Source organism: Aethalodelphis obliquidens, unplaced genomic scaffold (genome assembly GCF_003676395.1).
Source record: "Aethalodelphis obliquidens isolate GAN/ISIS:26980383/991018 unplaced genomic scaffold, ASM367639v1 scaffold8, whole genome shotgun sequence".
In the NCBI taxonomy this organism is placed as follows: Eukaryota; Metazoa; Chordata; class Mammalia; order Artiodactyla; family Delphinidae; genus Aethalodelphis; species Aethalodelphis obliquidens.
In genome coordinates this window covers 5,651,276-5,722,658 of record NW_020837952.1, presented here as the reverse complement: position 1 = coordinate 5,722,658, position 71,383 = coordinate 5,651,276, and the positions used below count along the sequence as shown (strand labels likewise).

At 41.6% G+C, this 71,383-nt stretch overlaps 2 protein-coding genes and 1 long non-coding RNA gene across 4 annotated transcripts in view; 1 reads left to right on the top strand and 2 right to left on the bottom strand.

Moving 5' to 3' along the window:
- The window catches only part of NCKAP1L (NCK associated protein 1 like), a 42,486-nt gene extending 16,072 nt beyond the window's left edge, over positions 1–26,414 (bottom strand). Inside the window, exons 1-21 of one of the 2 annotated variants that reach the window (XM_027106547.1) lie at positions 26,280–26,414; positions 25,087–25,197; positions 24,266–24,358; positions 19,865–19,921; positions 18,998–19,140; positions 18,094–18,184; positions 17,866–18,003; positions 17,005–17,053; positions 16,753–16,909; positions 12,690–12,746; positions 12,302–12,398; positions 11,774–11,883; positions 11,470–11,602; positions 10,989–11,070; positions 10,750–10,808; positions 10,388–10,533; positions 7,986–8,118; positions 7,577–7,696; positions 5,224–5,369; positions 4,764–4,895; positions 1,254–1,472 (exon numbers count right to left, since the gene is read on the bottom strand). In XM_027106547.1, the coding sequence (XP_026962348.1) occupies positions 1,254–1,472; positions 4,764–4,895; positions 5,224–5,369; positions 7,577–7,696; positions 7,986–8,118; positions 10,388–10,533; positions 10,750–10,808; positions 10,989–11,070; positions 11,470–11,602; positions 11,774–11,883; positions 12,302–12,398; positions 12,690–12,746; positions 16,753–16,909; positions 17,005–17,053; positions 17,866–18,003; positions 18,094–18,184; positions 18,998–19,140; positions 19,865–19,921; positions 24,266–24,358; positions 25,087–25,197; positions 26,280–26,381 (2,375 nt within the window). In that variant the 5' untranslated portion in view covers positions 26,382–26,414. The remainder of the gene's footprint in view (positions 1–1,253; positions 1,473–4,763; positions 4,896–5,223; positions 5,370–7,576; positions 7,697–7,985; positions 8,119–10,387; positions 10,534–10,749; positions 10,809–10,988; positions 11,071–11,469; positions 11,603–11,773; positions 11,884–12,301; positions 12,399–12,689; positions 12,747–16,752; positions 16,910–17,004; positions 17,054–17,865; positions 18,004–18,093; positions 18,185–18,997; positions 19,141–19,864; positions 19,922–24,265; positions 24,359–25,086; positions 25,198–26,279) is intronic. The other variant, XM_027106546.1, reaches the window with a different exon arrangement.
- A 10,664-nt stretch (positions 26,415–37,078) lies between these two features.
- On the bottom strand, positions 37,079–38,419 carry LOC113621302 (uncharacterized). The gene is made up of 3 exons (XR_003433119.1): positions 38,264–38,419; positions 37,809–37,935; positions 37,079–37,163 (listed from the first exon to the last, which is right to left on the bottom strand). It is a non-coding gene; the product is annotated as an uncharacterized LOC113621302 (long non-coding RNA).
- Positions 38,420–44,452: 6,033 nt separating this feature from the next.
- Positions 44,453–57,350, top strand: GTSF1 (gametocyte specific factor 1). Its single transcript, XM_027106545.1, has 8 exons — positions 44,453–44,494; positions 49,487–49,587; positions 51,390–51,516; positions 51,958–52,041; positions 52,507–52,570; positions 54,162–54,256; positions 55,177–55,210; positions 57,252–57,350. Exons 1-7 carry the CDS (start codon positions 44,479–44,481, stop codon positions 55,191–55,193), a joined length of 504 nt encoding a protein of 167 aa, XP_026962346.1. The 5' UTR covers positions 44,453–44,478; the 3' UTR covers positions 55,194–55,210; positions 57,252–57,350.
- The last annotated feature ends 14,033 nt before the right edge of the window (positions 57,351–71,383 follow it).

The following is a 71,383-nucleotide window of genomic DNA, read 5'->3' as shown; positions in this document are numbered from 1 at the left end:
CCAGCTACTGCATGCCCCTCACCCTTGGCCTTCCTCTGTCAGGTGAGACAAGCCTAAGCTGACAAGACAAAAATTCCTACTAATTGGGCTCCTCTGAAATATACTTAGCCTCAGCCTCTCCAATGAGAGTGTTGGACTAAGGGCCTAGGACCCTGGAAGCAGGTCTCAAGTCAAACCTCCTGGACAGAGAGAGGCCCCGTGAACACTTGTCATCCAGTCTCCAAATATGCCCTCCTGACCTCTGGGCAAGCTGAGAAGGCCTCCAGCCAGTGTCAGGAGAGGGCGTGGCAATGCCTGCCACTCACCCAGGCACGAGCTCCAGGCCTAGGTCTTACAAAAGTCACAAGCTAACCATGGGTAGGTCAAAACCAGCACTCAAACGTGAGGTTTTTCTCTTTTAAGTTGAATCAGTTGTCAAGTTTTTGAAACTGAGAGATTTTACATTAAAATATGGATTTAGTGGGGCAACGATCAGATGGGGCTAAGTGGTGGCCGTCGCCTTTCAGAGGGGCATGCCCTCTCCAACTACTCAAAGTCCCCACCTAGCCCACAACACCCATTTACCTTACCTGCCAGGCCCCTGTTGGCATTTTATTGTAAACCTTGTCTCAGTCTTTCTCCCTCCTCAGGGGGTTCTTTGCAGCCGGGCGGGCTCCTGCCGAGCTGATACTGGATTAAGAACGCCACCCAGTGGCTTAGGGAGGTAGGAATCCAGCTCCTCTCCATCCTTAACCCTCAAAGGAAATACTGCTGACCCCTGCCTCCTCCAGTCTGGAGGAGGAGGCCCCTTTCGCTATGAAGAGCAATCTACTAGACACGACACGGTCATGTCGGGAGGTAAGGAGGCAGTGCTCCGGAGAGATGGTGTGAGACAGAATGGTCTCCAGGGGGAGAAACTGGACAAAGAGAGAAATAAAAAAGAACTTCAGAAAGAGGAAGAGAGATCATTTGAAATGAAAACAGTAAGAATCCAGAAAAGGAAGGTTAAGAACAGCAGATTAAGAGGAAAAGGGTCAAATTGTTACAGAGTAGATCAATGGATGTTACATGGAAGCTTAGAAAGAGACCTCATGGTGGACAGAGGGGATCTGAGTTTGCCCCAGCTTACAGCTCCAGTCCTCGGGCAGAAACAGGCTTCTGTTTGGGGGTCTATGACCCTAGGAGCTAAAATGCCTGGTCCCGAGGTCCTACTGCATAAAGGAAAAAGTGCTAACAAAGAAGCAAGGCAGCGAGAGAGGATAAGCAACACTGACCAGTTTGTGTACAGAGTGGTGATAGTCTGTTCCCCACACGAGTCCAGTGGCTGCGTCTGCTGCAGGAGGGCGTTGCGGATGACTCTGGACACATCTGCACCCAAAAACTGGGCCAGTGACTTTATGAAACCGATGTACGCTTTGACTCCTACCAAGAGCTCAGAAGGCCTGGCGATCTCCTGGGTTGTGGCATTGTAGCCAGCCAGCCACACAATGGCTCTAGGTGACAAAAACCATAATCACAATCATAATGACAAACATAGTAACAGTTATCACATTTATACTGTGTTCTGCGTGCTGTACTATGATCTAACTACACGCATTATCTCATGTAAATCTCACAGCAACCCAATAAGGTAGGTACAATTATTATCCCCATTTTACGGATGAAGAAACTGAGACAGACCACACAGCTGTGGTGGTCTGTGAAGACCACACAGCTAGCAAGTGGCAAAGCTGGGACCTGAATCAAATAACATTTGATTCTCAATCACCATGCTCTTCTGCCTCCTCTGGAGAAATTAAATCAGGTGGTAAAAGACCTGGGCTCCCAAATGCCATCTAACAGTACGTGCTTGCTTACAACCTCCTGCATTCTCAGGGCCAGCATTTGTCTTTTCTCCTCAGAAAGAATTAGTTCCAATGACTGTCAGAAGTGGAAAACCACACCCAGAAATCCTTAGAGGTGCAGTACAATCCCAAGTGGCCACGGGATGCCAGGTGGAGAGAGGGTACACTTGGTTGGCACACATCTATAGCCAACCTTAGAGAAGGTAGAATAACTGTTCACACTATTATTTTAGGGGCACACCAGGAACACCCCTCCTCACTGGACTCCCAGCCCCTTCCAAAATACCTTCCCCAGGAACCTGAGAATTCACAGTTAGAGTCAGTCCTCTGCCTGAGGCTTTCTTCCTTGTTAAAATGTAAACAGTAGGGGAAAGAGGAACATTAGACTTTGCCAACACAAGCTTTTGTCAGTCATCTGCACATCAGTATGAAAGAGTCCATCAGGTTCTCCCTAAAGCCACAGATGTTTGGGCGTTTTTTGTTTGTTCTGTGTTTTTGGAAAACTTTATGGCAGGGGAGGGGAAGGGAACAGGAGGGCCTACTCCCCAGATGAAAAGGAAAAGAGAAGAGGTACCACTTGAGGAAAAATACTACGGAAGGGACAGATGGGGGGCAAGCCTAATCTATTTTAGAGTTTTCATTGAGGCCAAACCTTTAGGCCAACATCCAGGCTTTAGGAACAATGATGCCAGTGACATGCTGCTCCAGGGCCTAGAAACCATTGCCAGCTTCTGAAGGTTTACACATGGATGATCATCAAATTGTCATCTTCTTGACATTTTACATGCACCTGAGACACTTCCTTCCATATAGCTAAAGTGTACGGAATGAAAACAAACTAATTTTACTGTCACCCAAGCAAAAAACTAATTGAAAAATTAGCCTGCATCTCCTACAGTCAAGGCACAGACTCCTAACTGTTCTCCCTACTCCTGTCCTTGGCCCCCCTAGTGCAGACAGAGTGAACCTACTGAAATGTTGAGTGAAATCATGTTCCTGCTCTGCTCAAACCATGCCTAGGCTCCCCGTCTCACTCAGGATCAAAGCCAAAATCCTTACGATGGCATAGAGCCACCTGAACCGTCAGTCTGCCACTCCTCCAGCCTCTCTGACCTCACGTCCTACCAGTCTCCCCCTGGCTCATACTGGTCTCCTTGTTCCCTGAACACACCAGGCATGTTCCCACCTCAGAGCCTTCGCACTTGCTGTTTCCTCCGCCCAGAATGTCCTTTCCCCAGATAGTCACCCACTTGGCTTCCTCAATTCCTTCAGGAGTTCACTCAAATGTCACTTTCTCAAGCAGGCCTTCCCTGGCCACCCTATGTAAAATTTCACCACCACCACCACTACACACTTCCCATCTCCTTTTCCTGCTTTAAACTTTCTGCTTAGCACTTATTTTCTAATCTACCATATATCCTACGTTCTTATTTTGCTTGTCTCTCCCGCTAGAAGGTAAGCTTTATGTGGCCAGGAGTCTTTATTTCTTTTGTATACTGCTGTATTAACAGCTTTGAGAACACTGATGACACACAATAGATGTTCAATAAATACTTGTTAAGTGAATGCGTAAATATACTACGTATTGCAAAATGAGACACAGAAGACTAGGAGATTATTCATAAAAAATTTTTCCCCTCACTCCCCTAATTTGCCTACTATAGTGCCCAATTTGAATATAAGGAATGTTCCTGCAGCTTCAGGGAGCAACAGAATGAGAGGCAAAGTGGAAGGAAGGGAATTTATTTTGTTGAGGCCTATATATGTCACTCATTATTATCTTTAATTCTCTACCAATTCTCAGTTACAGGTAATTCTCATTATAAGGTAAATATCATTATCCTTACTCTATAGGGTAGGAAATTAAGGCTCAAACAAGTTAGATAACCTGCTCTGATGTCTTAGCTAACAGCATCGACACAGATCTGCTGACTGCAAAGGCCCCAGTCACCCTACTAAACCAGTGATGACCAGTTCTGGTTGTTCAACAAAACCACCTATAGAGGGACTTCCCTGGTGGTCCAGTGGTAAAGAATCCGCCTTACAATTCAGGGGACATGGGTTCGATCCCTGGTCAGGGAACTAAGATCCCACATGTCGTGGGGCAACTAAGCCCGTGCACCACAACTACTAAGCTCGAGCGCCTCAACTAGAGAGCCTGTGTGCCACAAACTACAGAGTCCATGCGCTCTGGAACCCGTAAGCCACATCTATGGAGTCCACGTGCCCTGGAGCCCGCACACCACAACTAGAGAGAAGCTCACGTGCTGCAACGAAAGATCCCACACGTCTCAGCGAAGATCCAGCATGCTGCAACTAAGACCCGACGCAGCCGAAAATAAAATAAGTAAAAAATAAATAAATAAATAAAATAAAATAAGTAAATAAATAAATAATAAAATGAATCTTAAAAAAAAAAAAGAAACCTATAAAGGTTTGGGGTTCTTTTATTTGTTTGTTTGTTTGTTTGTTTTTGGCTGCATTGGGTCTTTGTTACTGCGCGTGGGCTTTCTCTAGTTGCGGCGAGCAGAGGCTACTCTTCGTTGCAGTGCATGGGTTTCTCATTGTGGTGGCTTCTCTTGTTGCGGAGCATGGGCACTAGGCGCACGGGCTTCAGTAGTTGTGGTGCACGGGCTCAGTAGTTGTGGCTCGCAGGCTCTAGAGCACAGGCTCAGTAGTTGTGGCACACGGGCTTAGTTGCTCTGCAGCATGTGGGATCTTCCTAGACCAGGGATCAAACCCGTGTCCCCTGCATTGGCAGGCAGATTCTTAACCACTGCGCCACCAGGGAAGTCTGGGTTCTTTTATTTATTTTTAATAGAGACGCTTGGAACCTATGCCAGATTGACTGCATCAGAATGACCACCAAGATGGATCTAATGGAACCCAGCTTTGAGAACGACCATACTAAGCAAACAGAAGACAACAAAAGAGTGGTACCTGTTGAGTCTGGCCTCCAGATGGCTGCTGAGATACTCAGAAGGGAAGATGGTGTGTTCAAATACACAGAAGCTGTGTACATGATTCATTGTCAGTGCCAATTCTGTCAAGTTTAGGTGTAGCTTGTCCATGCTGAGTAAAATTGAGAAAGTAAAATGAGCCTCCATTACAGGTCTGGCACTGCCTGCTAGTATTTGGGGAGGATCTGTCAGGCCCATGACCCTCAGACCCCTTTCATCTTCTGGAAAAACTCAGCCTAGAAGAGTACACATTGATGGTGACTTCAAAGGCAAAGTAGATAATTCATATTTAAGCGCTTTTCCATATCTGTCATTCCCCACCACCACTTCCGCACTCTTTTGCTGCATCACCTTCCCTCTTTCCTATTCTCCCTTCTTTGAGGTAGTGCCCTGCTGGTAGTGCCCTTAGGCCCTGCTGGACCTAAGGCCTAGGTCCTCACTTGGTGACAATGCTGCGGTTCTTCCGGTGACTCTCAGCTCCTGGTTTGTCCCTCTCAGGCTCTCCTTTTCTCGGAGTCTGCCTCTGCTTCATGGTCTTCTTGTTTTTGGCCTTGCTGATGGTAGTGGCACAGTGCTTAGGTAGAAGCTTTAGAAACAAACACAAGTGAATGGAGAAATGAGATTCGTTCCTAAAACTGCCGAGTAATCCATCTAACAGTTATAAATAGGTCCCTCCCTTATTGTCTGTTCTTTTCTCGTTCTGCCTTTCCCTCTCTTTCCTTCCATACATCTCTTCATTTGGAATTACTCTTAGAGCACGATAGCAGCCATGAGAAAACTGGTTTTCTTACTTAATAGTCACACTTGTTTTTTTTAAAATCCAAGCTTCTACTGTTTCCAAAAAATCAAGTCTACCTTGACGGGCAAAGGTGTGTCAACCTTGAAACTATGCAAAGCTGTCTGTGGTAGATTCTGAAAGTAGTTCCAAAAACGCAACTCCATTAGTAAGGCAACATCAGTATTTATTCAAAATGATAACTTTGGAGGGGTCAATACTCATTTGCAAAAGTTTTGGTGTGTGTGAAAATAATACATAATGTTTTAGTCAACCTTGATACAGCACTGAGCAAATATCTTTAACTGTGTCCTTTGTATGTAGTAGGTATTCAAGTTGAGCGATGAATATACCCATGATTGTACTTGTTTACGTATCTTCCTTGCATTAATTATTTAAATTTATTTCAAACATGTATTTGTACACCTTTCTCCCTTAAATTGGGACATTCCCCAAGGGCAGGAATTGTGTACCTTTCCTTCTGGGACCCTATCCCAAAAACCCAGCACAGGGCTTAGTGCCCAATAAATACCCAATAATATAGCAGCTAACATCCCCAAAACCCAGCACAGGGCTTAGTGCCCAATAAATACCCAATAATATAGCAGCTAACATCGATTGAGAATCGCATACCAAATATTTAACATATGCTATTTCATTTCACCTTTATGATACTTCTTTTAAGAAACTATTTTTGGACTTCCCTGGTGGCACAGTGGTTAAGAATCCTCCTGCCAATGCAGAGGACATGGGTTCAATCCCTGGTCCAGGAGGATCCCACATGCCACAGAGCAACTAAGCCTGTGTGCCACAACTACTGAGACTGTGTGCCACAACTACTGAGCCCGTGCGCCACAACTACTGAAGTCTGCATGCCTTAGAGCCCACGTGCCACAACTACTGAAGCCTGCGCACTCTAGGGCCCATGCTCTGCAACAAGAGAAGCCACCACAATGAGAAGCCCACAAACCGCAACGAAGAGTAGCCCCTGCTCACCACAACTAGAGAAAGCCCACACACAGCAACGAAGACCCAACACAGCCAAAAATTAAAAAAAATAAAAAGAAACTATTTTTATCCCCATTTTACATATGAGAAAATGGGAAGGTTAAGTAATAATATAACTGTGCATATGTACACACACACACACACACACACGTACGCACGCACACGCACACAACCTGACTCTCCTCCTACCAAAGTTGCTACAAAGCCTGACTCAAACCCAGGAAGGGTGGGTAGCCTAGGAAACCTGAAAGAATCCAGGGCAACAGCGGAACAAGTTCTTCATTTTCAAATTTCCTATAAACTTAGGTTGAGCTAATCATGACCGGGTGCCATGAGTCAGTCAACGGAGGGGAGGGGAAAAACAACAGACAAAGACACAAAAGCAAAGCAGAAATTTCCAGCTGAAAATCAGCAAACAGAATCCAGAAGCAAAGGGAAGAATAACACTATGATGGTGAAGTATGTTGAATTAGTGATTCAATATTCAAATCTATTAACATAATTCAAAATACTAATAAAATCAGGAAGGATGACTCCTCAAAAAAAAAAAGACACAAAAGCAGCCCTGGGGATAAACACAGAGGAGGTGCCTGAAAATGTTCAGATAGCTACAGATTAGGGTGCAGATGGACAGAAAGGTGAGACAAGACAGGTGATCTGGGGCCACTGTTCTAAGTATGTGTACACAGGGCAGAGAGAGGAGGGGAAGTAAATTAGAAAGTTAACTCATCTCTTGGAACACTTCAAATGAAAGCACAGATTTTGTTGCAGTGCAGCTGTTCAAATTAGAGTATTTTTAGACACCTCTATTGAGTCCCAAGGGAGTAAAGACTGCCGATGGGACTACACTAAAAAAAGAAGCCTGCCATAAACTCATGTACACAAAAGCCCTAGCCCTACCTGAAAGGGTTAGAGAACTTGATGTTTGAGAAGAAGATAAAGGTAGATAGAGGGGAAGGCACCAAGGGACTGCAGAGGGCAGACTGAAACAGAGAGAGGGCTGAGCCTACCTGCTCACTCAGGTTTCGCTGTTCAGCACAGACCTCCAGGACACAGTTGCTGGTCTGCTTGGCCAACTCTTCCAGGAAGGAGTTGCAGTGATGAAGGCCATGGTTCTTCAGGTGGGGGTACTTTGGGAAAGAGGACCCAAGGAAGAAGCTGTCATCACCAGGACAACCACTTCTTCCTCATAATACTGTTCTGAGGCCCAGTCTGAGCCACCCACTCCCACAGAAGAAGAAAATGAGACCCAGAGAGAGTACACATTCTACATAAAGCTGAGACATTTAGGGACTTGCATCAGATACCTAGGTTTGTACCCTTCCTGGGACCAAAATCAACCCTTGGAATTGTGTTTTGGGGGAATAAGAATGAGATGTGATTAAAGAGATGACAGGGTTTGGAGTTCAGAGTACTCACCTCCTCTGGGCACATCTCATGAGTGCAGTGGACAAAGTGAGCACAAATCAGGGGAAAAGCAATGGCATAACGCAACATGGCAGGTTCCTCCAGGGTCATAGCAAACATCTTCTCAAATGTACGAAGATGAAAGCTGCGGAAAAGGGGGAAGGACACTTACAACCAGGGTTTAGGAGCTGGTCCCTTTGAGATAGAGAGAATATTCATTCTTTCAACAAATATTTATTGATATTCATCCCTCCCTCCTTAATTTCCCTACCCTTAAGGTAGACGGGAACCCAAGAAACTCAACCCTTTCAGACATTTTTACTGGATCCCAGGACAGGTTAGTATTGGGTTGGCCAAAAAGTTCATCTGGTTTTTTTCCATAAGATGGCTCTAGTAGCACTTAGTTGTCTTTAACTTCATTCGAAACAACTTTTGTTAGATTGTATTGTGACAGCTGTCATATCAGCATGCCTTTAAAAAAAAACTTATCAAAATTGGTGAATTTTTGTGTAGCCATTTTAGTATGGAAGATGAGAGAAAAAAAGCAACATTTTGGGCATATTATGCTTTATTATTTCAAGAAAGGTAAAAACGCAACTGAAACGCAGAAAAAGATTTGTGCAGTATATTGAGAAGGTGCTGTGGCTGCTCAAAGTTGTCAAAAGTGATTTGCAAAGTTTCGTGCCAGAGATTTCCCGCTGGACAACACTCCATGGTCGGGTAGACCAGTTGAAGTTGACAGCGATCAAATTGAGACATTAATTGAGAACAATCAATGTTATATCACGCGGGAGATAGCTGACATACTCAAAATATCCAAATCAAGAGCTGAAAATCATCTGCACCAGCTGGGTTACGTTAATCGCTTTGATGTTTGGGTTCCACATAACTCAAGCAAGAAAAAAACCTCCTTGACCGTATTTCCACATGTGATTCTCTACTTAAACATAAAAAAAGTTCCGTTTTTAAAACAAATTGTGAAGAGCGATGAAAAGTGGATACTGTACAATAATGTGGAACGGAAGAGATCGTGGGGCAAGCGAAGCGAACCACCACCAACCACACCAAAGGCCGGGCTTCATCGAAAGAAGGTGCATATGGTGGGACAGGAAGAGGGTCCTCTATTATGAGCTCCTTCCGGAAAACCAAATGATTAATTCCAACAAGTACTGCTCCCAGTTAGATCAACTGAAAGCAGCACTCAACGAAAAGCATCCGGAATTAGTCAACAGAAAACACATAATCTTCCATCAGGATAACGCAAGACCACGTGTTTCTTTGATGACCAGGCAAAAACTGTTATAGCTTGGCTGGGAAGTTCTGATCCACCCGCAGTATTGCACCTTCAGATTTCCATTTATTTCGGTCTTTACAAAAATTCTCTTCATGGAGAGAATTTCAATTCCCTGGAAGACTGTAAAAGGCACCTGGAACAGTTCTTTGAGCAAAAAGATAAAAAGTTTTGGGAAGATGGAATTATGAAGCTGCCTGAAAAATGGCAGAAGGTAGTGGAACAAAAGGGTTAATACATTGTTCAATAAAGTTCTTGGTGAAAATGAAAAATGTGTGTTTCATTTTTACGTTAAAAACCGAAGGAACCTTTTGGCCAACCCAATAATACCTCCTTCCCTTTTCTTATACAAAATTTGCTATTCCTCCCTCAGAACCTCTGCATGATTTGGGCCCTGATTTAGAAGTCCCTCAGTATTACTAATTCACATCTCTCTCAAAACTTGACACTCAGGCTCCAGAAAACTTTCTCTGATTAATTTCATGAGGCTGATCTTTCCTCAACCCTGTATTCTCTCAACATCATGCACATTTGCCATTATTATGTTGATGTCCTTTTCACACGTGGGTATTATACCTCCCCACTCATGCTGAATGCAGATAGCAGAGCCAACATATTGTGTTGTGTGTTTGATCCCTCAAAGGGTAGAGTTATGAACAACAGTGGTCACTTAGTAAAGGCCGAATGATACCCAAGGAAGAGAAACTCATTTGCATGCTCTAAAGACCCTGTTCCCCAGCCCTCCCAATTATTTTCAGTCCTCTCCACTAAACTCCCAAGTTTTCTATGTCTCTTTTAAATCACAATGTCCCAAGAATAAAAAGAAGGAGGTTCCACATATAACCGTGAGGAAAATATAATCAATGAATTATCCCAGAGAAGAGAATGCTGTGTAAAGTCCAAATGGCTTTCCTAAAGAAAGCCAACACAAAAGGGAATCAACTTCAAATTCCTACCACTTGATAAAAGCTGGAAAGAAGCAGCTGTGGAGTTTGAGCATCCGTCTTTAAAGAGATCTCAAAGAAAACAAGCCTTTCCTGTGTATCTGGGGGAATTAGAGTCCTCCACAGAGGCCAGGCAAGAGATCGGGTCAATTGATAAAGAGCTCTGAGTCAGGACATACCAGAAAGTAGATAAATCAGAAGTTTCCACCAGCATATTCTCTACTGAGTCCAGCATTTGAGAGTGAAAGACAATGAGGTTCATCACCTTGGCTAAGTCAGGGTTCTCGTGCAGGTGCAGGGGAGCCTTAGCCACACTGGTATACGCCTATGGTTGGAGTTCGGAAAAGGGTGGAGAAAAACAAGATAAATGAAAAAGACTCCCAGTCTTGGGACTACAGTTTGGCTGGTATTTGTCCTGTCCAATCAGCAGTTTTCAGTGTTGAATCATTCCATACAGCAGAGCTTAGGAGTTAGAAAGAGAAGGGATTGTGAGGGAGAGAAAACCTTGAGAATGGGGGACCATTAACAGAAACAGACCTACCTGTAGACGGAACCAGTCCAGCCTCAATCCAGAAAATTCAAATTTTTCTCCATTATCAACTGTAAGAAAAATAGAAGTTTAAAAGGAAATAATAAAACAGCACCTCTATCCAACTGCATGGAATGGTACAATAGGTCCTCTTCAAAGTCACCTTGGCTATTCCCTGGCTCAAGAGATCAATATTTCTAGAAAAAAAGATGTTTGCCATCACTCTTCCTCCTCCAATTCCCTCCAGTTACCTTGCTTGAGATTCAGAGAGGAGAGAGTATTGACGAATGAGGACATTATGATGGACTCCTCCTCAGGACACACAGACAGGTTCTAAAAGAGAAGGTGGAGTTACCGTCAAGAAGGTATAAGTTCCGCCAAGAGAGAAACAAGACCACAAGGCTCAGTCAGTGTATGAAGGTAGGAAGAGCTGCCAAGTGCCACAAACAGAGAGAAAGAGCCAAACAAGACATGGAGGAACCTCCCTGAGTTCCCTGCCATGCTAACACCCAACTGCCTTTTACTCTTCTCTCCTATTTCTGTGCAGCCTCACTTGGGGAAAAAAATTGCTATGGTTATTAGTCCTTTTTTTAAATTTTAACAAACGTAGAGGGGAAAATCAGGCTTTTTGACACACAATCTACAGAGCATGAGATTCAGCCAGGGTGGCCCCCAGGGGAAAATGACCAGGGATCACCCCCAAATTTCCAAAGTATCATCAATTAAACATACTTGAATGATGTCACTGAGCACAAGAGCATCAAATCTGGCCAGGTACTGAAGGTGGTATTGCTCTATCACCTTGACATGTCTTCGGACCAGAGCCCTAATCTCCTCCAACAAGAAAAGCAGTTCTGCAATGCTCCTACAAAGTCGAGGATGAGAACAGAGAGCTGTATGAGACTGAAAACGTGACCCGAAACAAAGACAGCGACAACAGGGCAGAAACTGAGACCTCCCGAGGTCACTTGATGTCCCCCCGTCCCTTTTCCCAGTCCATCTAAGGTCAAGATTCTTAACCATGCCAAGTACTAACGAGTCAGCGTAGTCCTCAGGTGTCTTCGTCTTGGTGACATTTTCTGTGTGGCGAACCAGCCAAGTGACCTCATCACGAATGAAGGACAGGGCCATGAAAGCAAAAAGGGCCTAAGGAGGGGACAGGGGCTCTGAGAATTGTCAACTTTATAAATGGATTTCAAAGCACAGAGAAGACTATCATGAAAATATGCATATGGAAACAACGGTGTAACCATACCAACAGTGGTATCCAATATTAAACACAGAGACTCACAAAAAACTATCTGTCTTCAATTAGTTCACAGTCAAATAGAGGATAAGGCAAGTACACAAATAGCTATAATATATGATATACTATGATAGTGCCCAAAAAAGAGATACAAGAAGTTTTAGGGTACTCTAAGAAGATTCAAGGGAATCAGCATATACATACACAAACAGAACAAAAAACTCAGAAATGCAAAAACTCATGAATGCCAAGTCATCCCCCACATAGGAGTCTTTTATCATTGAACATCGTCCCCCTCCCAACGTTTCTTTCTCTTGCCTTGGGACCCAGTAGTCCTGGTTCATCGGTTAACACAGTCTCCAGCTCCTTCACAGCCATCCGCAGAAATTGACGCCTTTGAGAGTGAAACTGGCCACTGAGGAAAGAAAGTGGAAACTAGAGAATATTGCCTCACCCACCCTTAAAAATCTTCCAAAGGCAGTGCAGAAGACAGCTGCATTTAGGAAGGGGTGTCAGCTAGGAGGAAGGTTCAATGCCACAGTTAGACCTGGTAAGGAAACACAAGAATCTGTGGGGCAGCAGCAAGTTCTTGGGTTGAGACAATAAGGCTGTACAGAAACTTGGGTGAGAACAAGGAGAGGAGAGAACAATCTCAGGAGAGATTCCTATTCCATCCCCTCTGGAAGAGCTCATTGCCCGCCTTTACCTGTTTGCAATTGCATGTTCCTTGCTTTCCTTTACGTCTGCCACTCGCTTGCCGTACCTGAGGATTGACATACACACAGAAGGGTTGGCCATACCACCAGCTAAAGGCCTTTTCCCACCTTCCCAGTCCTCAGAGATTCCAAACTACAGCCTGCAGGGGCATGGGCAGCCTTCACCATCAGGATCTTTCCAAACCTTACTTTTTACCCTGACCTATTAACAAGAGATTCATAGAGTTTAGAGATTATCTAGTTCTCATCATTATTTTGCAGATAAAGAAAATAATACCTGCAGAAGAAAACTGACTTGCCCAAGGTCACATAGGGTTTTAATGGCAAAGCTGGAACTAGATTTCTTGTCCTGTGCTCCTGCCTTGACACCTTCAAGCTGAAGTACTCTTCCAGGTTTGAGGGAAATACAAAGAAGCAGTGCATAAATATGACACTGCTCTCAAGTAAAAGTAGTTACTCCAGGGCTTCCCTGGTGGCGCAGTGGTTGAGAATCTGCCTGCTAATGCAGGGGACACGGGTTCAACCCCTGGTCTGGGAGGATCCCACATGCCGCGGAGCAACTAGGCCTGTGAGCCACAACTACTGAGCCTGCGCCATCTGGAGCCTGTGCTCCTCAACAAGAGAGGCCGCGACAGTGAGAGGCCCGCGTGCCGCGATGAAGAGTGGCCCCTGCTTGCCACAACTAAAGAAAGCCCTCGCACAGAGACAAAGACCCAACACAGCCAAAAATAAATAAATAAATAAATTTATTTTTAAAAAAAAAAGTAGTTACTCCAGCTCTCCCCTGGGTCCCATTCCCACCCACCTCCACTTAGAATTTAACCTTATCAGTTACCCTTTTGTCACTTCAATCTCTCTCTCTCTCTACTGGTTTATTCTCTTCTCCCAATAAGCCTCCCTTATTCTAAAAGGACCCTCGCTTGACCCTGACAATCTACTGAACTTTGCTCATTCTCCCACACCACCAAACTCCTCCAGAGAGACACCTTTACTCTTTTTCACCTCACCTTTCACTGACCCTTGAAGCCCATATGATCTTAGACACTAAACAAACTGCTCTCTCTTAGGTCACCGTCAACTTTTGAACCACCAAATTAGATGGCCTTTTCATTGTTCTTTGTTTCTCCGTAACATTTGACTCTCCTGACCATACTTCTTTTTTTCAACTACTGACCCATGCTCAAAAGTCCCACGCTACTTTAGGCTCTGTGCTCTCTATGTCCCTTATATCTGTCTTCTCTTGAATTGCATCTGTTGCCACCACATTAGTCGAATTTATAACCTTTCGTTTCTCTTCTCCAAACCACCCCTTATTGAGCTTAGCACAGAATCAAAGAAATTTAGAGTTGGAAAGTATCTTAATCAAATCAGGATTCAACTCCACAGCATTCCTGGTGGGTAATTATTTCATCCTCTACGTGGTATGATGGAAAGTGAGAGGATTAAGAGTCAAAAAATCTGGAATGATTTCCTAATTTCATCTCTTATTAATTGAGTGACACTGAGACTGAGCCTCTATTTTCTCATTTATAAAAGAAGATATTGGGACTTCCCTGGCAGTCCAGTGGTTAGGACTCAGCACTTCCATTGCAGGGGGCACGGGTTTGATCCCTGGTCAGGGAACTAAGATCCCACATGCCGCGTGGTACAGCCAAAAAAAAAAAGAAAAAAAGAATATATTAAACATATACCTGAGTATAAGTAACATGAAGATCAAATTAGATCATTTATGGCAAAGAACTCCCTAAACTATAAATCTTACATGTTAGTGTTGTTCTTAATGATGGGGAACAACACACGCTTCAGACATCCCTTCCATTCCCCAGAAGCGGTAATCATTAGAAAGTGTTTCTATATATCTGTATCTATTTACCTCCTGTAACTTCTAATTATTAATCTTAGATTTACTCTCTCTTAAGTCTGGCAATGAATTTTTAATAATACTCAGTTGTTGAGAGTATGATGAATAAGTATTCTCATAGATGGTAGATAATACATCTGTTTGGAGGACAATTTGGGAAGAGCTATTAAAATTTGAAATATGCATATCCTTTACCCCAGCAATTCCACCTGTAAGAATTTACCCTATAGAAATGTTCACAAAGATATATGTCTAAGGATGTTCATTTCAACATTGTTTGTAAAGGTTTTTTTTTTTTTAAAAAAAAAAAAGGAGGGAGTGAGGGAACACTTCAAATGTCCATCAATAGTGGATTGGATAAATAAATTATGTTACAACCACATAATAAAATACTGTTTGAATGTTAAAAAGAATAAGTCTCTGTAGACTGACATGCAAAGATATCCAAAATAAAGTAAAAAAAAAACACAACTTCAGGATATAATGTAGAGGGGCTTCCCTGGTAGCACAGTGGTTAGGAATCTGCCTACCAATGCAGGGGACACGGGTTTGGGCCCTGGTCCAGGAAGATCCCACATGCTGTGGAGCAACTAAGCCCGTGTGCCACAACTACTGAGCCTGCATTCTAGAGCCTGTGAGCCACAACTACTGAGCCCACGCGCCTAGAGCCTGTGCTCTGCAATGAGAAGCCACCGCAATGAGAAGCACGTGCACCACAACAAGGAGTATTCCCCACTCGCTGCAACTAGAGAAAGCCCGTGCGCAGCAACAAAGGCCAAACGCAGCCAAAAAAAAAAAAAAAAAAGAATATAATGTAGAATGTGGATCCATTACTTTTTTATCAATTGCTTATATAAGGTTGAAAATATATGCACACCTTTACATGTTCATTATAATCTACTAGATTATAAAAAAAATTATAAAAAAAAAAGAAAAATCACTCAATGGCTCCCTATCCCTTTTTTAAAAAAAATAAATTTATTTTTTTTTTTTTTGGCTGTGTTGGGTCTTCGTTGCCGCGCACGAGCTTTCTCTAGTTGCGGCGAGCGGGAGCTACTCTTCGTTGTGGTGCGTGGGCTTCTCACTGCGGTGGCTTCTCTTGTTGCGGAGCACGGGCTCTAGGTGCGCAGGCTCAGTAGTTGTGGCGCACGGGCTCTAGAGCACAGGTTCAGTAGTTGCTCCACAGCATGTGGGATCTTCCCAGACCGGGGATCAAACCCGTGTCCCCTGCACTGACAGGCAGATTCTTAACCGCTGTGCCACCAGGGAAGTCCCTCCCTAGCCTTTTTAGAACAGGCTCAAACCCCATGACAGGACATCCAAGGCCCCAGCTTACCTCTCCAAATCTGTCTCTTGACAACATCTTCATTTTTGTAACCTGGGCTATATGAATTTCTTAGAATTTGCCATGCTCCTTTTTGCCTCGAAATCTTGATAGTTTCTCTGCCTAAAGTATCTTTCTCTGCCTTAAGCAATTTCCCTGCCTTTCCATCCCTACCCCTACCACTCCAGCACACACACACATACACACACACACACACACACACACGCTTCCCCTTTTTAATTCTTCAGGTCTATCTGTCTCCAGGTTTTCCTGGATCCTCCAGGGCCAGTTTAAGTATCCTTCTAAAGCACTTTAGGTTTATACATCATAATCCCTTATTATATCACAACAGTTTATTTTTCACTAATTTGCAAGCTCTTTGAGAGCAGGGATTCTGTCTTTTTTTATTTAATAAGCACATATATTGCACTTACAAAGTACCAGGCACTTTTCTACATGCTTTATAAATAGTTACTCTTTCATTCCTCATAACAACCCTATGAGGTAGGTCATAGGGAAGTATTATTATTATTTATAGACAAATTGAGGCATGGCATAGAGAAGCTAAGTAACTTGCCCAAGATCACATAGCCAGTAAGTGGTAGAGCTGGAATTCAAACACAGGTAATCTGGTTTCAGAATCCGTTATCTTAACCTCTATGCTATCTTACTAACTAATGTATCAAGTGAAGTACCTAGTAAATAGAATGTATTCAATAAATATTTGTTCAATAATTAGAATTATTCCTTAACACCTGTACTTGGGACACTTATGGAGACTAGAAAAGGATGTCAGGGGGGGCTAAAAATCCCTAAAAAAAAGGATGTCAGGAGGGGCTAAAAGATTAGCTGGGACCTCATATCTCACCCTTTCAAACCGCTAAACAGATCCTCGGTGACCTTGTGCACTTGTAGCACATCCTCCCGTATGAGGGTGATGTACAGGGAACCTTGCAGACACAGCTTCCACAGCTTCTGGCACTGGCTATTGGAGTTGAGGCACCCGTGACAAAGAAGAAACCCAACTGTGGGTGGGTAAAACAGTGCAGAGGAAGACTTTTAGAATTCGATCTCCATATAACATGCTATGTCTGTTCCCACCTCATCCCACAAAACTTACTGACAATCCAGCGCTCCATCACTTCCACAGACAGGTACTCACAGGCCATCTATGAGAAGAGAGGCGGAGATGGTCTAGCAGTTATTTAACTTGGTCTACGCTAAAGACTAAGGCAGTCGAGACAAGGGCAGTCAAGCTAGAGTTTGAGTATTAAAACCAACTTTTATTTTACCAGACTGGATAAGGGCACATTGATAAGCCGATATCTGGGAAAGCTGCCAGTAATGGAGGTGAGGCACTAGAAGTGGAGTGAGGAGAAAAGAATATAGTTGAGAAAAGAAAAAGGAACTTGGACTGGAAGTGAGGACAAACAAATGGTTTGACATAACTTCTCTTCAACAATTCAGGAGAGTAATACTCAAAATCTCATGATTTCCGTCTCCCTTGGATTCTTTTACCACGTAAAGTATACGTCACTTGTTTGGTGCTTCTCATACTCTTGTACCGTCAGTTGTATTTTTATGAATACACGGCATATCTTCCTACTAGATTATAAATTCTTTGAAGCAAGGACCTTGGGCTGATAGTAGTTGAATAAAAACATTTGTTGATGAATTGACATCTATGCTCAAGTTCCTGCTGGGCTGAATAGGTGCCTAATGACCCAGTTTCATCCATTCATTCATTCTATGAACATTTATTAAATTCCTTCTGTGGGCAGGCACACACTAATCCTGGTCCAAAGAAAATCTCCAACCCAACTATGATTGCTTTAGCCACAAGAGGTGATCAACTCAGAGGCATATCCTAGAAGAGGGCTAAAGCACTCTTAGGGCTGATGCTTCCTGAAAAGAAGCACCCTCTAAAGAGATGGCCTTGGAAAGAGAATACTTCCACTGACAAGAGGAAAAGGGAACTCACTGTGTCTGAATTAGCAGGGTTAATCATGGCTGCAGGGGTGCTGATGAGACTTAGAAGCTGGGCACTACGCCACTGCTCAGCCCCCTGGTTCCTTCGGACAAACAGAAAGTGCAAAGAAAGCAGGGCTCCACTCACAGCCTGTGGAGAAAAACAAATGAATCTCCAATGTCAATGATGGGGACAACATACTTCTGCCTGAGGAATTCTCCACTCTCTCAAGAAACTTGCCTTTGTGTGAGGCCCAAACTCCTCTGTCAGCTTCTTCAGAGGGTGGTCATACTCCAAGACCATCTGACCAAGACGGGCAAAACTGGGGTCACTGGAAGCATAGGAAAAAGGAGTTACAGCCCTCCCTTAAACATGATGTAAACTCTCATGTTTGCATATAGGATAACGATGTGTACATAGTCTGGTATTCTCCACCACCTCCAAAGATACTAAACTGTGAATTACATATACAGATAACCCACTCCAGGCCCAGGTATAACTAAGATAGAATCACATGATTTGGGGCTGGTCCATGAAAGTTTCTTCATTATAAGCACCTGAAATAAGGTTGGACACATGATAGGTATTCTATAAATTCATATTGATTAGTCACAAATCAAGTAATATGGCTGGACCCAAATCTGTATACAACCCAAAAGAATATATATACATTCAAAGCGAATGATAAGTCATGTGCCTAGGTATTCATGTAGGCACATGGGAATACACATCATACATAGAACAATGTTCCACGGGCTCCTCTGATCCCTCTGGTCTTTATTTTTTTCAGCCCTTAAATACTTTTATTTGCACTAATGGAAAGGCAAAGAATTGCAGATAATCCAAAATCCATTTATATTTGGCTCCAAATGTATTTTCAAACATTACTTACCTCTAATGGCTTTAACTTTACGAATATTATTCCTACCAATATTATTGCCTTTTGCAATAACCTCAAAAGCAGAGTGGCAGCCAGCCCAGGATTAAAAACTCATTAGAGACAGGGCAATTGTTTTACTTTGCCTGGGTTATCATATAGACTATAGATTCTCACATGAGAAAGCATGCCATCTATTTCTCTTGTATCCACCTTTACCTCATAGCACCACGTATGAGATTCTTCATCTTGTATATCTCAACTCACCCATGTCCATGCAGCATCTCATGGGCACAGTTGTACACGCCAATGAGCACCCGTCGATCCTCAATCCGTGACAGAAGTAAAATAACTGAGGTATAGGTCACTATCAAGTCCAGGTAACTCCGAGTGAAGTCAAAGTTGAGATTCTACAAGGAAAATACATAGGAACCCAAGAACAGCAAGGCCTATTAACCACTATTTCCCCAACCATTCCAGACAGTGCTAAACAGACTCTGGAAAGATCTATTTAGAAGGAGAAACTGACAAGACTGCAAATTCAGAAGGAGAAAATTTTAACAAAATTCAGGAGCTAAAAGTGAGCTCAAGATATAAGGAGGCCAGGAAATAAGGTGGCATTTAGAGGTTGGAGGAGGTAGAATAAGAAGATTTTTATGTGAATTCTGGATTAAATAAATCACATTGCTGATCTGCTTAACATGTAAATACACTTTTTTTTTTTTTTTTTGCGGTACGCGGGCCTCTCACTGTTGTGGCCTCTCCCGTCGCGGAGCACAGGCTCCGGACGCGCAGGCTCAGTGGCCATGGCTCACAGGCCTAGCCGCTCCGCGGCATGTGGGATCTTCCCGGACCGGTGCACAAACCCGTGTCCCCTGCATCGGCAGGCGGACTCTCAACCACTGCGCCACCAGGGAAGCCCGTAAATACACTTTAACTTCAACATTTTTACAAAAGAATTATAGTCCTGGAATTAATAGCCATTCATTCATTATACAGTATATATTATATTATATATATTATATTATAGTCCTGGGGGAATAGCCATTCCTCCAGTCCCATCTCACCCCACACTGTCCCAACAGAGACAATTTCCGTGGCTCTAGGATAGAAGAGAATTGCCAAGAATCTTACAATATCAAAATGGCACTGGCAGGCATCAATCGTGTTGAGAAGTTCATATACATGATCCTGGGGGCAGAATCGGAGATGAGAATGAATAAAGAATAAAAAGAAGATGACATGTACTACCAGAATTTGAGGGGAAGGTTCTCTCCCTTGGAGGTCCTAGAGAGCCACTGAATAACATAAGGGCGGGTTGCTGAGTAGAGGGAGCTCCTCCTCCGTAAGCTGTCCGTGGGCCCCTATCAGTCTACCCTACTGGATGCCCATGTCTCCACAGGCACAAGTCACTACTACATTATGCACACTTTCCCTGATCTTATCATCCCAGTGCCCCCTTCCTCCACCAAAAAAGGTTACAAGATGCAGACCATCTGATAGGCTGTTTCTAAACTACCAAAAATCAGACCCATTTTTATTGATGAATCCCAAAATCAGTCTGTTCTTTGATTCTGTCTCTTATTCTCAGAAGTTAATCATTAACAAATGGGAAAACTAGCCAACTTTCTACATGTTTCTGTTTACTGATCACCTACTATGTACTAAGTACTTACTAGGTAAGTTGCATATACTTCATTTAACCTCATTTCAGTGTGAGAGGGATTCTTTTTCTTTTCATACATAATTTTACCTAAATAAATATGCAGTTTTACTGTGGACACTTCCCTCCCCGCAACATCAGCACCCACCCTCCATCCTGCCCAACCCTCAGGTAAACCAGTTTAACAACCCGGTATGTCCTTTCTTAATTTTCATCCTATTTATATAATCCTATTAGATAGGGAGAAAAAGAGAGAGAGGGGTCTTTTTGAAAATCATTTGTGTTAAAAATTTGAGATAATATTACACTGTTCTTATTTTACTTTTCTTATTCAACCTTACCTGCTAAAAGTCCTCAAGTCATCTGGTAGAGCACTAATGTACTTCTTATTAATGGCTGCATAATAGCCCATGGTACGGCCAGTTCATTCAGCCTTTTTCCCACTGATGAGTGTTTGCTTTGTTCCAATTCCTGGCCCTATCCACTGCACATTGGTACTTTCATTTCTACAAAAGTGGAACTGCTAGATCAAAGGGTATATATATTTTTATTTTTAAAATATGTTGCCAAAAGATTTGAACAGGCTCTTTACAATTAAAAATATAAAAATGACGAACAAGCACATGAAAAGACGCCCAATAATATTAGTCATCAGGGAAATGCAAATTAAAATCACAAGAAGATATCACTACACACACCCAACAGAATGACTAAAATTCGGGAGTTCCCTGGTGGTCCAGAGGTTAGGACTTGGCACTTTCACTTCAGTGGCCCAGGTTCAATCCCTGTTCAGGGAACTAAGATCCCGAAAACTGTTTGGCACGGCCAAAAAACAAAAAAAAAAGAATGACTAAAAGCAAGTGTTGATGAGAATGTGGAGCAACTGGAACACTAATATATTGCTGATGGGAAGGGAAAATGGAACCACGACTTTGGAAAAAATGTTTGGCTGTTTCTTATAAAATTAAACATATACATACCATATGATTTAGCAATTCAACTTCTAGATTATTTACCCAGGTGAAATGAAAAATGATTTGTACTCAAATGTTTATGGCAACTTGTGCATAATGGCCAGAAACTGGACACAACCCAAAAGTCCATCAACAGGTAAGTGGATAAACAGATTGTATCCATACAATGAAATAGTGCTCAGCAAAAATAGGAAATGAATCATGAAACATAAACAAATCTTAAAAACATGCTGAGTGAAGGAAGCCAGACACAAAAGAAAACATGCTATATAGATTCTAATTATATATATGAACCCCTGAAAAAGAAAAACCTAATCTGGAAAGCAGACCAGTGGTTGCCTGGGGCCAGGAGTCAGGGAGGTAGGGATGGACTGAGGAAAAAAAGGTGCAGGGAAGCTTTGGGTTGATGGTAATTTTCTGTACTTTGTGGCGGTTGTTACACAGGTGTATACATTTGCAAACTTATTAAATGTATGGGGAAAAATGTTTCCAAGTTACCTTCCCCAAAAGGCTGTATCTAAAGTAACATATGGGGAAACTGAGGCTAAGAGCAGTTAAGAAACTCCCCAAAGATCACAAAACTAGTAAGGCAAAGTATCAGAATTAGAACCCGGAGGCCATGATCCTCTGTCTATACTACATGATCTCAAGACCTCTGTCTAGGTCAATGCTGCCTCCTTTGCTGGGAGGGCCTGTCTACAACTCCTTCCTGCAACCCAGTTCCCAAGAGATATAAGATATAACTGAAGTTTGCTTTCAGCCTCTCATACAACCAGTGTCACTACACTGTAAAGACAGAATCAGAAGGGAATGGATTTAACATCTGTTTGGCCTATTACTTTATTATATGCTAAACACTGTACTAGATGTTTTCAATGTGTTATCTCATTTAATTCTCACAAATACCCCATGTAGTAAATCTCATTTCCCCTTTTATAGATTAAGAAACTGGGAGTCAAAGAGTTTCTTGTCTAAAGCCATACAGTTTGTAAGTGATAAGGCTGAGATTTAAAACCAGGTCTGTCTGATTCAGAGCCTACCTACTTTACAATGCACAATACCTCCGTGTCTCTATTTCCCTTCCTGCCCTGAATGAGGCATACTAGATTCCTTGGGCTCAGAACTTTACCACTGCAGCAACCAGAGGTATCCTAAAATCTCCTTTGGACAAATTTTCTAATAATAGACTTTTTATATGCTTCCAGCATTCTTCTACTACCTCCACCAGTGCCTACCTTCTTCCTAATCACTACTCTCAATTCCAAATGAATTAACCTCTGACCTGACCCTCCCTCTTCACTGCATGATCTAATGAACAACAGCCTGGATTAGCTCCCTAGAGAAAATACAGGACACCCAAAGCAGGGTCCCATACTCTTGTACCACCTGAAAAAATACTATAATACCATCACAAACTTAAATGGCTCAGATGACTAAAATTTGTGTTATTTCTTGAATACATAAATAATAGGTGTTCATTGCAGAATAATTAGAAAATACAAACATAATTTCAATTTATTTTTAAAGCCACTCATAATCTCACTATGTAAAGAAGTTCCAGCCTTATTTATATGCATATTTACCTATGTAAATATACATTTTAGGGACATCTCCTGTCGTAAGCTACATTGTAATTTGCTTTTATACTGAAGAACATGTGAAGAGCATTTTTCCATGCCGATTAATATAAATATGTGTTATCCTTAACAGCTGTATAATATTCATTTATAGACATATACTCTGAACTTTTAACTAAGCCTCTATTTCTTGAATATATGATTATCAAGTTGTCACTATCATAAGTAATGCAACAGAGTACATTCTTGTACATATACCTTTGCACTTCTGATTGTTTCCTTAAGACAAATTTCTAGAATTAGAATTGTTACATTTAAAAGTATATATTTTTAAGACTTTTGAAACACCATATCGATCTGCCCTTCAAAAACATTGTACTAAATAATTTTTCACAGTTTATGTTTATAAAAATAGTACATGCTCATTGTTTAAAACTCAATTTATCATCCATGTATTATGCTACCAAACACTGTTAACAATTAGACAAATCCAAACTGAGGGAAATTCTGAAAAATAACTAGTCTGGACACTTCAAAAAGGTCAGTGTCATGAAAGACAAAATAAGGCTGAGAACTATTCTAGATTAAAGACTAAAGAGACATGACAACTAAGAGACATGACATCATAAATTCAATGTATGATCCTTGAGACAACTAGAGGAATATGAATATGGGCTATATATTAACTACAACATTGTAGCAATTTTACATTTCCTGAGTATGATAATTGTATTAAGGTTAGGTAAGAAAATATTCTTGCTCTTAGCAGATGTATGCTAAAGTGTTCAGGGAGGGAAATGTCACGATGCCTGCAACTAACTCAAATGGTTCAAGAAAAAAAAAAAGGTAAACAAACATGGCAAAATACTAAAAATCAGGAGATCCAGGGGGAGAGTAGAACAATGTTCATTGTACCATTCTTGAAATTTTTCAGTAGATTTGTAATAAACTATTGGTTAAGAATACTTAAAATTTTAACTCAAATAATACAAAAATGTATAGTGTAATAAGTTAAAGCCAATCATAATAATCCACCCCCAAAGGCAGGTATTTTTAACAGTTTAATGTGAAATATTCCACATCTTTCCTATATATATATATATATATATATATATATACTAACACTATGTGTATATAAGTTTATGTATCTTTTAAAACAAAAATAAAATTGTATCATAGACTATTCTGCAACTCACTTTCATTTAACAATACAACTTAGATATCCCTCCATATATCAATACATCTTATTTTTTCAAGAAACGGGAATAAGGAACATAAAAGAACGTCCAAACATTGGGGACCTGGGCTAGAGAGAGCTCACCCGAAATTCCATAACGTCCACAAATGACTGGTAGTAGTTGGTGAGGAATCTAATTATCTCAGATTTTTCCCGATGTACTGGTCCTAAATGTTGCTGAGAGAAACAAAATAAAAAACACAAATTAAGAAGACAATTGATCAAAGTAACCCAAGAAGAACAGGGGTTGTACCTAAAACATTCTTAAAGAGGGTTAAAATACACTGACAGAGGAAGCTGGAAAGTCTTCGAACTCGGAAGGTTTTTAAACAGAGAATACTCTCTATCTAGGCAGGATGGTTGCATGCAATCCTGACTGGATATAGATTGTGAAATGAGAGGAAATTTCAAGGTCTCTTTCAGCTAAAGAGGTTTATTATTCATATCAAAGTCAAAAGAAGCTGAATGAGAAGATGCTATAGATAAGATGGTAAGAAATCTAGGGCTAACATTTAATAAGGGAGAAGTAAGGGATATGACACTAGATGCATAACTCTAAGACAATAACCGAGAAAACACTGAGGGGGAAATAGGAACAACAATAAAATATATGCAACTGCTTCATCGATAGAGCCATCTTTCTTGGAAAGAACAAAGTGTTCTTGTGAATCTTACAATGGAGAAAGGGGCAATGCTTTGCTCCAGTTTACCCTAGGAGAATCCCATCTTATCTCAGAATTCTTAAGACTACAACAACCTGAAGCCCTGTGGTTGAGCTTAGGAAAACTAAAAGAAGGCTACTCCATCCCCTGCCAAGTTCAAAGAGAGGCAGTCAAAAGAGAGTTTGAACCATCCAAGCACAGAGTTATTTCAGAGAAAGGAGAGAAGAGGGACAGCATTCTCACCGTGCTGTTTCGGACATCTATGTTGGGAAATTTCTTGTTGATGTACTTGAGAGATGATTCCATGGACTTTTCCAGTAAGAAAGGGGGCTTGGATTTGGGGTCTGAACAAGTCTGCACAAATAAATAACACTATATTTCAACCCTTTCTCCCGCTCCTTGGAAACATACCTCTTCCTGCATCATGCATTCTCACACAATCTCTCTTAGGGAAAGGGAATCTGGGAATTAATTACAAAAGCATAAGAGTAGGTCAGGAACAAGTTCCAGGACATTAAGCCAACTATCAGAAGAGCTAAATAACCTCAGCATTTCGTCTTGCTGGGTAAAGCTTAACATCTGCTCGCCCGGCACAAAGAGGAAGCTCTCTCCTCACCCCTCAGCTGAAGCCGGAAGGAGTGAGAAAAGCAGCTGCTCAGGACTTAGACTCTGTGGGAGAATCAGTGTCACAATTATGTCCATTATATAAGCATCTTATCCCAAAGGGCATTTATAGGGGGCATGGAGACAGAGAAACTATGTCCCCAGTGATTTGTTTTATTATGAAATGCACCAAAGTCCCCTCCCCCCAAGTCCCCTATTTTCTCTTCCAGAAATTCCCCACTCCCACCTGTCTTTATCTCTTAACTTCACTAGGCCCAGCCCCTAGTCCACCTCTTGCCACCAGCTTCTCCCAATTCCGAAGTTTATCCTAAACACACATATATATAAAACCACCGCAACAACTGTCTCAGAGCCTAAGTCCCTCAGAAGGTACCTACTCTTTTTTTAATCCAAATAGCGTATCTATTTTTTCCTTTTAGGGAAAGTACTTGCACGAAAAAGTTTTTGCCAGAGACCCAACTTTGGCTGTCTTCAGAGTGTGGGGGACCAGCACTAAACGATAAGACCCAGAATTCTAGACCCAGACTTTTATCCAGGAGACCCGGAACACAGTTATTTCCCATCCCATCTCTAACCCCAGCAGGAAGCAGACACCCTCGTTGGGGGTGAGAATCATACCAAGAAAGGCGGAAGCCCTGAAAAAAAGCCTCCGCTTCTGCCTCCCAGCACTGGCTGTCCTACATAATCCGAGTGACTGAAGGCCAGTTAAACTAGAGAGAAAGAGGAGCAAGCCTAACGGCTGGACCTGCCTCAGGGTTCCCTGCCTTACGACTGCTGGAATAGTTAGTACTAGTCCACTTGCCTATGCTTACCTTCTTGATGTTATACATTCGGATGAGAACCCCCTGACCTCGGTCATTCAGGATAGTGAGCTTCTCTGCTAATTTATGCTCGTAGGCAGAAGTCAAAGACATGATGGCCACGGAGAGAGAGGAGCATCCAGACAGCAATGCCCGATCTCCCCAAACACTTTCAGCTTGGGTGGTGACACCCTCTGGGCGGAGGCACCCAGCCTGGTTGGTGCGCTGGGCTTCCCGTTGCCTCTACAATTGGCTCATGGCTGAAAGCAGTCATTACACCTCACAGGCCTCCATATCTTCTGTGCTTCCTCTTGCACACTCAGCAGGGGAGACTTCCTCTTTCTAGCTGTGCAGCATTTTTGGTAAGACTGTAAAATGTGTGTAAGTGGGGGAGAGGGGCAGGCTTTCAAGGCTCTTCACAGTCTGCCACCAACCTTTCTGGCCTTAACCTTCCACTAGTGCCCTATATAAAGCTCCACACCAGACAAAAAGTATCAACCACCCCAGGCCCATCCACCTTTATACTTTCCCTCTTTTATATCCCCATCAAGAATGCCTATGTTATTCTCTCCTGAACCTTAAGCCTATTCACATTTTAGGGCCTAGATTAAATTCCAACTCCTCCAAACTACCCCATTCATTGTCAAACATTATATAACACTGTATTCCTTGTTATATTTTTAAGTATATGTCTTATCTTCCCAACTACATCATAAGCTCCTTAATGACAGGAATTGTATCTAACACTTCTTTATATCCCTCTAGCACAATGATTCTCAAAGTGTGGTCACATTAGTATCACCTGGAAACTTATCAGACATGCAAATTCTCAGGTCCCACTCCAAACCTACTGAATCCAAAACTCTGGGGTAGTATCCAGCACTCTGTTTTAACAAGCCCTCCAGGTTAAATTCAATGCTCTCCCAGGTTTGAGAACCACCACTTAAGTACAATGATTCTTAAAGGTGCTTAAGAAACTGAGATCAATCCCTGTCTCCTGAGATTCAGGATTGGCAGGTCTGCAGTGGGGTCTAGAAGTGTGCATTAACAAGTACTCTAGGAGGTTTTGGTGCAAATGTTCCGTTGGACACATATTGAGAAACAATGATCTAGAACACCACCTCTTAGACACAATAGCCACTCAATTAATATGCTGATTTATTAAGACTAAACTGGGAAATAGGCCCCATAAAGAAGAACCAAATTAACTGAGATTAACAAGGGTAAATTAATGACAGACTTTAAATCCTAGAAGATTAGATAAATTTTAGCACTATAATATCTTGTCATTCCAAGTTAGGCCTTAACTCCCTAACTCAAGAAAATCAGCTCCCTTTCAAGTTTCTTTCAAGGCAAAAAGCAGAAAGTCCTCAGAAAATTCTAAATCAAACAGAATTGTCTTCATATCTACCTCCTTTCTAACACCTTTTCAAATAAACAAGAAGATGGAATAAAATTTCAAATATCTCTAAGGTAGACTTTGCATTTCCAGAAAACAGAATCTGCCTTCCAGCTTATTTACTGCAGTTGAGTCCCTAGAAGGCTATGGGCCTAGCATAAGGTGATAGTGGCCCCAAATATTTGAATTACCTGCTGTTACCAACGAAACTCAGGTTCTACTAAAGAGATCCATGAGGTTTCTATTGGTCTTTCACCTTGATGGAGGAGAATAAAGGGCAGGCAGTAAGACACCAATATCTACGGAGCTGACCAGCAGTATAGCAGCAGCCTCCTTATGGGTTAGTATAGTTCCTATTGGATCTTTCTCACTTGCATTTCTTATCCTCATCCAAAAAATTTTGTTAAAGACACTCCATGCCAAGCCAGTCTTACGCTCTGCTATCCCCTATTATGTACTCACCAGCTTAGTGGGGACCATGTTCTCAGTGTCCTATGTTCATTTTTCATTTCTGCCTTTCTCATTTATGGATGCTTTCCCTCTTGCTGACCCAAATCCCAGTCAATCTTCTGGATCCAGCACAAACAATCCCAAGTCCAGCCCTTGCTGAACTCCTATAGCACTTGGTCTATAGCACCTATTTTACACCTAAATTAGTTTTCACCTTTAATTGCCCAGTTCATATTATACTGCCACCTCAGCTGAACTGTAAGATTGCTAGAGCCCAGAAACACTTATTTGCCTGTACTTGGCATATGGGAAAAGCCTACATTCTGGAGTCAGACAGAATTCTGGGTTCAACAGTTGAGTACAGTGGACTGAGCCTTATGACTTAGAGGCTAGGATCCCAGGTTCTAGAGCCAGATAGCTTGAGTTCACATCCCAACTCTATCACTTAGCAGCTTTGATCCAGTGTCTCTGTCTGTAAAATTGAGATGATATTAATAGTTCCTACCTCTTGGGAGTACTGTGTGTGTTAAGTAAGTTACTGCATGTAAAGTGATGACCTGGTTATTTACTATGTACCAGGTACTTTAAGTGCTTGACATGTATTACATCAAAGAATAGTAATAATGATACTCAAACACTTGCTAGCTTTTTTTTTTTTTTCAGCGAAAACAACTGACAGTATTTATTGCCACTGATAAAATACAAACTGTCAAGCAGAAATGACAATTCTGGAAAACCTGTATCCACTACTATGAGCCTGACAGATTCCCGATACTTAAAGTCGTTCCTGGGCCTTCCCTGGTGGCAGTGGTTAAGAATCCGCCTGCCAGTGCAGGGGACATGGGTTTGTGCCCCGGTCCGGGAGGATCCCACGTGCCGCGGAGCGGGTATGCCTGTGAGCCACAACTACTGAGCCTGTGCATCTGGAGCCTGTGCTCCACAACGGAAGAGGCCGTGACAGTGAGAGCCCGCGCACCGCGATGAAGAGTGGCCCCCGCTCGCCGCAACTGGAGAAAGCCCACGCACGGAAGCGAAGACCCAACACAGCCAAAAATAAATAAATAAATAAATAAATAAATTTATTTTAAAAAAAAAAGTCGTTCCTGATGAAATCAACACTTACTAGCTTTGTAACTTTAAGCTATCTACCACCACTGAGCTGGTCTCCTAATCTATACAATGGCAGTAATCCCTCATACAACTGTGCAAGTAATTATATGACATGGTATATGTAAATATTTGGCTCAAGACCTGGTACACTGGATTAGGAGCGCCAAATATAAATTTTTGATTTTTTTTAGCATGTAGTGAGCTTATGTTGCTTTCTGTGGAATTCTATTTGGCACCCCATCAAGAAAAAGGCCAAGTTTAAAGATGAGACTAATCTGCCAACAGGTAATCTCTAGGGAAACTTCACTGGAAACATTATGTGGCAGGTCCTGCTGGAAACGGGAGGAACCCTTCTAAGGGGAGTTCAATTACCCCAGAGCAGGGTCTAGTAACCCTGTCTACAAATCAGAATACCCTGTGGAACTCTTTTAAAGCCACAGTTAGCCAAACCCCATTCATGAAGATTCTAATACAACAGTTCTGGAGTGGGGCCAAAGGCTCTGTCACTTTGAAACTACTCAGTGATTCTCATGCACAACCAGGCTTGAGAACCACTTCTCAGGACCTAACTATGACATCAAAAACTTCCAAACCTCTGAGAAACCACAGAACATATGATGGGAGAAGAGGCATTGAACAGAAAGTTGCTTCACATCACTTGACTGAAAGGTACTGTGCTTTCCCTTCAGCTGTTTGCCTTGTTTTGCCTTACAGAAGGACTGTTCTCCTGTTCAAGTGACCCTGCCTTTCGGATTCTTGAGAGTCACTGCTTCAAGAATAAGTTCGGTCTAAAAAGCCTTCAGACTAGGTTTAAGTGTCAAGCTAGCATCAAGGTTGGAATACTGTTGCCAAGTCTAACAAATGGCATTAAACCAAACGGCCTCCATTAGAGTGTTGGCCTCTCTACATGGGATATTCAGCTAGCAATAATTAGGTGAACGGTCCCAGGGCACCAATTCTTGAGGCCTATGCCTGAAGCACTCTTTGTTTATTAAGACCAGCCTTTCAGTCCAATCAAACTTCAAATTTTTCTAGGCTGCTGGCTAAAAATGAGGGTTTGAGGTTATCTAAAGACTACACTTAGGTATTAAAGCTCTTTTTCCATTATCTTTAAGAATCTTCATTGTAAAACAACTATACCCCAATAATAATTAAAAAAAAAAAAAGAAGAAGAATCTAAAGATAGCTATGCAATGTTGGATTATACTGCGCCTTTATATTCAGGGAGCCAATTCACTTCAGAGTAAGTATTCACGGCTCTAACATAACCATTAATATGCATTGTAAGCTTTAAAAAAACACCTTGGCTTGTGTTCCTGAAAGGTACCTGAGTTTAAATCCCTAGACTTAATCACCTAAATGCCCTCAGGAAAATCTGACATTTAACAGTCTAGCTCTGTGCCCTTTGTCTATGCCCTAGGCATGATGTAAAGTAGAATTGAAATGGGCTATTCTAGGCACTTCTCTATCCCTACTGCTTATGGCAGTCTGCCTTGATCTTTTTCCCCCTTATCAGACTGTGCTGTCTCTGCTTTGCAGAAATCTCAACTGTAGCTGTTGCCTGGAAACTTGGGAGTCCTTGAAGTGAATGTCTGCGATGCTAAAGACAGCTAGCCATAAGGGAGTGTAGGCCTCCTATCGGTAGTAAAATGAGGCAGATTTGAGACTGTGTATTCTTAGTTCACTTCTAGGAGTCTGCATGTGTTAATACCTACAACTTTGGAGATTTCGGATGAGCATTCTCAGATAATTATAAAGTAGCCTGAACTTGAATATGGTAATGTTCATTCTTCCAAATCCCTCTCCCCAAAAGCGTCTATGCTGACCTATCTGACAAGTAGCATCCTTGTCTGGAAAAGAGCTTAATTTAGACAGGTTTGGCAGAGAGATGGAAGGGGGCAGTGCTGAACAGTGAAAGAACCGGCTGCCCCAGCCCTTGCTTTCTGCAGCACTCAAGCTTATGGCGTTAAACGTCACCTCACCCCAGTACTGTGAATTTTCCAAGGCATCCTACCTGTTTATTTAACACACTAATGAAGGGCAAAAAAAACTATCTAAAACAAGCTATATAATATGTACAAATACTAATTTTGGGCCTTCCGAGGCAGATAAACAGTGAATTTATCCTATTATCCTACTATCTAACTGGCTAGACTATTGTTTAGTTATCCAAAACTTTCATAGGTAAAACTTGAGACACCCATATCTTTCACACTACTCTTTCTCTGAGAACAGAAAATAGACCTATGTCAACATTACTTGATCCTAAATGTCAGTATTTTCTTTGCCAACCCATGGCTCCTGCTATTTAGGGCTCATGGAGCTAGAAGTCTTGGAAATATGTCCTTATGACCCAAACCACAGGATGTTAGTCAGCAGGTTACAGTACCACCTGGCATCATGTAGAAAGGTGAGTTTTCCTGATAACTCTTAAGTCACTGGAAGGAGAAAACTAAGCTCAAAATATAAAAGGTTAAAGACCCTTTAAAAAAAAAGAACAGGGGGCTTCCCTGGTGGCGCAGTGGTTAAGAATCCGCCTGCTAATGCAGTGGACACGGGTTTGAGCCCTGGTCCGGGAAGATTCCACATGCCACAGAGCAACTAAGCCCGTGTGCCACAACTACTGAGCCTGTGCTCTAGAGCCCGCGAGCCACAACTACTGAGCCCACATGCCACAACTAATGAAGCCCATACACCTAGAGCCTGTGCTCCGCAACAAGAGAAGCCACCACAATGAGAAGCCCGCACACCGCAATGAAAAGTAGCCCCCACTCGCAGCAACCAGAGAAAGCCTGCGCGCAGCAATGAAGACCCAGCGCAGCCAAAAATAAATAAATAAATAAATAAAAGAACAGGACTTCCCTGGTGGCGCAGTGGTTAAGAATCCACCTGCCAATGCAGGGGACACAGGTTTGAGCCCTGGTCCGGGAAGATCCCACGTGCCGCGGAGAAACTAGGCCCATGTGCTGTAACTACTGAACCTGCACTCTAGAGCCCGCAAGCCACAACTACTGAGCCTGCGTGTCACAACTACTGAAGCCCGCGTGCCTAGAGCCCGTGCTCCACAGCAAGAGAAGCAACCTCAATGAGAAGCCTGTGCACCACAATGAAGAGTAGCCCCCGCTCGCCGCAACTAGAGAAAGTCCGGGCACAGCAACGAAGACCCAAGGCAGCCAAAACTCAATAAAGAAAGAAAGAAATTAAAAAAAAAAAACTTCTGAGTATACATAGCACCTGCAAGTTCTTAATGTTGGAACATTGTATGTCTTCAGCATTTCCAGAAAGGAATGGAGGGTAGAATACAGGCAAAACCTAATAGCCATTTAACAAGAACTTCTTCCTTTTAGAAAAATCCAAAGAAAACTAAAAAAGATGGCTAACTGCAAATATAATGCTTGTCATGTGGTCCCAATCAAAAGGCTCAAAGAACATGAGGCTAACTGTGTCAATAGAGCTGCTATAGATGACAGCAAGTTTTTCATTTGGGGGACAGATAAGTGGAGTCGAGTTCTATTGCCCCCCCACCCTCCATATCTCATAGCTATGGACACCTTAGCCAAATGAGGAATGAAAAACAAAAAGAAGTTTCCACTCTGCTTCTATAACTTCTGGTCTGCTTTATTTCAGAGCCATTTAATCTTCCAAAGTTTACTTCTCCAAGTTTGGAACCAAGTGAAAAATTTTCTGATGCCGCCAATCAGATTCCTGACCCTGATGTCTGGAATGTAGGTAAGCAAGGGTGAGACAGTGAACACAGTCCTAAGTGAAGGCCTGGACCCTAAGTCCTCTATAGCTAATAAGTACAGAAGCTCTGCAGTAATTAGTCTTAATACTACTCCCACAAAATCCTTCACCAAAGCAATCAAAAGAGTAAATCTCAGAATTTCATCTCTCTCTGGAGAGGCAACCCAGTAAAAAGGAGTCTAATTAAATCTAAATTCACTTATAACAGTTAAAAGATTCTTATCTTACCAATACCCAGTCACTTTCCATAGAAGTAATTTTTTACTTGTAATCTGAAAGATTAGGATCTATCCTATCTCAAGTGATATCCTTTCTCTAAGATGCAGCATGTTATATTGGAGAATTCACTAGCTTTTCAGTCAGATCTAGGTTCAACTACCTGCTCTGGCCTCAAGTTACTTCTCAAACACATCTTCCTCATCCATAAAAGGAATAATATCTACCTCATAAGGTAGATTAATATTAAATAAAGATGTATGTATGTGTTAGAGCAATGCAAGCTCCTTTAACAGATAAAGTCCAAACTGTGTTAAATGTCATGATTTAACACAACAGAAGTTCCCTTGTATACAATCCAGTGCAAGTATTTGGTAGGAGTGGTGATTCAAGAACAGAGGCTCTTTGACTTTTGACTGTCACCTCCCACACCTGGCTTCCCAAGCTGCCACAAAAAGAGAAGGGAGAAAGTACAGCTACCTCATAACCACCTCAGCCCAGAAGAGAGTATTTCTACTCACATCCCATTGGCAAAAACTAGTAACAAGACCATACCTATGTCAGGGAGGCAGAAATGTAGGCCCAGGCAGAGCAGTCACTTCCCAGCAACAGCTATGGAAGGGAGACTCAAATCTCCTGCCAGCTAGCCTTCTCTGCAATAATGTAAAAATGCTTAGTACTTGTGTTACTTCATCCTGATTTCTTTCTTTCTAGATAACACACATCATTCTCCTTCATTTGTCCTTAAGACATTTGCTCCAAAAATGCTGGTTTGTGAAAGGTAAGATAAATCATCCTATAGAAGTTATTGGAATAGAGAGTGGAATACCTTTAATACCTTAGGAGAATGGCCACTAGATCATAGGCATGGCAGATGCCTAAGCTTCAATTACAAATTTTAAAAGAGCTGTATTCATGGGCTCTGAGTATTTCCATTCCTTTCCTAAGGCTCCACTTAGGACTTTAATCCATCAAGGACTTGATTACACAAGGTTCTCAATTCTGTGTAAGATTTTCAAGGAAAAAAACCCCAATTCCTAAAGCTACAAAGGGGAAAGAGCTAGTATACTATACATGGGCAGGATCCCCAACCACACAAACTTCAAGGGCACAGCCAAGAGCTAGAGGAGCCCTCAGTGGAGCTACCCACTGGATACACAGTGGGGAGGGAAGGTGCAGAGGAACTATATAAAACAGATGCTAGCACAAAACCAGTAATTCCTACCCGGACATGTAGTAGCATCAACTATTTTTGTTAAAGTAACTTTAATCTCCTAGAACTGGTTATCTAGACTAATTCTCTAGTTCTGATTTCCAGCTAACTTTCCTCCTTTGGTCATCTTCTACAGCGATTCAAGAGACATAAAAAAAGAGACTATGGATGATAAACATCGTAACAACCATAAGTCCTAGAGAAAAGGTAGAATAACTTTTTTAACATCACAGTTTTAATATATATTAACATAGTTTTTTATATTAACATAGTTTTAACTAATATCACTAACATTGTATTCTAAATCTTCAAAGATTCTTAGACAAGCTTTTCTTCTTTAAAAATAAACACTTTCAAAAAATAAATAAATACATAAATAAAAATGAACGTTTTCTATTCAAAGTCCTCCTCCTCTCACAATAGAATGCAGGGAAAGTCCTGATGGCTTTAAATCAGACTGGAGAAAGAGCTGTCTAGAACTCTATTTGAAATGCTATTAACACACATCAAGCTTAGGTCTTCCATAAAAACGCTTGCTATCAAAATGGCACTGCCTCAATGTTCTCTTTCTATCCTTAGGTAAGAAGAACTGATGGGGAAGTTGTAGGTTAAAGAGCCAGCAGATGGAAGATTTATTAAGTCTTTTTTTAAAACTTTGGGGAAATCTTTACTGTCAAGTTTTAGGTAACAACTCTTGTCACTGTTGGCATCTTAACATGTTTTTATTTATTTAAATGAAGAGTATTTTTCCTATGACAAGCTTCCTTTGGTTTTTTATTCTTCCTTGCTGTCATATCCTCATATTTCAACTAAAGGGCTGGAGGGCTGATTTGCCTATTTCTCTTTGTAGGGGAAATACAGTCACCATGTGGTCTATAATGCTATTCCTTAGTTAGGTTCTTTATCCTCCAACCTTTTTCTCCTACCTCCAAGTCATTTACTGTATGACCATCATATCAACCTTCTTCAATCAATTCTCCATACGAATCTTCCATGCTTAAAGGATATAGTTTTTATGACAAGCTGAGTTTGAAACATGGCTCCAAATCTACCTTCCTAACTCTGCAGAAGTCAGTTTACATCCATGTTAAATATGTTTTATTCTTTTTCACTTGGTTCGTTTTAAAATGTCACCCCTTGCCCTTCAACTATTCAAATCCCTGTTCTAGCTTTTTTTAAGTCCAATTCTTAATCGTCACCTCATTTAAACCTTCCCTGTCTCCGACCTCAACCAAACCACAAACCTTCATGAAGGAAGGCAGAATCACATACTGCTTTATATTTGCTACCTCATTAGCCTAGTGCTGTGCATCTAGGAGATATTCAAATACTTGGTGCTTAAACTGAACCAAGACCCAATTTAAAACAGGCCAAAATTAGTTCCTCTTAACCTGTAATTTTTATTGCAGCTAGCTAATCCTTTTAAAATAATGAGTTTGGGGTTTTGCTAGTTTACTGACTAGTCCAGGTATATTTAGACTTAAAGAGTCCTATCCCTACCTAAGTATTTTCTAGATCCTTTTCAAATGATCTTTTTTTTTTCTTCCGCTAAAATAGAAGGGAGAACAGAGAACACTAGACACTTTTAGCATCTAGCACATTCCAGTATATTTGGTACAAAGTGGAGGGGGTAGGGGGCTACTGACTTTCTCACTTAGCTTTACAGAATATAAACAAGATTTACTTTTATCTCTTGACTAAGACCTTACACATATTTTGAATTTTTAAAATTATACTTTGGTATATTAACACCATACTATATAAAAACAAAAGGTTGTTTCCCAGGAAAAATGGCCCTAAAAGATAAAACTGTCTTCCTTTATCATATTTTAGCTATATGGAATCTTCCCCTAAAAGAGCATGCAGTTTTAACTGGGGGACCATATAATTTTTCCTCCAAACCAGGATACTCTTGAGCTTGAAAGGGGGAACAATAATTATCCTGGGATAACAGCCAGACAAACCGAGTCAACTACCCTAATAAGTCATCACTTATTAGGCAGTTGTATCATTCAAAACATGGGTGCCAGATTTACTCAAATCTTGCTTTAAGAGGTTTTGAGTCCCTTGGATAAAAGCACAATAGAATCACTTTTCTTGGTTTCTAACATAACATTTGGTCAAAGCTTCAAAAAGACCAAATTAACTTATGGAAAAATACTTTGTAAAAAAAGCAAAGTTTAAAAATAATTGCCTCGAAGCTTGCCTAGACTCCCCAAAGTCCTAACTATTTCCCCAGGCTCCCGTAACAGGTGGCTTATGTCTCCTTTTAACCTCCTTTCATTCTGATTTATTACTATTAAACTATATAGCACGCTTTAGGAGAGGCATGATCTTACTATGTACTAGTCGTATGCCCATACAAAATCAAAGCTACTGAATGTGGAGAATCTATACTTTATACCCAAGGTGTAGTAAAAAGAGATTCAGTACTCTGGGCTAAATATTTATACTGAAAAAAAATCAACCTTTCAAAACCCTTGGTAACCAGGTTCACTCATCTTCACAGAAAAGTTCTATCAAGGTGATTTAAATTATGTTTGTGTAACAGTAATAAGACTTCCTGGCTATAAAGTTTCGTCCCTAAAATCGGGTTTTAGGGTTTCTACTCTTACATTCACAGTATGAACTATGGGGGAAAAATTGCTAAGGCCCATTACTCACGTCCTAGATACGTACCAAAACGTATCTCATTGGTTCCGCATCTTTTATCCTTTTGTTGGTCCATACTTTATGGGCCTTTTTGTTCAGGCTTTCCAAGCAGCTGTGGTATAAAAAAGAGAAAGAAAACAACCTCAAATAGTTTAGTCTCTTCCTCCCACGTATTCTCTTACAAGACAGATGATGTCTTACAGTTGCTGCAGCCGCTGACAAAATATACCTGTGCTCTCAAGTCAAACAATCAAGTACTGACTAAGTTTGGGACACTATGTTAAGAACTATAGTAGGGGCTTCTCTGGTGGCACAGTGGTTAAGAATCCACCTGCCAACGCAGGGGACACGGGTTTGAGCCCTGGTCCAGGAAGATCCCACATGCTGCAGAGCAACTAAGCCTGTGTGCCACAACTACTGAGCCTGCGAGTCACAACTACTGAGCCCACGTGCCACAACTACTGAAGCCTGCGCACCTAGAGGCTGTGCTCCGCAACAAGAGAAGCCACCACTATGAGAAGCCCCTGCTCGCCACAACTAGAGAAAGCCTGCGTGCAACAACTAAGACCCAATGCAGCCAAAAATAAATAAAAATAAAGAAATTTATTTTAAAAAAAAAGAACTAGAGTGGGCTTCGTCCATTATGAGGGAACAATGTTGACAACTATAGTTAATATAAGGCAACAGTTCTCAAACTTCAGTGGGTATCAAAATCACTTGGAGGGCTTATTAAAACAAAGATTGTAGGGCATCTCACCCCTGAGTTTCTGCTTCAGTAGTAAGGCCCAAGAATCTGCATTTTTCTCATGTTCCCAAGTGACGCTGATGCTGCTGGTCTGGAGATCACACTCTGAGAACAACTGGTATGACACACAGTTTAAGTGCTGGGAGGAAAGGAGGTTATAAGAAAACATAAGAACTTAATCCTAGGCAGAGGTTAGGAGAAGGCTTCAAAAAGAAAATGACCTTTGGGTTTAAACATTTGACATTCCTTAAAATAACATCAGAAGAATAGTATTATTGGAATTTTAGAACTGTTCCATACAAGACTAGCCCTTTACACAATTTTTAGAAGGTAAAATTTCCTTAGCGTAATTCTGCCATCCTACCATCTTTTCAACAAACTTTTAAGAAGTTTCCATTTTCTTACCTATCTATTCATTAAGCCTTGCCAAAGCAATACTAACAATGGTTTGCAAACTTGGGACTTACAATTTACATCTTAGATGCCAGCACCAGTAAGGGCATGAGGGGCTATTTATTGCTGAGTCCCAGGGAAAGAAATTACCTAGAAGTCAAGGAAAAACACAGAGAACAGATTGCTCGAGTACACTGGCAACTATTACAGGCAATGTGGATTACACAGCTATATAATATTTACATATTAGGACACAGAATGAATTTAAAGACAAAAATTAAGAAGTTACTACTGTTTTGTTTTTGTTTTTTCGGGTTTTTTTTTTGCGGTACGCGGGCCTCTCACTGTTGTGGCCTCTCCCGTTGCGGAGCACAGGCTCCAAGACGCGCAGGCTCAGCGGCCACGGCTCACGGGCCCAGCCGCTCCGCGGCATGCGGGATCCTCCCGGACCAGGGCACGAACCCGTGTCCCCTGCATCGGCAGGCGGATTCTCAACCACTGCACCACCAGGGAGGCCCCACTACTGGTTTTTCATTTATCCTGTATCATCCTGTGTTTGTGGAGGGGGTTGCTGGCTATTCTTGGCAAACTCCCATTAATGACCCTTTTTTAAACATAAATTTATTTTCAGTGGCTCCCTGGTGGGAACACCTCTCCCTCTACTTTGCCTGAAAAATTGTAACCAGCCCCAACTTCTCACCCTCCTCTACAGCAATACTTCCCAATCTAACCTCACCAATAAGAACATCTATTATGTTCCCCCATAGATCTCTTTTTGAAATATTTTGCAATTCATTTATTGAATAATTTTCCTATTTTAAATTATACACTTAACAACCAATCAGAAATCATAATTAGATGAGGGAACCAGGACTTAGTTGATAAAATTTAAGCCAAAAACAAAGAAATTTAATGTTTTAGTCTTCTGATGGGCAAAAGTTTAAGTTTTATCAGGCTTTCTGAAACACTGAAAATCTCTAAAGAATCTGAAAGACTACTGGGATTCCTTCAGTCCTAAAAACTGAGAAAACTCATCTTCTAACAAAGTTGGGGTTTTTTTTTCCAGTCATTAGCATACAGATGTCTCTTTACTCATTAGTTCAGTCTTTATTTTTAACTAATAACTCTAAAAATATAATTTATAATTTAGGGATAAATGCAAGCATATCCAGAGATAGAACCAGCAAAGATCAGATTCAGTTTAGGGAATTAATCCCAACTAGCTCTTAGAATGACCCTGTGTAAATAAATGCCTTGGTCTCTCTCTTTTTTTTTTCCTTTTCAAATACATTCAACCTGGCTGGAAAATCAGTCTGAAAGAAAGCTCAGCAGGGATATCAGATAAAGCAGGAACTTTCTGGGTTGGAAAGGAATGAACAAAGCATTTAAGAATAGAAAGAATAGATGTGTGATGCATTTTTATTTTAATATCTCCACCATTGAAAGACAGGTTTGGTTCTTTTGTTTGTTTGTTTGAAAGTCAGTGGGCTCATTCACTGGTGCTAAATGGAACAACTTTATCAGTTGAGGATCCTGTCACCCTGACAAAGCATTACTGAATGCACTGAAGCCTGACTTTGGATTCTGGTTTGGTACCCACTCCCCGTCCTCTCAAGCTCTTAGCTCTTTCTTCCCCAGAAGTTTCAACCTTCAGGTATCTGAATGAAAAGTTCGGATGGGTCACAGAAACAGTGTCAACAATTTCACCAGATTACCTCAATTTAAAGCCCGATTTTTCGGGCTTCCCTGGTGGCACAGTGGTTAAGAATCCGCCTGCCAGTGCAGGGGACACGGGTTCGAGCCCTGGTCCAGGAAGATCCCACATGCCGTGGAGCAACTAAGCCCGCGAGCCACAACTACTGAGCCTGTGCCCTAGAGCCCATGAGCCATAACTACCGAAGCCCATGCACCTAGAGCCTGTGCTCCGCAACAAGAGAAGCCACTGCAATCAGAAGCCCTCGCACTGCAACAAAGAGCAGCCCACCACTCGCCGCAACTAGAGAAAGCCCGTGTGCAGCAATGAAGACCCAACACAGCCAAAAAAAATGAATAATAAATAAAGCCTGAAAAATCACATTTCATTTCAAGTCACAGTGGCCCCACTAATTCTGCATGAATAATGTTGTGATAAATCCAGAGGTTTAAGGTTTAGGATTTCGTAAAGATTACGTTAAGATACTCTGAACAATCTGAAACTGATTCGCCAAAACAGCAGCTTTTCCTAAAATGCTTTGTGCTAAGCTTGTAAGGAAGCTTTCATTCTTAGCGATCATCTTTCAAGAAGCACTTTAACAGCTTGCTCCTCCTTCACAGGAATCATCTAGGCCACCCAGGTGAAGAATAGCTTTTGTAAGTTCAAAACAGTGCCTAGGTCAGTGGTTCTCAACCCTGACTGCACATTAGATCATGTGGGTAGATTTTTAAAAATAACTATGCCCAACCCTTTAATTGGTCTGGGAGGGGAACGTGGCACAATATGTTTTAAAAGCTCCCCAGATGATTCTAATGTGCAGGCAAGATTAAGAACCAGTAGCCGGGCTTCCCTGGTGGTGCAGTGGTTAACAATCCACCTGCCAGTGCAGGGGACATGGGTTCGAGCCCTGGTCTGGGAAGATCCTACATGCCACACAGTAACGAAGCCTGTGCGCCACAACTACTGAGCCTGTACTCTAGAGCCCACGTGCCACAACTACTGAAACCCGCGTGCCTAGAGCCTGTGCTCCACAACAAGAGAAGCCACCGCAATGACGAAGGCCATGCACTGCAACGAAGAGTATCCCCCACTTGATGCAACTAAATCCCACGTGCAGCAATTAAGACCCAATGCAGCCAAAAATAAATAAATAAATTTGTTAAAACAAACAAACAAACAAACAGTAGCCTGCAACAAGCAGGCTTGGGCTCTGCTTGCATCAACACATTTCTTTTTAGGGTCTTAATATGAACCAAAGGCTGTGAAGCACACTCTATTCAGCCCAAGGGATGATAATTAAACAAAAAACAGGACTTCCCTGGCGGTCCAGTGGTCAAGACTCCGTGTTTCCAGTGCAGGGTGCTTGGGTTCCATCCCCGGACACGAAACTAAGATCCTGCAAGCCGCGTGGTGCGGACAAAAAAAAAAAACCAAAAAAACCCGGTAACAATGTTTACATATTATTCATGTAAAGATAAAATGTCCCACGACCCTTTTCACTGAAGCCACATTAATTTCATGCTGTCAGGATAAGTTCTCCTAAATCATATTTAGGCTCCAGAAACCACTGAAATGTTCTAAAACCCCCAATATTTCAGCACCCAGACTGAGCTCCCAGACTGCCTACCTTGGGCAATACAAAAATTTGTCATATCACATCTCTTACTTCTTGGTTTTGAAAACTATTATTACCAGATCTACCTGTAGTGTCAATCTCTTCCTTTTTTCTGTCTAATCTTCAAAGGCCACATGTCCTTTTTCTCAAAGCCTTCCCCAGGTGACTCTGGGCCCCACTGATTTCCTCCTAATATGAATTTACAGTCTCAACAACTTTTTTGGCATCTGTTACACTACCATTTAACCTTTCACTTTGGGGCCTATTTTCCTAGCACCTTGGAGACAAGAACCACCGCTTGCACCTTTTTTTTTGGGTATAACATTTTCCAGAACAAAGGCTCACAATATATGTTTCGTTTTCCACTATCAAATTATAACTTTCTGGCCCTTTTTACCTCGAGCTCTCTCCTCAACTCTAAAACTCGCTTTAATCTGACTAGGGCATCCATCCCACCACGCATTCTCAGATAAACCATTATCAACTTTCGAATTTTGAAATTCTGCCTACAATGCGTGCTGAACAAAAACAACTAGATTCCTGTCCTTGGTGATTCGTTTTGGGGCGTTGGGGTGGGTGGGAGAGGGGCCTGTTGTGTCTGCTTATCTCCTTTTCAATTTTCCTCTTCCTTCCAGTCAAAATCTAAATTATCTTTCTCTCTGGACAACTTCCACAAACAAGGCTTCGTTCTCACCAGTACCCATCGATGGACCCCTAATGAGTCCCGCCCCTCCTCGAGCGCCCATGTCTCAGCACTCGTTCTCCTTTCTAAGATGGCCACCCCAGAGCTCGGCGGGGCAGCGCGAGTTCCACCCACGCAAGGTCACGGTCATTCCGGGGGCCAGAGGACGACGGCCCGAGGTGGGGGGCAGGGGTGGGAGAGCCGAGGAGGCCCTCGGCACAACCGCGCCTCGCTCGGTCAGAGTCCAGCCTCCGTCACCGGAAGTGGGGGGGCCCCACCCCCACCCCCTAACGTCAGGGGCCGGAAGTGAGCGTTGCTGGGCGCGGGTGTGGGGTGAAGGCGAGTGTGAGCGGGGGTGTGACTCGGCCGAGGTAGGAATGACGCGCGGGCCCCGGCTTGGGGCCTCCAAAGACCTCACCTTTAGTGGGCTGGGATACCTTCACCTTCTAGGATCTTCCCTTTTCTGCCCAGAGCTTTCGGCCTCGTGGGTTCTCAGTGCGGCTGTTTTGGCAACCTGTGGTGCCGCCGCTGCTTCGTCCCCTCGAGGTCCTCCCTAGCTCCTGTGTCTCCATTCTTTTAAGTTAACCATCTTCCCCACCTTCTCTTATTTAGTCCCATTGTTTAAATCGACTCTGTTTTGTTTAAAGGAAGAAAAATGATGGTTTTACCGAGACCCCAGCTCGGTTAAGAGTGTAACCAGTTGCTTCAGGCTGCAACCAGCCCCCAAGCTTGCCTGCTAAGTGTCATTTGTCCATTACACCAATGTCTAGTACTAGGAAAAACGTAAAAGACTCACTTGTTAACAGTTTAATACGGAAGATACTTAGATGGACAGGGCTGAATGATGAGGCTATAGATTCCAGTGCCCTTAATCTTGTGTAATTTAGTCTTTTTGCCCCCAAAGGATAGGGTGGCTCCCTACAAGTTGATGAAACTGGCACTGATTGCTCCTTTGAATGACTTAAAATCAAGGAACATAGTGCTTGATTCTTTCTTCCAATTCTCTTTTTTTGTTGTTGAAAAAGTATAAAGTAACTGTGTAACATGTCAAAAGGAATGTCAGAATTTCTTAATCCAGACATGAAAAATATTTTTTATGACAGTTTCACCGATGATTGTCATTTACAAATGAGCTCTGCAGCAAATAACTGAACGAGTTCCAGCTGATCACTTGTATTTCCTATCATAGGTTCCAAGGCTGCTTATGTCATAGAATGGAGGGAAGGGGTGTGGAATTGTATGAGGCGGCAAAGGAGAGCTGGCTCTAGAGGCAATAGATGTAAACCTAGCCAGTTTTCAGAAGTTTCCTATGGAGATGGTTTTATATAAATTTAGTCTTTTCTATAATGATAAGTTTATTTAATCACAGAGCTCAATAGGGGGGAATCTCAGGTGGAAGAGGACTGACACTAAAAAAAAATTTGTCTTTTAATCTTCCACATTTCTGTTACAGACTTGTTCTTTTATGACTGTCAACTATAAAATGGACAGTTCTCGAGTCCTAACATTCAGAAGTTTTGCCTCAATGCATAGAGGGAATGAGTATTAACTGGAGAGATTTAAATAACCAAGTCTATCCATTTTAGCATAGGAGATTTGGGGAGGGGGTAAAGCATCACTGGAAAAAGTACGGTACTTCCTAATCATGTTTAAGAAAAGTCATAGAAGTAGTAAACTAGAATGTCTCTGGACATATTGGATGGATTGAGTGTATAGTCTGACACAGGCTTCCAGCATCCCCAGGTCCCCGGGGGAGAAGCAAGACTGGCAGCCTGCCCATCCTGTATTTTTGACGACTTGAGAGGAGAGCTTTAACATAGTAACCTTTTCCTTTGTTTATCCTGAAGTTTAAATAACAGTATTCTGGTGGGCTTGACTTGCCCCCTCTAATGTTAAATAGCATCAAACCCTAATAGATGGTAAACAGTGACAGGGTGTTGTAATGGCACTTAAAATAGACTGACATCTTATCACCTGAATACAGTTTAAGTTAGTAGTCATATTTGGTTTTTCTTAACTGTGAGCCCTAGAATTTATTCCAAGAGTGTGAATTGGGCAAATGATGTTAAAATGGTTCAAAGTAGTAAAGAATGCCTTCAAGGGGAGAAATTTATTGAGGGGGAGGGAGGTGCTATAAGGGTTTTTTATATTGAACTTGGGTGACTTCAATTCTAGTTTGAATCCAAGTTTGACTCCACTTCTTAGGGCTACTTTTGATACATTTCATTTCTGATTCCCTGATCCATTGCTTTTTTTCCCCCCCCCACCAGCACTTGGATTTGGCTCCTTCATTTCCAACATGGAAGAAACTTACAGTATGTACTTCTTTTTGCTTTTAGAAAATAAGTTAAATTACTTACATGTAGTTTTCTGTCTGACAAGACTTTTACTGTGTTGGGAAAGATTCACTTTTCTCACTAGACGGCTGAGAAGAAAATGTCTCCCCAGAGACTGTTTTAGTAATGTAGAGAAATGTCCAAATTTGAAATACGACACTTGAAATTTAAATAAAGAAGTATGAGAAGTCATCAAGCTTTGAGAAAGCTGTGGTTGGGACACCTGTGTTAAACTATATTTTTATTAAATGAAGCATTTTCATTCCTCAGGACTTCAGTTTCTCCTGTTAATGACACAGGGATAGTCATTAACTAACTGGTTTCTTTCTATTTTGTGGGATAATATTGATATACATAATGTTGATGTACGCTGAGTTTTTAGACTTAAAGAAATCCTAGGGAGGATTCTTGTTTCTCGAGTGATCCAGGAATCTAGATGGCCCAACAAATCAAATGGGAACCAGGAGACCTAGGATCATACAAGTGTAGCACCAAAAGAGACCTGAAAAATCATTTCATTCAACATTCGAATTTTACAACTGAGAAAACAGAACCTAGATTAATTGATTTGCCTTAAAGTTACATAGGTAGTTGGGGACAGAGTCAGAACCAGAGTCTTATATGTTGTTTATATGTAGTGCCCTACTTGCTACTACAAAGCACTATGGTTTCTAGACCCTGACCAAGTTTGAGGAACATCTGAGTGGATAAAACTCGTCAACAAGGCCTCCTTCGTTTCCTACTTTCTGTCTTGTTCAGAATCTCTATAAGTTCTAACTAAAGGGTATTTTAGTCCCATTCTACCTTCAAGGAAGAGTCCGATAGAATCTTTATCACCAACATGTAGAAACTACATGGAAACAATCTTTATTAAATATCTACAATAGAGATTCTTAAACTTTAGCATGCAGCAGAATCACCTGGGAGGCTTATTAAAACACAGGTTGCTGGACCCCACCCCCAAAATTTTTGATTCAGAAGGTCTGGGACCCAAGAATTTGCATTTCTAACATGTTCCCAGGTGATGATGCTAATCTGAGGACCATACTTAGAGAATAATGGATCTGATTCTCCTTGATCTTCCTTAGGGCTTCCTCCTTCACCCCCTTAATTTTTCTAAAAATGTGTTAATTAAAATCTGAGATTTCCATGTGAGATAGATATGAGAGATTTATATTTATTTATTCTTGGAAGCTTACTACTCTATTAAATTAGAAAGCAACATCTCCCCTTTATATCTCTATTCATTACTTTTGTCAGTGGTGATTTTTTTTTTCTTAGAAAAATATCACCTGGTTCTTTTAATTACTGTATTGCTACATAACAGACTTTTTTACATAGTGATAATCAGTAGATGTTTGTTAAAGAAAGAAGGAAATGGTGAATTTTGCTGTATGTTTACAATTTTATTTAAGTTTTGTGATTAAGTTTAATAAATAAATAAGTTGGCTTGTGAAGAAACAACTCCTTTAAGTCTATAGCATTTCTTTATCTATGTCTTTCTTAATAAAGCTTCATTGTTTTAAGACTTAAAAAAAAGAAAAATATCACCTGGAAGTAGGTTAGAAATGCACAACCTCAGGCCTCATCTCAAACCTGCTGAATCAGAATCTGTATTTTAACACAGTCCCCAAGTGATTTAGCACCGGGAATCATGTTAAAGTGAGAAACAGTGCTTTAGAATATGTTTGACCTTTTTCTCAAAGTGACCTAAAACTCTAACGTTAATCTGATAGACTCCTGAAGATCTCCAGCTTCTGTCTTTGGGCAGTACCTCTTAGCTGATGATACTCTCGTCAAGTCTAGTTCCTTATTTCTGTGAAGTTTCCTCCATTTCTCACCATGGGTTCTGGGCTCTATGCAAGTGTGAGGAACATCTGAGTCTACGCTCTTGGAGGAAGGTTGTCCACAGGGCCTGCTTTGTTTTCCAAATTAAGTTATATTCCCAGAAAGCCACTCAAGATTTTTGCTGAGCAGTTTGATAGTATTCATTACAACTTTAAATGCGTGTATACTTCGTGTAGCACTCTTAGGTATCTGCCCAAGGGAAATACTTGTACAATGCACAAAGAAGTATATGTTATATTGCTAGTCACAGCATTGTATATAAGAGTAAAAAACCGGAAACAACTTAAATGTCTATCCGTAAGGGAACTGATTAAGAATCTATGGTACATCCGTATGCAGCAGTGAAACATTTCTTAACATACTGACATAGAAGGAGTTCAAAGATATGTTAAGTTAAAAGAAAGCAAATAGCAAAATAGGTACAGGAAAGCTTGTCACAGGCTATACTCTGGATGAACTTTGAGGACATTGTGGGAAGTGAAACAAATCAGTCACAAAAAGACAAATGCCATATGATTTCACATATATGAAGTATCTAGAATAGTGAAACTCATGGAAACAAAAAGTAGAATAGTGGTTGCCAGGGTTTACAGGGAGGAGGAAATGGGAGTTATTTAATGGGTATAGAGTTTCAGTTTCGCAAGATGAAAATTTCTGGAGGTTGGTTGCACAACAATGTGAATATACTTAACACCACTGAACTGTATACTTTAAAATGGTTAAGATGATAAATTTTATGTGTATCTTATTACCATTAAAAATTTTTTATTAAAAATAAAATTTAAAAAATTTTAATCTAAAAAACCAGTTTAGGGCTTCCCTGGTGGCGCAGTGGTTGAGAGTCTGCCTGCCAATGCAGGGGACACGAGTTCGTGCCCCGGTCCGGGAAGATCCCACATGCCGCGGAGCGGCTGGGCCCGTGAGCCATGGCCGCTGAGCCTGCGCGTCCGGAGCCTGTGCTCTGCAACGGGAGAGGCCACAACAGTGAGAGGCCCGCGTACCGCAAAAAAAAAAAAACAAAAAAAACCACAAAACAGTTTAGAGCTGACCTAAGTTATCAGAGACCAAAAAGTAAAGCATTTTGGTAGGAAGCTATCATTATCAACTCTGATGAATACCACTGTATGGGCAGTAAAATGTGTATGAATCATAAAGTACGTCCAGTCTCTGTCAGCTGCTGACATGGTGTATCGTTTGCTAGTGATGGAATGGATTAAATGAAGGAAAACTAACAAGAATTTCATCCGTACACTCTTCCCGGGTGTCCTGAAGCTTCAGAAATATGAAAAGATTGCTGGTCAGGATGAGCGTGGCTGGCATAATAAGCCTGCTTGTCCTTTAAGACTTTTCGTTCCTATTCATTCTGTCCTTCAAGTCACCTTTCTGGCTCATTTGCATCACGATCATGGTTAGCAATTTATCCCATGTTTACCACTCTTCCAGTGAAGCTGTCTGTTTCAATTCCCCACTAGCTTCTGATTTCCATAGCAGTCTCCTGGTTTATAAGCTTCTTATCAAATGTGAATTGTTTATCTTATTTCACTTTTATTATTGCCTTCAGTGGTAGCAACAGCATTTTATTAGGTTGCCTCTTGTCCTCATAATATATTCAGAATGTGCTTAACCATTTAATTTCCCTTCTTTAACCAGGCTTCTTAAAATTTGGGGCTCAGCCTGGACATTTTGCAGAACATAAGGATAGTTGTACACGTTCAGAGAAACTTCTCTAGTTTCTATTCAAACTATTGAAATGGTCCCTAAAAGTATAGTCTTCTAAGGGTACTTTTAAATAGCGTGATATAGGTTAGGGGCTTTCTTTCACACAGCAGCCCCTTTAAGGTATCTGCATTTGTCTTAATAACTTCGGGTTCTCTTTTTGCAGATTATTCTACTTTTTTATCTGGCCAGTTTGATAATCACTAGGTTAAAGAATTCTCTTTCTCTCATTATGTTCCAAAATATGAAAAGTAAAACCACCGATCTGGTAAAGGTATTGGTTTCATTTGAGAGGTAACTAGATTAACCAAGATCAGGAACTACTTATAGAAGTACATTAAAGCAGACAGACGAAAAAGAAATCTATCAATGAATATTTCTCAAGCTTCCATAGAACGTATAACTGATATAGAGCAATGCTTACCAACTCTTTTCATGTCATAGCATACTAGTAAATAGGGATGCTAGTGTAGGGGATTAACTACCCTCAACTTACCCTAGGACTGGTTGGGGAATAGGGGACACGCATGCAATGGACCCCCACGGCAGTGTATCAGTACACTGTCCATTCCAACCTTCAACATACTGGCTGGGAAGCTCTGGTTGAACTAGCTAGAGATAAGAATGACCCTGAATTAGCACTTTTTTTTCTTTTTGGCTGTGTTGGGTCTTCGTTGCTGTGCGTGGGCTTTCTCTAGTTGTGGCGAGCGGGGGCTACTCTTTGTTGTGGTGCGCGGGCTTCTCATTGCGGTGGCTTCTCGTTGTGGAGCACGGACTCTAGGCACACGGGCTTCAGTAATTGCAGCACACGGGCTCAGTAGTTGTGGCACACAGGCCCTAGAGCATGTGGGCTTCAGTAGTTTGGGTATGCAGGCTCAGTAGTTGTGGCTCGCGGGCTCTAGAGCGCAGGTTCGGTAGTTGTGGTGCACAGGCTTAGTTGCTCTGCAGCACATGGGATCTTCCTGGACCAGGGCTCGAACCCGTGTTCTCTACACCGGCAGACAGACTCTTAACCACTGCGCCACCACGCAAGTCCTATGACACTGAATTAGCACTTTTAGAAAAGGAAAAGATGTTTCATTTAATTTTTTCGTTTATAATAAGGGTAACCAACAATGAAAACAACAATATTCATGTACAACCAAATCTGAACCAAGACCCCACCCCATGACTGCTGGTTTTGCTGGACTTAATGAAGATTCGATGATAACGCAGTTTTATCTTCTCACAGTTACATTTTTATTTTCAGATGTTTAGTCACCCTTTCAAAAAAAAAGTCTAAGCCGTCGTTAGGCTGTCTTGTTGAACTCTTACAGATTCTGTTGAAAAAATCCAGTGTGCTGGGGATGCTGAAGTTTTACAAGGGCCTGTTAAGCTTTATACTTACCCTGTTTTTCTCTCTTTCAGTCGATACCCTGGACCCTGAAAAGCTGTTACAATGCCCCTATGATAAAAACCACCAGATCAGGGCCTGCAGGTTTCCTTATCATCTTATCAAGTGCAGAAAGGTAGGGTATTATTTTCTTAATTTGCCCGTGATGCCCTCCTGAGTTCTTTTTAAAAGCCAAATTTTGTAACTATCAAATAATTTTAGCATAAATGTTTTAACTGAATGCCAGAATTGCTTTGGGTTAAATACCAATATTTATAGAAAAGAATTTGTTTATTTCTTGGATATGTAAGTTTTTTCTTATTTTGGTTTTCCCCCCACTAGTGACAGAGCACCCTTCATAAACAGCTTCTCAAGAATCTTCGCAGCCTTTGTAAAGAGGAAACACTAATTTTTGCTAGCAGTGAGAAATCCCTCTTGCCTTGTGAATTTGATGTGTTCATTGTCCTGATAAGGATTGAGTATTGTAATACACTTATTTCTGATTTTTTTGTTTGTTTGTTTAGAAATTTTAGAGAAGTTGAACAGCTAGAGGTTAACCCAAGAAAAGATCATTCCTAAAAATAACTTTCTCCAAGTTTCAACAGTAAGCATCTTTGGGGGAAAAAAAACCAGCTCAAAGATTTTTTTTTTCCTCTGGTCACCCTTTTGTAGACTTAGCTGATGTAAGCTAGTTTAATGCTGATATATTAATTGAGGCAGTTTGAAAGGATTGTTAGAATATAGATGTCAGATACAGAGGCCAAAGTTCTGCCAGGATTTATGCTTGGAAAACAATTTTAGTATTTAATCTAAACCTGCATACAATTCAAGTATGCATTAACATTCTTCAAAGGATGTTTCTCTTGCAGTCCTGGAGGCATGATTATAATGCCATTGTTGATTATTTCTCAGCTCCTTTTAATCTCTAGAGCAAGGATTCCTTAAGGTTGAACCTGGGCAATATGGACTAGCAAATACTACCACAACTTCCTCCCCTAGGCTCTCAAAACTGTTCCAAGGATAAAGGTTGGGAAAGGGGTCCAAGTGGTAAGAAGACATTGTCATAACTCCCCTATTCTAATGCTCTTAATCTTCAGCTACAAAACCTTTGCATTCGAATGCCTGATATCCCTTACAAAAATCATGGAGATACCTGCCCTCACAATTTTCTCCATCCCCTATATTTTTCCACCCTTCTCCCCACTTTACATTATTTTTACTTTTTTGAGTAGCATTTATGATACATCTTTTGCTTCTCCTAATAAATTTCTTAATTGCTGGTAAACTTACCATAGGATTTGGGTGATATTAAACATTTTGTTTTGTTTTCTTGTTTTGTATTAAAATAAAGAACTTGGTCAGCAGAGTTCTCTATCATTTGGACTTTTCCTTAGTGAAATAGCTGAAATAAAGGTCAAATTGTTCAGAGCCTCATTTCAGGCATCATTACTTTAAATAAGCGTTCCTGTGTTAATCTGAAAAATCATTGGGTTTGCCTCTTCTGCAGCTCCCTTCCAACAGCTGTTTTCCTGCACTATTGTACTGCAGTAGCAGGGGCACTACTGCAATGCAGACTAAGTGTGTTTTAGTGTTGCTGTTCGTCCTGAATATCAGCTTTCAAAGATGTCCAGAGAGCTCTACCATTACAGGCTGTGCCGCCTGAATCTTGTGACCCTGAGAAGTAAACGGGGTGAAGATATGTTTCAAATACCCCATCCTAAATTCACTGCTTACTTCCATACAAGCCACTTTAACCCCAATATCTGTGTTGTCAGTCTTTATAATCATAACAAAGAGGCTTAGCTTTTGATGATTCCGAGGTAATGTCTCTATGGTCCATATGAGTGCTAAATAATTCCCTCTTAATGTTCTACTATGAGTTTACCTACCAAGTTAAGCCACAAGCTTATTGACGGACCCCTTTAATTTTTTTCACAGAATCATCCTGACATCGCAAACAAACTGGCTACTTGTCCCTTCAATGCTCGCCATCAGGTTCCTCGGGCTGAAATCAGTCATCATATCTCAAGCTGTGATGACAAAAGCTGTATTGAGCAGGATGTAGGTAAGACTGACTAGCTAAATGTTTCAGTGTTGGAGGTTAGCCCCTTCAGATTTATATGATGCTACGTTATCACCTTGATTTTGGCTTTCATCATTTCAGAAGAACAATGGTTTTCTGCCTTTGAGATTTTTATTTTAGCAGCAAAAGGTTGTCAGGTTGTGTTTGTCAGACTGCTTTCTCTTCTGAACAACCTGATTTCATTTTGCTAATAATTCATCTAAAAATGAAAATTCTTTTATTACCATAAATATGGCAAACATCTTTGTTTCTGCTTCTCTTTCTTGTCTTCTGTTGGCAAGGGGATAAGACCTCTCTGTTTAGCTTTCATCCCATCCATTTTTCAGAAACAAAGACCCTGCAACCTTTTAAGCCACTAACCCCTTTAAACATAATAACTTGGCAGTGTTCCCTTGTTAAGTCAGAATCTCTATTGTCTTGCAGTCAGCCAAACCAGGAACCTTGGACAAGAGGCTCTGGCTGAGAGCACATGGCAGTGCCCTCCTTGCGATGAAGACTGGGATAAAGGTGAAATGCTTCTACATCTTTTTCTTCACAATGTCAAAATCTCAAGTCATTTGCTTTAGACAGAAGGAAGATTTTCCTTTTTTATGAACATACCATGTTGTTCAGAATGACTTGTTATTTTTATTGGGCCCCAATACAAGCACATATTTCTCTCTGTGCAGACACGTGGAACAGCCTATCCCTCTTGATTGGAAAAAGCATTTCTTTACATCTGTTTTTTTCCATAAATTGTGTTGTACCATCTGTGTTTGGTTGCTACTAGGCACATTTATTATTATTTATGTCACTTGTGTTTATATCCTTCAATTAAATTCTTGCTACTCTGTCACTTAGGCCAGGTACTTGATCAGTTATTACTTGCTTCTCTAAACTTATGTTTATTATTTCTCATCTTACAAATTCAACTAGCATGAATTGGTGTTTTACCTAGTAGTACCACAAACCATGTTTTGCTTCCTTTGGCAGATTTGTGGGAACAGACCAGCACCCCATTTGTCTGGGGCGAAGCCAACTACTGTGGCAACAACAGGTAAATGAAAGGGTCTCATTCCCACCTCTTCCTCCCAGAATCACAGTGCTCTGTTACCAATAGAAGCCACCAAAGCATGTATTGACCTCTTTCCTTGATGATGTTACTTGGTGGTAATTTAGTCTAGATATAGTTTTGGTGGGGTTTTTTCCTTATTTATTCCTTGATTCATAAAAAGGTCACATGCTTTGTGTTAATTACCACGGGAACACAAAAATACTAGCTTATAGTCTAGTAAGGGAGACAGTGGCGCCAGCCATTCTTATGTCTTAGTTGGAGTTTTTGCTAAGTTCACATTATTTTAATGCTTTGAAAAAATCCTCTAGCTATACCACATGTATCATTTTTACTCTGGGTAACTAGTATCTAAGGAAAAAGTAATCTTAAAAGTTCTATTTTTTTAATAAATTTATTTTATTTATTTATTATTTTTGGCTGCGTTGGGTCTTCGTTGCTGTGTGCAGGCTTTCTTTAGTTGCAGCGAGCGGGGGCTACTCTTCGTTGTGGTGCACGGGCTTCTCATTGCAATGGCTTCTCTTGTTGCAGAGCACAGGCTCTAGGCACACAGGCTTCAGTAGTTGTGGCTCGTGGGCTTCAGTAGTTGTGGCACGCAGGCTCAGTAGTTGTGGCTTGTGGGCTCTAGAGCTCAGGCTCAGTAGCTGTGGCACACGGGCTTAGTTGCTCCGCGGCATGTGGGATCTTCCTGGACCAGGGCTCGAACCTGTGTCCCCTGCATTGGCAGGTGGATTTTTAACCACTGCGCCACCAGGGAAGCCCAGAAGTTCTTGACTTGAGATTGGGCAATCCATAATACCAAATGGGTAGGAAAGAAAATGCATCTCTTCTTCCCACTGATTTTGTATCTAATTTAAACCTCTTAAGATTTTTCATTACTATTTGATCTTCAAACCTTAAAAGATTCCCTGGCAGTCCAGTGGTTAGGACTCCGTGCTTTCACTGACGAGGGCACAGGTTCAATCCCTGGTTGGGGAACTAAGATCCCATAAGCTGCGTGGCAAAAAAAGATCATGTTTCAAACCCAAATGAGAATATTTCTGGATTAGAAAATGAGGGAATTAGATGCTAGACTTCATTTTTTTCCTCAAATAGAACACTTATCAATTTTTATTTTTTAGCTCCTGAAGTCAGTTAGTTATAATAAATGTATCTTAGTCTGTGTATGCACTGAGATAGAAAAACTTAAAGATGAATTCCATTGGTACAATTTTAATTTTATCTCAGTTCTGTGAGATTTGTTGCCTTTAGTTTGGTTGTCTTGGCATTTTATTTTATCTCTTTTATCTGTTGAGTTCATGAGCCTGTCATACAACTGAACAGTAGATGGCATTGCTGTTTATCTCAATTTCTGGAAAATGAAAATGGTTAGAGTCATCTTAATGCCTGTACAGAAGAGTGAGCTTTCCAGAGAAGCTGGTAATCATTCTCATTGTGAGAATGTTTTGATGGAAATGTGTTTACATTTCAGAATGTAGGTTGTTGTTTTTCCCCAAATTACAAAAAACGCATTTGATTGTCTTGTGTGTGCCTGCCTGAAGAATACATATAGTCAAATTCATCTTTCTTTTTGCAGCCCCGCAAGCAACATAGTTATGGAACATAAGAGTAACCTGGCTTCAGGCATGCGTGTTCCCAAGTCTCTGCCATATGTTCTGCCATGGAAAAACAGTAAGTGAAATAGAGGCAAAATGCTTTTACTCTGTTTGTTGTGCTAAATACAGTTGGTCTTGATTATTCAAGGACATGTTCAGTCTGAACACCTAGTACCTACATGACCCTGAGAGTGAGTGCCTCCTTAAATTTTGCACCCCAAGCACCTCACTCACTTCCCCCTACTCCTGGTTAGTAGCAGGAAAGGACAAGATCACAGAAGCATAAAGAATATTTTCAAGATGGGGTGATCACTGACATCGAATACCATGGGTAAATTTGGGGACCAGTAAAAAGGCTATTGATTTTGACTAGGAGGAAATCATCCCTGATTTTCAAGCCATAATATTGATAGGGAATTGGGATTAGAAATTGGATTGCAAGGGCCTAAAAGGTAATGGGTAGAGACAAAATGAAAGTAATAAGTCATAAGAACCACCATAAGAATGGTATTCAGATGTCTTTCCTAGGCTTCAGAGACCATGCTGAGTAAACAGGTATGAAATTCATGTCATACCACCCTAGTAAAGAAATTCCCACATATGGTACACCCAAGGTGCTGTCATTTTTATTTAATACAAACTTTCTTTTCCTAATGTTGCCCCCAAATTCAGATTCTCTTGATTTCAGATTTTGCTACTGTTTGAGCTAATTTTTAAATGGCTAGAGTATCCCCTTTAAAACATTTCCCTTTGGATACTTGCATTTCTCCAAAAATGAGATCACCAAATCATATGCCATAAGGCTTGATAGGTAGAGGACTATTTCCTTTTTCCATGCTCTTGAGTGGAATCCAATTGCTAATTTTAAATTCTTCTCCTTTTATATTATAATTCCATATACCCCAGGAATAAGTCATTCGTGTTTAGTAAGAATAGGGGATGGAGTGATTTTCAATTGACATGGCGTATTTATTTTGAAATATTTCTACTCCATAGATGGAAATGCACAGTAACTGAGTATCTAACTCAAGTAAGTATTCCAGTTTTATTTCACTATTTTTTTTTTTCCAGATGGTAGCAAGATTTAACTGGACATAAAGCAATTTGGGTCCAATTTTCTTTCAGATTATGGTACCAAATTAAAGCTTTGTATGTGCCTGTGTTTTTAAGTATATAGCCTCTGTTATGGCTTTACACGCTAATGCATAGGCGTTTACTAGTTAAATTAGAATTCCGTTACATGCCAAGTTGCTTTCCCTAATGTTAGTGCGTACTGCCTCTTTCCTTTTTCTTTTTTTTTTATCAAAGTTGCATTCTAGACTATCATGCCTTTTTAATGGACTGAGATTAATCAAACAACTGTGCTTCACTGCTCTGCAGTTCTTCCCCTGTGCAGTACAGTTTAGTACTCATCAAAAATTCATACTCTTTTGAATGAGAACTTTAAAGTTTCGGGTCTCTAAGAGTCTCTCACTGTTGATCTTATCTGAATATTTGGTTTAGCAGAACCTTACAAAATCTATATAAAGAGTCCAGAATCTTTTAGTTTTCACAGATGAAGCCTTTCTCTGAGGTCACCCCATGTACCCATAGCAGAGCCAGGTTTGATGCTCCAGATGCTGTCTTGGCTGAGGCTGCTCGGCCACACTGCTTCTGGCAGAAGGAATACTGTTGGGCTGGGAATGGGTTGATAATCCCCACTGTCCTGCAGATAGTAGGCCTTCAGCGAATATTTATTGAATGAATGAGTAATTGGCCTGTTGCCTTCTAGTCCATTTACTTTCTCTGGACAGTGAAGTAGATGGTTACTTTCTCTGGACAGTGAAGTAGATGGATCTCCTGCAAGTTAGGGTTCATTTTAGTACCAAAACTGATGTTTCTTCTGGTAAGAAGCAGAAAAGAGATTCTAAAAGCAAACACCCCTTAGCTATGAACAATAATATTTATCAGTTGCTTGTAGGTACTGGCCATTTTTCTTGGTAGGTTCTGACATCAAATTATTGAATATATCTGGAAGCCAGAAAGTTGGATTTGATCCCAGAAGGGAAAGACACAACTGCACTGGGGTGTGTCAAGAAAGCATACACAGACATGGGTAAATGGTGAACTTTGAATCCTTCTCTGACACACTGCATGAGATGCTTGTGTTCATAGAGTGTGGATAGTTACCTAGTAAAAATGGCTACTCTACGGTGAAAGCCTAGGAGAAACTTCTATCACTTAAGACTAAACATTTTTCTGCTTTGGAACTTAACTCTTTGCTAATAAACTCCTTACACACTGATAATTTTTTTTTCTATGTAACCCGTGAGGAATAAGGGGAAAAACATAGGTAAGAATCCTTTAACAACAACAAAAAAAGAATCCTTTAACAGCCAAAGACCTTCTTATCCCCTTAATAAAAATAAAGCATCATTTTTTGAATACCTGTTGTTGCAGAACTCTCTTCTTTGGATAGATACACACACCAAAAAAATGTAAGACATGACTTATTCCCTTAAGAAACTTAAGAATGGGTGGAGAATTTTTTTTAATGCACATGCCTGAAAAGGGTTTGTTCACCTTGCACTTAAATGCTTTATCCCATTTGTGTTTTTATCAACAACTCCAATTTTTACTAGGTAAGTGCCTCAAAAGCAGGTAATACCATGATGTACATTGTAACAGCTCAAAAATATGATTGAATTACTGAGTAGATGGGTATATGAGAAGAGAAAAAGATCAATATAAGTTAATTGGAATTAATCCAGAATTGTCTGCAGAAGTCAATTGCCTGGATGGTCAATTCTGATTTTCTCCTCACCCGTGAAAACTGTTGACACAACAAGTGTGCGTTGATCTCTGTATAGAATGTTTTTAATTCAATTAACAAGTTTCTGTGTGCTTAGTGATACTAAAGAGCTAAGGGTCAGAAAGTACTTGGTGTTCTGCCATTAGCAACAACAGATTCTTCCAGCAGACCAGGAGACTAATTGGACTGTAGTTGTGTGGCCCATTGTCAGATGTAGTTGATGCTTTTGTCATTGATAGGAACTAAGAGCTCTTTTTTTTTTTTTCTTATTTCCTTGCAGATGCCAGACCCTAGAAGACTCTTTGCTTCTTCCTGCTACAGTGGGTTCTTCATTTTTTTCTCCTAATCTAATTATAGAAAGATAAATTGTTTGTGACTTTCAAACTGACAAGTACCTTTCTTTTCCTCCCCCCTTTGAGTCCTTACTCATTTGATGCAAGAAAGAATCCTCATGCTCAGAAGAACTGTTTCAAATAAACCATCATTGTAAATAGCTTGATAGTTTGGTTAAGTACCTGCAGCCGCAAGATCAGAACTCATATCTCATTCTACATTAATGAAACAAAATCATTTAAAGTTATCTTAAAGGATCCAGCTAAAGCAGGCAAGAAATTTGGATTGGAAAAAGTAACTGTGTATATATTTGTGTTCTCTGACACACATGAACCAAATTCCTTTTAACATTTATAGGAATGGACCTTTTCTGATTAGTGCATTTTTTATTGAGTCTTTGATGTTGATAGCATTTATATATAGAAATACACCCTATTCTTGTTTAGAATCTTTAGGACATCTTGTTCCCTGAATATTTGTAACCTAGGGTAGGTTTCTTTTATTTCTTTTCTCTTTCCCACATTCCAGCTAGAAATTGTACTAGCTGTCAAACCAGGTGTGGATTGCGTAGGAGTGAAGATTGGAATGGAGAGGAGGAACCAATGTACGTGTGGAGAAGAGATAGGCTTTTCATCTGTGTGTGAAATTTGATTAAGCTTCAAAGCTGAAATGTGTGAAGGCCCTGCTGACTACCCTGGGACGTGTGTATAAGTTAGATTTCTGAACTCAAGGCTCTGGCTATCCTAGCATCTTGTTGACCCTCACAAGGAGACTTCATAACCTCCCATACCAGTTTTTTGTTTGGTTGTTTTTTTTCAGGTTTGGTGTGGTTTGGTTTTAAAGCCATTTGGCATGGGAAGAGATTTGGGATCTGGTATAGATAGGGAGTCAGATGAAGCATACTGACCAATAATTCCAAAACTGATCTGTTGAGCATTGTTTGTAGGGGGAGTGGGCTCTTGTGGAATGCCTCTTCCACAAGTTTCACACAAAACAGGATTCTCTCTTTAATGAAGCAGAGCTATCTGTTTATTTAGTTCCAATCTCTAAAAACAGATTCAAGATAAGCCCTAGTACAATAGTATTTCTTCTTCTAGCTGTATGAATAAGTGAGTAAGTAGACCATTTCTTCTGGAGTGGGTGGTATAATGTATTGAGGAGGGGAAAAAAACACCCATTTTTCTCCTAATTCTGGTTACTTACGTTTGAGTATCAGTCAGCAACTCACATTTAACTTTATTTAAAAATAGTTTTAACTAGAAAATACAAAACCCTTTTGATTTCGTTTGGGTAATGACAACCCAAACTGTGTACACTACACTTGTAACCCAGAGCTCCTTCCTAGTTTAGGAAAAAGGAGTATGAGTCATATTGCAAAGTATTAGCTACTTGAGTACAACTCAACAAAGGAATTAAATAGAACATAGTTACTTTGTGTTTTTTAAATATCTAAAGGGGCAAGAAAGGCTAGCATGTCATTCATGAAAAACCTTATGTTATTTTAGGAGGACACCTCTTTGCTCACCACTACGAAAACTTAACCACAACACATCTGACCTTTGCGAGTGTAACACTCACTATGGGAGAATGCCTGCCTATGTTAATTTTGTTAGCTCACAAAATAGATAACCCAGTTTTTCTTTAGTAAACCAATGATTAAAGCAGCCAATTTGTCTTGTCCAGGAGCTTTCAGAGACTGCTTAGGATTTTTATTGGGCCTAGGATTCACTAGACTGGATTTAGTTTGCTGAAGATTTTTGGACATTCCTAAAAACTAGAACAAAGAAGTGACTGTTTAACTCTTGTCAGAAGTTGGGAGTTGGGAGAAGAAGCTTACTTATTTTTGAGACCTTCTTCAGAGGCTGCCTTCCCTTTGGAATGTGAACAGTGGAAGGTAAACACTTGAATATTGTACCTTAATTTCAGTTAAGGTCAAGTGTTATGGTTAAAGGTTAAATGCAGACATGTTTCAAAATTTTGAGCTTATCTTAGAGAGCCTCTGAATCCTGCATATTGATCTTATCCAGGGATTCCACACTCTACCCCAAGGAGAGCATTTGCTTTCTGGAAGATTACCTTTCTCTGTAGGTATTCTGGAAGTGCCACTGTGATTTGCAAATGTTCTTACCGGGAGTAAACAAATGTAGGTAATAAATGATGCTTAGCTCTCCTGGTAGCTGTACCTGAGCTAAACGAGGAGAGTATTTGGATTCAGTTTCAAATAGTGCACGGCAGTACCCTTTCATTGTTGAGAGAGAACAGTAGCTGCTTGTGTTAGTCTCTTAATACCTATACTGACATTCTTAGAGTCCTTTAGTTGTACTTTTCACAATTCATATTAAGCTCCAAAGTAGACAGAAACCAAGGAGATGACATTATACTTCTTACTACCATTTTTAAAGAGGCAGGTTATAAAAATTAAGGTGATTTGTATGCCATATATATATATATTCTTTTTTTTTTTTTTTTTTGCGGTACACGGGCCTCTCACTGTTGTGGCTTCTCCCGTTGCGGAGCACAGGCTCCGGACGCGCAGGCTCACGGGCCCAGCCGCTCCGCGGCATGTGGGATCTTCCCAGACCAGGGCGCGAACCCGCATCCCCTGCATCGGCAGGCGGACTCTCAACCACTGCGCCACCAGGGAAGCCCTGTATGCTATATTTTAATTGATTGAAGCAAGACTGGACTTGGGAAGAAGATACCTCTAAGGAAATATCTGTTTTCTTGTGCCAATTCAATGGGTAGAATAAGGAAAACTACTGAAATTCCATGAAAAAATTACTGTAGTGAATGCTCATTCTTTCGACCACTGTTGTCCTGGTACTGTTAAGGTTCAGAACATACTCACATCCTACTTTACAGTCATGGCCTCTTCAAAGGCCACTGAAAACACATTAAGCGGTTACCTCGTACCAACAGTCTCAGCTGACTTTCTATTCCAGCCATACTGAAGTCTGATAAACGCAGACCTGTGTATGAGCGGGGCATTTATTTGCCCTTGACATAGCAATTCCACTGCCTGGTCCAACTCACTTAACTCTTATCAACTTGGTAACTGGTGTGACAAATACAAAATCTCAGGTTGTTTACAGATAGGGAGAACAGCATCCTAGGCCAGACAGGCACCCTAGAGGAAAGCCATATGGTCAGCAGATTTGCATTTGTGTTTATCGTATTTAAAGATGTTTTTTGTTTTTGCGGTATGCCGGCCTCTCACTGTTGTGGCCTCTCCTGTTGGGGAACACAGGCTCCGGACGCTCAGGCTCAGCGGCCATGGCTCACGGGCCCAGCCACTCCGCGGCACGTGGGATCTTCCCGGACTGGGGCACGAACCCGCATCCCCTGCATCGGCAGGCGGACTCTCAACCACTGCGCCACCAGGGAAGCCCTAAAGATGGTTTTTTATGAAACTAAAATAGTGTAAGCACCTTTGATGGAAGTTAAAAAGACAAAGTTAGTTGTTTTACTTTATACTACTTATATATACACATATATGTGGAAGAAACAAATCCAGGTTGTATTAAAAGCTACTGCATATGAACCCAACCATGCCTCTTAATTTTTATTGAAATACTTGTCACTGAAATAAAGTATGCTTTCCCAGTTCATCTGTTTCAGTCCTATTTCCTCAGGCTTGAGTTTCAGGATTTCATTGGACAGTGTCAGGGGCTTAGATTATTTAGCTCTTTGTGTTGGTTTTCTCTAGAGTATAACTTTATAGCAGAGGTGCAAATTGAAAGTGATGGAAAGTCTTGATCTTGAAATTAGAAGTTCAATTGAGGGGGCTTCCCTGGTGGCAGAGTGGTTAAGAATCCGCCTCCCAGTGCAGGGGACACAGGTTTGAGCCCTGGTCCAGGAAGATCCCATGTGCCGTGGAGCAGCTAAACCTGTGTGCCACAACTACTGAGCCTGTGCTCTAGAGCCCGTGAGTCACAACTACTGAGCCCATGTGCCTCAACTAATGAAGCCCACACATCTAGAGCCCGTGCTCCACAACAAGAGAAGCTACCACAATGAGAAGCCCATACACTGCAACGAAGAGTAGCCCCAGCTCGCCGCAACTAGAGAAACCCCATGCACAGCAACAAAGACCCAATGCAGCCGAAGATAATAAATAAATAATATAAAAAAAAAAAAAAAACACAGACTCTTGGGCTTCCCTGGTGGTGTAGTGGTTAAGAATATGCCTGCCAATGCAAGGGACATGGGTTCGATCCCTGGTCCGGGAAGATCCCACATGCTGTGGAGCAACTAAGCCCATGCGCCACAACTACTGAAGCCTGCACGCCTAGAGCCTGTGCTCCGCAACAAGAGAACCACCGCAATGAGAAGCCCACACACCGCAGTGGAGAGTAGGCCCTGCTCACCACAACCAGGGAAAGCACGCATGCAGCAGCAAAGACCCAACTCAGCCAAAAATAAATAAATTTATGGAAAAAAAAAAACAACCCACAGACTCTTAAAAAAAAAATTTCCATTGAGATATCCTTTTGTTGAATTGGAGATTTCAACAGAAGAGCAAGTGTTTAGGTTTATAAAACCCTTGAAAAATAAACATTAATATGGTTCTGCTAGGTATGTAGTTTTCCTATCCACCTATCATATCTCATATACTCTTAAAGCTAGAAGGGAGTTTAGACAGCCGCTAACCCAAAGCTTCATCTTACCTATAAAGAAACAGGCCCTGTACAAATGTAGAACATGACATATTTTTTTAAGGAAAAAGAATGATAAATACAAAATTCAAGATAGTTATTTTCTCTAGAGGAGAAGCTAGGAGGATGGGATCAGGAAAAAACACAGTATATTAGTAGTATTCTGTTTAATAGGTTGGGTGGTGGGTTTCCCAGTGTTTATCTTGTTATGCTTCATATGTGTGTATTAAATAGTATATAATTTTAAAACATCTAAGAATACTTGCTAAAATCATTGCAGAGTGCTTACTGTAAGCAAGCCACTGTTCTTAGCGTTTTACATATTTTAACCAAGGATTAGGGGAAAACAGGCCCTGAAAATTTTCTCTTTACCAAGGATACACAGCTTGTTAATAGTGACCATAACCTGCAACTTCTGATTCCTAAATTGCAGCTTTGGGCTTCTATAACCATTCTGCTTCTCTAAATGTTGATTCTGCACTCAACCTCTCATTCTCTCAGGCTGTGCGTTTCCTCCGCAACTCATTTCCATGTCTACCAGTTTGGATTCCATGGTCAGTCACTTCAGTGGCCTAAGTCAACACCCTGAGTTCCCTTGACCCTGTTGTTCTTCTACTGTCTCCGCTTCACCAATTCTCAAGTCAAGCGAAACCCACCATCTCTTTATTTCCTCTAGGTTATCAAGCGTAGTGACAGAAAAATCACATAAATATGCCAACTGACTCCACTGCAGATGTATGATTTCTTAAGTACCCATTCCTGTTTGGCTTTTTTCAGCTTTACCTGGTAACTACTGCACCCTTTTTATTGTTCTCCTCAACTTTATAGTCCCTACTTCCCACCCCTACTTTCAGCAGATGGCATTGCCTCTTACTCTCTAGAGAAAATACTGGTTATCAAACTTAACTTCCTCTTTTCCCATCCCTAGACTTGAACTCTTGTGACATCCATCTTTTCCTTTACGTCAGAGGTATACTTCTTCTCCAAGGCTAACTTCATCCCTGTACTATATCCCAGCTATTGATGCATAACAAATTTCCCCAAAGCACAGTGGATTAAAACAAAACTAGGGCTTCCCTGGTGGCGCAGTGGTTGAGAGTCCGCCTGCCGATGCAGGGGACGCAGGTTCGTGCCCTGGTCTGGGAAGATCCCACATGCTGCGGAGCGGCTGAGCCCGTGAGCCATGGACGCTGAGCCTGTGCGTCCGGAGCCTGTGCTCCGCAACGCAACAGGAGAGGCCACAACAGTGAGAGGCCCTCGTACTGCAAAAACAAACAAACAAACAAACAAAAACTAAATGTTATTACCCTTCCAGTTTCTGTGGGTGAGGAATTCAGGCGTGGCTTAGCTGGGTAATCCTGGCTTGGGATCTTTCATGTAGTTGCAGTCAAGGTGTCAGGGCCACAGTTTTCTGAAGACTTGACAGGCTGGAGGGTTTGTTTCTAAGGTGGCTCCCTCACATATTTGGCAAGTCAGTGTTGGTTGTTGGCAGAAGGCCTCAGTTCCTCGCCGTGTGGGACTCTGCACAGCCTGTTTGAGTGCCCTCACAACATGTCAGCTGCCTTCCCCCAGAGTGAGTAAGTTAAGAGCAAGGAGGAAGCTGTGAGTTCTTTTGTGACCTAACAACTTTAGAAGTCACACTCCATCATTTCCATAACATGCTTTTGGTTACACTGGTGAGCCCTTTTCATTGTAGGAGGAGAAGTCAAAGGAGCATGAGTACCAGGAGGCAAGAATCATTGAGCCATCCTGGAGGCTGGCTCTCAGACACTTTTTCTGTCTTCCAATATCTTCCGGAAGTTATTCCCTCTTTTCTCTTTACCTTAATTCTATTTCTTTTTCTTTATATGTTATATTTTTCAGTAATAAATAGGTTGTCTTCTTTAATCTTTAACTCTTTAAACTACAATAATGCTAATGTTACATTTCATTCTTTAAAAAAAAAACACATACGGGCTTCCCTGGTGGCTCAGTGGTTGAGAATCTGCCTGCTAATGCAAGGGACACGGGTTCGAGCCCTGGTCTGGGAAGATCCCACACGCCGCGGAGCAACTGGGCCCGTGAGCGACAACTACTGAGCCTGCACGTCTGGAGCTTGTGCTCCGCAACAAGAGAGGCCGCGACAGTGAGAGGCCCGCGCACCGCGATGAAGAGTGGCCCCCGCTCGCTGCAGCTAGAGAAAGCCCGCGCACAGAAACGAAGACCCAACACAGACAAAAAATAAATTAAAAACAACAACAACAACAACACATACACTCTCCCCCGTAGTAATCAGGGTTCGGTTGCAGAAAACATCTATTTGAGCTAGTCTAAGCAGGAAGGGACGTGTTACGGGGCAGTAAATGGATCACAGAATTATTGGGAAGACTGAAGAAACAAACTCTAGACTGGACTTCCAGAAATAACACCCAGGAAGCTGCTGCTTCTACTACAGTAAGGAAGCTGCCACTGCAGCTGCCAGTTCAGGAAGCACACTACCTCTGCCACTGTCAGCATCCCCAAACAGATGCCCTGTACCCTCTCTTAATCGCTGCGGGCTTTAGAATCATACAATGGTTCATCTGATTGGCAGAACCGAAATCACGGCTGAACCCTAGTTACAAGGGATTATGGGAAATGTAGTCCAGCTTTCCAGAGCGGTACACTAGAAGAGCATCATGTTAAGCAAATCAATATATAGAAACCTCCACACTCCCTCTCGAGCTATTGTTTGCTTGCTTCTTCCCTTCAGTGCCTGATTTCTTGAAAGAATTGCCTATATATAGTTGGTCTGCAGTTCCCACTTATCCCTTAATCCATTGCAGTCTGCCCACTCTGTTCTGTCTCCACCCAACCTACTAATTTGCAGGACCAGTGGCCTATTTTAGTCCTACTCCCTTGGACATTCAAGAAGCAGCAGGTTGTTTCTTGTGCTGCTTGTGGTAAGAGCCATATCAATGTGAGGCACAAAAGAATTACTTAAGGCCACTCTCCTGGAACAGGCCTTGGACTTGGAGGCACTTAAAGCCTTGAGCTTCAGCTGCTATCTAGACCTGCTCTCCCTCATACGTGACTAATCTAGGTTAATGATGTTTCTGTTCGCCTAGTCTTTTCAGAATCCCTCACATTCAATTAGTCACCAGATCCTGGAATTTCAATACCAATGATGACTTCTGAAGCCAACCAGCTCTTTGTATCTCCACTGCCACTGCCTTATTTCCAATCATCGTCCCTGCCTGGATTATTACAGTAACCTCCTAAGTAGTCTTTCAGCCACTAGGTTTTTCCCATTTCAGTTTATCCTCCACCTGCCTTCAAGATATTTAGTAATCGGTTTCCAGTTTACCTAATGATAATAGCAAAGGCTTTTCGAGCACTTGGTCTGTGCCAAGCACTGTACAAAGCACTTTATATGAACTGTCACATTTAATTCCCCATGAAGTAGATATTATTATGTCGTCACTTGGTAGATAAGGAAACTGAGGATCATAGAATATACAAGATTTGGCCATTAGTCACTCCATGGAGGAACTGGAATTGGAGTCAGGTCTGCTACCCCGCAAAGGCAGTATTCTCACTCCCACCACATTTTACAGTTGCTCCAGCCTCATCTCTCCCGACCCTGTTCGTAGTCCAGCCATAGTGAACTCCCCATCCCTCTAATGCATTGTGCTCTTTAATGACAACACCTGGTGCATCTTGTTTCCCTCGCGTTCCAGTGGTTCTCTGCTTAGCATGTTCCACCTTCAAGTTCCAACTCCAGTGTTATCTATTTGGGTAACTCCAGGCTCTGTGGTCTAGGCTCCTGCTGTTCTCTGTTAGTACTCATTTTGAGTTGCGTTGTGATTAGCTTCTAAATGCCTGTATCCGCCAGTTTAGGAAACAGAAACCACTCTCAATATCTCCATATTTTAAGCAGAAAAGAAATTTAATACAGAGAATTATGAAGTGCTTACCAAATCCTTGGAATAGCTGGAGAAGCAGGCTGTAGCTGAGGCCTCCAGGAATGACTCGCAGAACACTACCAAACTAACCCACCAACGAAGCTACAGCCTTGATGGCCATGGGGGTACCGAGTGTGAGACCGTAGCACTCTAGTACAACCCAGGGATCAGGAAGCTGCTGACAAACAATCCCACGACATATATAGTGTCAGACTTCTTGCAGAGCTACTGACCAGTGTAAACATCCAATGCGTAGTCAGCAGAGGGAGGAAAAAGGAAACTGCATAATCAGAACCTGGAGCACTGAGGGTTTGTTCTAGGGTGGGTTGGGGTTTTTGAATGTTTGCTTTCAAAAAGTAAGATTGAGGTAAGACTTTTTTTTTTTTTTTTAAGGAAATAGTTATTTTCAAAGTCCACAGGAAAAGATAACCATACGCCAACCTCCCCACTCCAAAAAAAAAGCCAAAAATTCTGTAGCTACAGTACTTGAGTACTAAGTGCACAGGCAAAACCATTTGAGAAAAGCGGTTACGAAAGCAATTAAGAGAGGTACTGTTAAACTGGGAGTCAGTACAAACTTACCTTGAATCGAAGACCAGCCCTGTGACCTTGGAAACATCATTTAAACTGTTTGTCCTTCATTCTTCTTTTCTCTGACCTTCAAGATTTAATCCAACCCTAAATTTTGGGTTTGTTAGTTATTCAACTGAAAAAAGCATTTTTAAAGTAAAGAGGAGGAAGATTATGCAACCATCTCTAGGACTCTCTGTACTTTTGATCATTCTGTAAAAGTTCCCTGTCGGGGCTTCCCTGGAGGCGCAGTGGTTGAGAGTCCGCCTGCCGATGCAGGGGACACGGGTTCGTGCCCCGGTCTGGGAGGATCCCACATGCCGCGGAGCGGCTGGGCCCGTGAGCCATGGCTGCTGGGCCTGCGCGTCCGGAGCCTGTGCTCTGCAGCGGGAGAGGCCACAACAGTGAGAGGCCCGCATACCGCAAAAAAAAAAAAAAAAAAGTTCCCTGTCAACCTTAAAACATTCTCTGAGGCCATCCAGATGAGGCGAGAGAAGCAGTGGGAAAGAAAGGAACCTAGAAAGTGGAGGGGATTTTGCCTTCACCATATTGAATCAAATACAGGCTTTTAAAACACACAGAGCAGCTTCAAAGTTCCCTAATTTCCCAATTTGGAGTTTTGGTTAACCTGTCCCCCGAGTTAAGGGGGAAAGAGATTCTTCAAAGATTCTAGGAGCTAGAAGGGCTCGTCACAACCTCAGAAGCCAAGCTTGTTATAAAAAGTGCATTAAGAAGCATCCTCTAGGCTATGTTAGCTAGGCCAGAGATTAAATGGAGCCTTCCCAGGTCCCTGCAGCCTCCTTTGGGCTATTTGAGGTGCTTGCTGTATTTTTTGGCCTAATTTTTTTTTTTTTTCCTGCAAGACTTGTCCTTCATCTTCTTGCTTCTCTGATGTAAATGGCTTTTCAGAACACCATTCCCAGACAAACCTTCAAGTGTTAGCGGAGGGTCAGTTTGCCAATACTGTTTTCTGTTGTTGTTATTTCCTTCAAAATAAGAGACTGGTGCTGTCTTCAGAGAATGCTATTGCATGACAGGAGTTTTGTGCAGCCGTTCATTTCTCCCCTGCTAATATGCTTCCTTCGTTTGCTTCAAAGCTTGTTTACCAACTCTAGCTTGGTCCCTGGACTCTCCTCCCTTCACCCTGCCCCCTGCATTGTGCATTTCAAAAGGTAGAGAAAAATAACAGCCTCTTTTCAGCCGTCTCCAGTGAAGACAGCAGAATTACCAGGGCCAATATGTCAAACTGTACAGCCTTCACCAAACCTTTGCCCAGAGATATTTCAGGTTAGTAAAAGAAAAAGCCACTTCACATAGAGCACAAGGGCCTCTAACAGACAGGGAGGTTCCAGGGCTGCCTCTGCTCAGTGCACACACACACAAAAAGAGAGTTAAGAGTGAATAGCAGGGTTTAGTTCTTAGCCACAGATGATACAAACCCCAATGATACATCTATTGCTACCTGCCGCCACATTAAATGGGATGTACACATGAAGATTTGCTATAGTTACAGCCCTACCCTCAAGCCGTTTGTAGGCAAAGGCAGTGTTTCTCAAAGCATAATCCAAATATCACCTACATCATAATTACTTGGGTGCGTATTTTAAAATGCAGATTCCTGGGCTTTCATCCAGATTTCCTGAATCAGAATATTTGGAAGCAGCACACAGGGATCTAATTTTCACAATACACCTCGTATAATTCTTAGGTACAGTAAAGTTTCTGAAACCACATATTACTTTGAATAAAGGCTTTTTAGGAATTTACAAGGAAGATAATTATACTATTTGAGTTTTCAGGCTCCAAGTCCTTAAAAAATCTGCACATTAATCACAAAGCAAAGAGTATAGCATAGCAGCAATTAAGAACAGGAGTATAATACAGCGCAGTGCCCGAATCATAAGATCATTTAAAGGTATAAATGGGGGAAAATGCATTAAGGTTTTTAAGAGTGTTCACAGTAAGCCCTCAATACATTTTAGCCGTAATGAATAAACTGAGGGCACCTAACACACAAATGACGTGACGTACATGGAGCACAAGATTATCCCCATACGCGGTCTTAACGCCTCGATTTCTTCCTTCTAAAACAAAAATTTGAAAGCCATTAAAGGACATCCTCTCAGTCAAGGTCAGGCAACCAAAAAGTAAAGCAATGGCTGCTTTTTTTTTTTTTTTTTTTTTTTTTGCGTTACACGGGCCTCTCACTGTTGTGGCCTCTCCCATTGCGGAGCACAGGCTCCGGACGCGCAGGCTCAGCGGCCATGGCTCACGGGCCCAGCCGCTCCGCGGCACGTGGGATCTTCCTGGACTGGGGCACGAACCCGTGTCCCCTGCATCGGCAGGCGGACTCTCAACCACTGCGCCACCAGGGAAGCCCAATGGCTGCTTTTTACTTAACTTGGGTAAATCACAATATCCCCTGGGAAAGGAGAGTAGATTTCTAGATCTGCTGTCATTTGCTTGCCTAGCCCTGTAACCACCGCAGATTGATGTTATTGTATGTCCTGATCAATCCTGAGGGTATTTATTGACATTGTCCCATTTCACCAATAAAAGATTCATTTGAGAGCTATCGCTACTTATAAATGACCTTCACCTCTGAAGATATAGCCTGAGGACTCTAGGGGTTAGCTAGCCCATGGTTTCAACATGGACTGAATGACGCTAATGGGTTGTAGTGGTGTTGTCTCTGCTAGGAGCATAGGAAGATGAGAACAGCCAGTGAGTATAAAGAGAACAGTAGAGGATGCCCCCACTTTCTCCCATACCTGGGTCAGGCAGGGGATAGACAAATAAGGGCAATTCTTTATCTAGGATTTCCTTCTCCTGGCCTCTAAGGCTAACGAGTACCTAGTGATTTATGCCCAAGCATAAGCCCACCTGCCTGCTGCTTTCTGTTTGTGGACATAGCTAACCTGTGTGAGGAGGGGCATAGACTTCAACCTCCCTACACCTCTGGCAGCTGAACAAGGAGACAGGGCTCTGTATTCAGCCTCTGAGTTTTCGATAAAGGACAGCATATGGGGGAAGCTGTACCCAGGTCTCCCTTGAATCCAGTCTCCGAAAAAGGCAGTCTTCCGAGAGAAAACTGTAACTTCAACAGATTCTGAGAAGGAATAATTTAACCTTGGAATGAAGGTGGAGTAATTGTGAAGTTTTATTTAATTCTATGTCTGAAGAGTTGACACAGAGTTGTCGATCTCCTTGGTGTCCAGCAGGTGGAGATACAGCCTAAGGCTGCCCGGGACTGCAGTGGAAATTCCTGGGCAATAGGTACATTCCAGAGTCTTCTGAAGCCTGTGGCAGACAGTAAGCAGGGTGCCTTTGCTGCTTACCAGTCCCCAGTCATCCTAACCTGCATATTTCTCTTCCTTCCCTTTCACAGAAACTTTAGCCTGAGACTATGAACTGTCAGCTTTTGGTTTCAGACTAGGAAGGGGTGATACAAAGAACTCTATGGTGGAGGAGAGATGGGAAGAGGGGGATCATAGAGACATTTGAAGAACTTTCCTGAAGTCCAGGATCTGTGCTGTTTAGCACAGATTCTGTGTTGGCAGTGGGGTGTCATTCCTGCCAATCTGGAAATGTCAGTATCTTTAAATCCATGGAGGGACCACCCCCCTAAAACTCAAATAAACAAATGGTGACACAAACCAGGACCAGGAGACCAGGCAGGATTCAGCATAAGTATCTAACTAACCTTCTGGCATCTGCAGATGCCAGGCACCAGGTAAAGATATGGGTGGGCGCCCTCCCTGCCATTGGGCACTAGGCCATGGCCACCAGTTGGGTACAATCAGCCTGCCAAGGTGAAGGGCATCCCAGGATGTTGTGCCCATCAGCTTCCCCTGCCACAAACTGAATGGAGCCCGAAACTTACGAGAGCCCTCCTCCATAGACTCAGTTCCTCCTTGAGAACAGCAGGAGAAAGGGAAGCAGGGAAGGGCGGTAATGCTCTACTTAACCTAAAGACAGTAGCAGAGGCTCTTCACTCCTCCACTGGAAAAGAAGAGTCTGGAAACGGACCTTTCTGAATAGGACCCAGAACTTGAAGTTACAAGTTAGTAGGATAAAACAATGTATGATGGAAGTAGAGTGAAGGCAGTGTGGCATCGTGGAAGGAGCTAATTTGGGATAAGGACACCTGGATTCTATCCCACGTTAGCTGCATGACCTTGGGCAAGTCATTTGTTTTCTCTGGGCTTCAGTTTCCTTGTCTGTAAAATGAGGACATTGGGCTGGATGGTATCTAGAATATCTTCCTTCTCCGAAATGTGCTATTCAATTTTGAGAACTGATTGACTTTCCCTTGTTGAGGGTGACTAGTCTAGCACCACAGACCCCCATGTGACTAGACATAAGCTATGTCTGAGCTAAGGGAAGCAAGTACTAGAGGAGTGGGGGAAGTGAAAGTTCTGGGTTCCCAAAGTACCTCCAGACTCACTGTCTCTATTCCCACACTACGCCACAGGGATTCCCCACCACCACAGAGACATGAAGTTCAGAGGTCCAGACCTCCTAATCTTCTGTCTACTGAGAAGGCTGGAGGCTCTTGTTGTCAACCTTGTAAGTAAGAGAATCTAAAACTCCTGTGTCAAAAAGAAAGTGATACTCATCTGGGTAACATCCATTGAATTCCTATCTACTGAGTTTGGATCGATCGAATGCAGATCTGTCTCTGATCTCTGCTCCATTGCCCCCAGAGCTGCCCTTCCTCACTCAGGTCCCTTCCTGCCCATTCAGATTCACAGTGGGCTGAGTGCTGGTTCTGGCTGCCTGTGCAGGGTTCAACTGGTCCCTAGGATAGGACCTGTGCCTGAATTTATCCTGTGAAGAGAGGTGTCCCTTTACTTCCCCTCCAAGCATTGTCTCACTTCTTTGCCCAGGTGAGTTTCCATAGGATACTGGAAACTCCTCATTTACCAAAG

What these genes read in the sequence shown, in the direction of transcription:
- GTSF1 (XM_027106545.1), top strand. An exon ending in ATCTTATCAAGTGCAGAAAG is followed by an intron (nt 49,588 to 51,389) that starts GTAGGGTATTAT and finishes TTTTTTTCACAG; the next exon opens with AATCATCCTGACATCGCAAA. An exon ending in CGATGAAGACTGGGATAAAG is followed by an intron (nt 52,042 to 52,506) that starts GTGAAATGCTTC and finishes TTCCTTTGGCAG; the next exon opens with ATTTGTGGGAACAGACCAGC.